General features: G+C 42.2%; 2 non-coding genes across 2 annotated transcripts; one reads left to right on the top strand and one right to left on the bottom strand.

Annotated features, from left to right (window-relative positions):
• Positions 1-28484: 28484 nt before the first annotated feature.
• trnas-cga lies at positions 28485-28566 on the bottom strand. The gene has a single exon. It is a non-coding gene; the product is annotated as a tRNA-Ser (tRNA).
• A 651-nt stretch (positions 28567-29217) lies between these two features.
• trnas-cga lies at positions 29218-29299 on the top strand. Its single transcript has one exon. It is a non-coding gene; the product is annotated as a tRNA-Ser (tRNA).
• The last annotated feature ends 42790 nt before the right edge of the window (positions 29300-72089 follow it).

The raw sequence follows: 72089 nt of genomic DNA, 5'->3' as shown, positions 1-72089 counted from the left end.
ACAGTCCAAAGAGCCATTTTTCCTCCAGGCCACTTGAATTAAACTCGTTCACAGCCGCAAATGTTGCCTGGCCTTTTAAAATAAGACAAGTTCTAATTTTTGATAAAGATCTACTGTAGGAAATATGTTGACATCGTTAAAGAAAGGCCCTTTTATGTCTATTTTGAGGTTTAAAAAAAGAGGATGGATGGGATGTTGATATTTGTGGATAGTAATGTAAAAATAAAAATCATAGTTTCCAGCATAATGAAAAAATATTGATTTGAAATTAAACATCACTGCCACTTTTAGCATCATTCTGTTGTGAAAACTAAAATCAATAACTCCAAGACAAATCTGCTAAAACCTACATTTATTATCATTATTCCATTTAAATACCATAATAGAAATATAATTTGTAGCCACAGTGGAAGGTCCACAGAGCCACAGGTTGCAGACCGCTGGTCTAACTGAACACAGAGCTGCAGCGATGAGGCGGATGAAGGAGTTTGACTCCCATCATTATTTTCTGCTATGATGGACTTTATTTATCCAGCTCAGGAACAACAAAAGCATTTTATCTTCTGCATGTAGCTGAGCTAACGGTGAGCATGCTGAATGCTGCAGAGCCGGCGGCCCGTTGTTGTTTGGTTCTGCTTAAATTCCTCTTATTACTCTGAGCAGGCCGCCAGCCTTGCAGGCCTGTTCTGTTTCTTTGCAGCACGCCTCTTGACTGATGGGTCCACCACACCCTTAATTGGCTGAGAGCTCCCCGGTGTCCAATTTGAGCCGATTGTGCTGTCGGTAGTGTCCGGCGTCAGCGGGAGTCCTGTCAGGAAGACCCTGATGCCTCTTCACAGCTCGGACCGCGGCACAGAGACAACCAGCTCTGAGCTTTCGCTGCTCTACGGTCGGAGCGTAAGCACAAAGCTCGGTGAGCTGTGCAGTCACAACACAGCGGTCCTGTACATGCAGGCCACTCTAACGAGATCACTGTGAGTAATGAGCGTTTTAATGATGCCGCGCCCCCAGGACCGGGACGCTGTAGGCCTAAACTGGCTGGGAGGCTGCTAACACGGCCGCTAAGCAGCCCCACAGCTGCAGCACGCTGGGATGTTGCAGGCAACAAGTAGACATCCCATATTAATGGCGTTGCTGGGAAGACGTGTTAGCTGAAACACTTGAAGCAGAATGAATGCGATCCGAAGCGGCAGGTCCTGCCCCGCTTTCCGTGCCTCTCAATCAGCCGAGCGACACTCTGCCCGTCCCGCGTCCGCTAATCCAATCAGCGGGGTGATTGCACTCTCCCCCGTTCTCCTCCACTGAGTGATGTTTAAAGGGAGAACGAGCTAACCCGGCGTGCTGAAAGAAGTCCAACTTTTGTCCTGAGATGACGGCATTAAACTCATCCACGCGTTTCAGGATGGAGTAGAAGGTTCTTAACGGCCCGAAAATCAACCTGTTTTCAACGCCTCATTAGCCTCGGCTCCTCTCAGTGAACTCAGCGCCCTGAAACCGCGTCTGATGAACAGGGAGAAATATCATTTAGCTGGAGAAAAAATGAAGGCATGCTGCATTTCAGGGACTATTAGCTGCGCAGCCACCAAGCTGGACTCTCCGCAGTCTCTCCCTGGGAGTCAGAGAGTCACACCGAGCATGTTTGGCCTGAGCAAATTAGATCCTCCCGCGGCTACGCAGCTGTGAAATGAACACTAAAAAGATGCTTTAGAAAAAGGCCTGTTAAAGTGTCCAGAGTGGTACTTCAGTGAGAGGAGAGCTTCACAGGTGGTTGGTGCGTGGATGGACCGGCTGTCGTTTACCCGCCTCACAAAAACGCCCGAGCACAGAAATAAAGTCCGACAGGCAAGAAATTAACATTCTGCACCGATTCTGTGGAGACTCTTTGATTCTGAAGTAAAACGGCGATTAGAACTTCATCAAATGCCCACAGAGGTGACAAAAAGAGAGTAGGTTCTGTGGGAGTTCTGGTCCTGTTGGCTGCATAGGTCAATCTAAAAAAAAAAAAATGAATATTTTAAAAAAGTTCATCACACAGAGAGAATATTTCTATTTGACTTTTCATTGTCTGTCAGCTATAACCATGAAAATTACAAGAAATAAAGGGTTGAAATATTTCACACTATGTGTTATGAATCTGTCTGAGTTTTACTTTCTGGAACCAGCAACAGAAATATAAGAATTTCCATCATATTTACATTTATGAGCTGCTCCTGTATTTATGTGCTTCACTACCTTTGATAGAAACGGATCTTTGAATCAGATGTTCTCAGACCCAGATCTGCATCCGGCCCTTTACATTTGTCTCATATTTTACTGTCTGCACATAGTGACAGATTTAACAAATATGTAACAAAAAAAATGCATTTATTCAAAAGTTATGTACTGCAGCTTTAAATCCCAGGTAATAAATAAATTAAATCAAACCACATTATCTGCAAATGCAAAGAGGAGACCCTGGCATTCCCGGAGCAGACGAGAAGATCCACCAGATGGTCCACATGGAGGCCCAGCAGAGACGGGACCTCCTGCAGCAGCTCAGGAAGTCCAGCCGTCATCTTCTCCGTCTGTCTGCAGAGCCCACACACCCTGGACACACACCCTGGACACACACCCTGGACACACACTGTTATACGTACAGGTGTGTTTTACCTTTTTAATCTAGCTTCCTTTGAAGACACCTGCGTGCCAAAGTGATGAATCCTTCCATCGGTGCAGCTTGCTCTGGGAAGCTTCTGCTCTCTTATTCATTTTGCTGAAGGAGGCAGGCAGGGCGTGGCTCTGAGGCTGTGTTTTGCATTCAGAGACAGCCGGGTGGATAAATGGCGGACTCGTTGGTTCTTCCCGTTTCTGGGGGTGAAACTCAGAGGGAAGACTCCAGCGTCGGAGGCGGAATGAGAAATGGGAGGAGAACAACGGGCCGCCTGGCTGATGGAGCCTGTTTAGCCAGGGGCCGACATTCTGCAGACAATTACCTGCTCCGCCTCTCGCTCGCTCGCTCTCACGGCGCTGCACAATGGTACAAAACATTCCCTCCCCGAGCTTTCCTGCCATTGTTATGCGAGCAGAAGGAGATTGAATCAGTCAAGATATCAAGTTGAAGCGCTGCCAAACCAATCGCTTTGCAATTTGCCTGAGCAGACCATGTGTGACTCCTGCAGGGGATTTCTTTGCTAATCTGATTTCACCAGAGGGAATACTGCGTCCTGCCAGCTAAGTAAGCGCAGTCACGGCCAAAAGTAAGCACACCCTCCATGTGAGCTGTTAGGGTGTGAAAACTAAAGAGGCGGCATTGGCTGTGTCTGAGGAGACAACATCACCCAGCAGCTTCTGAAGCTCTCCCTGGTCTCCCATCACTGAGCAGAACTTTTAGCCCAATCCTGTTTTCCCCACGTTGCTTCAGTTCATTAAGGTTTGCAGGTAGTGAAGTTCTGGACTTTGATTCTTATCCTTTTCAGCCATTCTGTCGTCTGTTTCTGGGATCTTTGTCCTGGCAGCGACCCAGTTTAGTCCATCTGTCAGACAGATGGTCACACGTTTGACTTTTGCTCCTTCATGCAAAGATTAGGAGAAACCTCACCTAATGTTTTCTCCTTAGAGGTTTCAGTGTTCAGGTGTGAGAACAAGTGGAATTCATTTGGACACATCTGCATTTTAAAGAGTTTTTGTTACATTTTGAAAGGAAAATATTACTGTTGATGCATGACGTCCACAGCAATGGACAAAAGATTAACTGTAATTTGCAATAAAACATATTTTACAGGATCACAGTCTTCAGGGGACACAGGTTGCTTTTTGGCTCTGTAGCTCACTTAATATATCAAATGATAAGTTTTGCCCAGTTTATCCTGGTTTAATTCTTTTTTTCATTGACCCTTATGGTAAATTTGGTCTAGAACAGGGGCCTGCAAACTTTACAGACTAAAGAGCCATTTTTCCTACAGTCCACTTGAATTAAACTCATTCAGAGCCACAAATGTTGCCTGGCTTTTAAAAAAAAGACAAGTTAAAATTTGTGATAAAGATCTACAGTAGGAAATATGTTGACATCATTAAAGATCGCCCTTTTATGTCTATTTTGAGGTTTAAAAAAAGAGAATGGATGGGATATTTTTGGATAATGATGTAAAAAAAAATCATAGTTTCCAACATAATAAAAAACTATTGATTTAAAATTAAATATTACTGGCACTTTCAGCATCATTCTGATGTGAAAATTAAAAGCAATTATTCCAAGAAAAAAACTGCTAAAACCTACATTTAATTCAATTCAATTTCAATTCAATTTTATTTATATAGCGCCAAATCATGAAACATGTCATCTCAAGGCACTTTACAAAGTCAAGTTCAATCATATTATACAGATTGGGTCAGATTATACAGATTGGTCAAAAATGTCCTATATAAGGAAACCAGTTGATTGCATCAAAGTCCCGACAAGCAGCAGTCACTCCTGGGGAACCGTAGAGCCACAGGAAGAGTCATCTGCATTGTACATGGCTTTGCTGCAATCCCTCATACTGAGCAAGCATGAAGCGACAGTGGGAAGAAAAACCACCCATTAACGGGAAAAAAAACCTCCGGCAGAACCGGGCTCAGTATGAACGGTCATCTGCCTCGACCGACTGGGGTTACAGAAGACAGAACAGAGACACAACAAGAGAAACAAAAAAGCACAGAAGCACACATTGATCTAGTAATCTGTTCTACATTAGATGGTAGTAGCGGGTGAGCCGTCTTCTCTGGATGATGTCACAGTTAACAGAACGCCAGACCAGGTGTACCTACTATGAAGAGAAAAGAGAGAGAACAGAAAGTTAAAGCAGAAATGACAACACATAATGCATAATTGAAGAACAGTAGAACTCAATAGAGTGAGAAAATTAGATCCTGATATACTCCAGTAACCTAAGCCTATAGCAGTAAAACTATAAAGGTAGCTGAGAGTAACATGAGTCACTAGTTATAATTTTTGTCAAAAAGAAAAGTTTTAAGCCTAGTCTTAAAAGTAGACAGGGTGTCTGCCTCACGGACCAAAACTGGGAGTTGGTTCCACAGGAGAGGAGCCTGATAGCTAAAGGATCTGCCTCCCATTCTACTTTTAGAGACTCTAGGAACCACCAGCAGACCTGCGGTCTGAGAGCGAAGTGCTCTGTTAGGAACATACGGGGTAATCAGAGCTCTGATATATGATGGAGTTTGATTATTAAGGGCTTTATACGTTAGAAGAAGAATTTTAAATTCTATTCTTGATTTAACAGGAAGCCAATGAAGGGAAGCTAAAATTGGAGAAATATGATCCCTCTTGTTGATTTTCATCAGAACTCTTGCTGCAGCATTTTGGATCAGCTGAAGGCTTTGAACTGCATTTTGTGGACTTCCTGATAGTAAAGAATTACAATAGTCCAGCCTTGAAGTAACAAATGCATGGACTAGTTTTTCAGCATCACTCCTGGACAGAATGTTTCTAATTTTGGCGATATTCCGGAGGTGAAAAAAGGAAACTCTGGAAACCTGTTTAATATGGGATTTAAATGACATGTCTTGGTCAAAAATAACACCAAGATTTTTTACTTTATTACCAGAGCCCAGATTAATGCCACCCAGATTAAGTGATTGGTTAAGAAGTTTATTTTTTGAGGACTCTGGCCCAAAGATTAAAACTTCGGTCTTGTCAGAATTTAGATGCAGGAAATTTAAAGTCATCCAGCTTTTGATGTCATCAAGACATGACTGCAGTTGAAGTAACTGATTGGATTCATCAGGATTTATGGATAAATATAGCTGAGTATCATCAGCATAACAGTGGAAATTAATCCCATGCTGTCTGATAATTTTGCCTATCGGAAGCATATATATAGTAAAGAGAATTGGTCCAAGGACTGAACCCTGTGGTACTCCACAGGTGACCCTAGAGTTTGAGGAAGATTTATTATTAACATGAACAAATTGGAATCTGTCTGACAGATAAGATTTAAACCAGCCTAATGCTTTCCCCTTAATCCCTACAGTATGTTCAAGTCTTTGTAGGAGAATATTGTGATCAACTGTATCAAACGCAGCACTGAGATCTAACAGGACAAGTATAGACACAAGTCCATTATCTGAGGCCATGAGAATATCATTAGTGACCTTCACCAGAGCTGTTTCAGTGCTATGATGAGCTCTGAAGCCTGACTGAAACTCCTCAAGTAGGTCATTACTTTGTAAATGACCTACATTTATTATCATTATTACATTTAAATACCATAATAAAAATATAATTTGTAGCCACTGTGGAAGTTCCACAGAGCCACAGGTTGCAGATCCCCTGGTCTAGAACCACCACTGCCTGCCAGCCACATGTTTACTGTCATAGTCTGATAAAACGAGGAGTTTGTGGTCCAAACGCTGTGGCTGCAAAAGAAGCCCAGATCATTAACCCTCTACTTCTGTGTTTGACAGCACAGATCTTTTAGTAAAAAATATCTGTGGATCTGGTTGTCCCAGTCCACCATGGCAGCTCCACAGCTAACCGTCTCCTGCTGCTCTGCTGGCAGCAGCAGATTCTGAGAAGTTCCCTGAACTCTTACAGTGGACAAAGGAACAAGGCGTCGCCTCTCTTTTTAAAGAGCAGGTGAAAACTCACCATCAGGCCACTTCACCAATCTGATCCACAGAAGTGTAAACGGCACCATGAGCCTCCGGTACAAGCGTTTCCTCATGGTGCAGCGTTGTTGTTCTGTCCAGGTGTGCTGGCAGGTGAGCGGGGAGGCAGGTGTGCAGCGCTGCCTCTTAAAAGGAAGCTGGAGGCGATCAGCGACTGATGCTGTGTCTTATCATGTTCCAGCGCTGAAGGCCACATCCAGCAGGAGCAAAGAGCCGAACTGCTGCATTGTTCTGCGTCCGGCGCCATCGCTGCGCTCCAATAGCTGCTTACAGTCAGCTGCTCGCTGTCACGTCTGTGGAGGATGAGAATCCACGGTATCTGTGTGGGAACAAATGCAGACATGGCTGTGAGGGTTTTCAGAAGGCCACCATGAAAAGCTAAGGAGCGAGGGACTTAAATGTCTGCGTCTTCCTCACAAAGAGCAGAATTCAGCGCTGCGTCACAAAAACAGCCCAGAGCAAACCTGGGCCGCCGCTTCTTTGTTTCCCCCAGCGAAACGAGCCCGATGAAATATGACAGCCCTGGATAACGTTGTCGTCTGCAGCTTCAGGAGACAGAGGGGGGGGGGGGGGGGGTTCTCTCCTCAATAACAAATCAATTCTCAATTCTCTGCCTCGTTTGAAGCTGCTGGCAAACTCCTGTAGAGCTTTGAAATCCTATTTAGTAATCAAGCATGAAAAGCCTGGGATAATAGGCCGTTATGAGATGCAGTCGCAGAAAGGAAAGATAAGCTTACGCTGTAATTGAAATCTCATTCCCATCACATGCACTTAAGGAGCGCCATGTTGGATCTGATCTTATCTGCTCGTTTTCACGGGCGGGCAGGTGTGAAATGATTCCACTTCTCACGCCGATGCTGGACTCTGGATAATTATTTAGTCCAGCTTTAAGGATGTTTAATGTACGTCCCCAAGCTAACGTTTAGCGTTACACGTCTGAGGTCTAGGTAAATAATTTATTTCCCTGTTTTTTCAAAATAAAAGACTGGAGACAGTGTTTTTGAACACCTGAGGGAATACAAAAAAAAAAAAAGATTTCTAAATTATGATTTTCTTTGAGGAAATGGGCTCACAAGTGGAACCAGATATTTACATACACTGAACCAGGACCCTTTATACTCACAGACACTAAACTTTTTCCTGCTTTAGGTCAGTCAAGATTGCCAACATTTTGTTAAAATGTCAAATTATGGTAAGAAAACATTATTTATGCTGCTATTTTATTAAAATTCTGATGTTTACAGGCATTAAAGTATAAGATCACTATGCCTTTAACCCATCTGGGAAAGCTCAGATACTGATTCTATAACTTTGAACACTTTGACTGGTTAGTTGAAAACATTTGAGCTAAATGGAGAAACACCTCTGGATGCACAATAAGGCAACGCCTCAAACAAACTGCGGCTGTTTTTGTAAAACCACGAGAAATCAGCCAAGCCTGGTTCATCCCTGGAGCCAACTTCCTGCTGCCTGAAGGTTCCTCATTCATCTCTACTATTAGTTAAAGGAGCTATCAGTAAGATATTTACTGTAAAATCAGCCTAAATTCTCATTTCTCCCTGTAAACAATTAGTCCTTTCCATCAACGATGTCTTAGTCACGTTTTTCTCCTTTCAAACCCAGAGGTACGGATCAGAACTACTTCGGTTCAGAGTGCAGCCCATGTTTACTTCCTGGTTCCTCAGCCAATCATGTGAGAGTTCCCAGAGTTCCCAACACAGACAAACAAGGAAGCCAGTAAGAGAAGCAGACCAGAACCAGAACAGAATACAACATCATAGACCCGTCCTGTGGAAGGAAAAATTCAGTGGAATGTCACAGCTGCAGGACCGCTGGGTAAAAATATCACACACGTGTTGTTCCAATCTTAACCACTAGGTGTCATTATTACTTATAGTTCCTTTAAATGATACCAAACAGCCTGGGTTCTGTGTCCCAGGGATGCTCAGGTCCAAATGTGTGAATGAACTGTAGAGACTTTGTGAGGATTCTGGATGACGCTGCAGGCAGAGAGTCCAGAAAAGTCCTGAGAGTCAGTGGCTGGACTATCTGACATGTAGGAGGAGGAATAATACGGGAACCGTCTGAGGACGCTGTGTAGATGACACAGTACCAAAGCCGGGTGACCTGAGGAGGTAAAGTCCAGCGATGAGTGAAAGATGGAGACCCAGTTATAACCGTAATGCTCCAGAGAGGCAGCAGCTGGATCTGTAGAAACAACGCAGTCCTCTGAGAGAGGCAGGAAGTTCATTAGGATCAGAGGAGGAAAGAACGTGATGCAGAAATCCTGAACAAACATCTCAGCACGTCTCAGCACAGAAAGTTTGTGGGAAGAGCTGAAATGGTGCGTGAGCGAGGTGGCTGGTGTGATTTTAGCTGTTTCTGTTTTGGTCGGCGGTGTTAAGGATTAAAGCTGCAGGAAGCAGTTAACAGGGAAACAGCAGAGAACTCTGGGAATTCCCAGATGTGGCATGAAGGACTGGACGTCTCTGGAGTCAGGCTCGCTGTGTGTTCTTCCTCTCAGGCCGTTCTCTCCGTGTCTCTTATCGAATCGTGAACTCTGGCTTTAACTGAAGCCCTCAGTGTTTTAGATGTTGTTCTGGGTTTTTTATGGTCTCTTCTTTGAGCTCTGGGAGTGATTGTGGGAGGCTGGCCTCTCCTGGGAAGCCTCACTACTGCTCCACGTGTTTGTGGGTAACGGTTCTAACCGCGGTTCTCTGGAGCCTCAAAGGCTTAAAAACGGACGGCTCAACCTTTGCTGATGGACAGACGTCAGTAAATAGTTTCCCATCTCTTCTATCCATTCTTTTGATTGGGGGACTTTTGGAGATCCTGCAGGGAACCACGGGATTGTTTATAGCATAAAGACGTAAAAAAAGGTTCAAAAATAGGCTGAAATTGATGAAACTGAGAAACCATGACTATAAAACTGGATGGTGGCGATTTATTTTGGATGATTTACTAGATTCTGCCTCCTGATCTGGGTCATCCCGTCTGTTCTTGTCATTTTGGGAAATGCCCAACTTCACATTTAGCATCTTATAAAAGCGCGTTTTCCTGTTTACTCGGTCGGATGTTCTGGTGTGTGTGACGTCTGGAGCCGGGATGTAAACGCTGCTGTTTGCCACAGAAAAACACGTAGAGTTTGTGTCCCTCTGAGTTCTGGGAATATTAACATTTCTGCCTTTCATTATTTCATAACGGCAGCGAGGCGGCGTCAGCAGGAGACGTAAAGCTGATCTCAATTACTGGCAGGTCTGATAAACAAACTTGTTTGCCTCGTTAGACGCTGGTTTGACTTTTTAAGCAGATTACCAGGAGTTTAAATTTGCCCCTTTTGATCTTAGCGAGCAGCGTTTGTCATTGAAGCTGCTCAGCATGGGCAGCGTGATGAGCAGCACACTTCACACATTCAGCGCCGTAAAAGACAGTCAGCCATAAAACAAAGAAAGCAAAGAGTGCAGGAAGAAAGCGCAGATCTGACTCAGGAGGAAGCTGTGATCGTTAAGTCAGAAGACGCTGAAGCCGGGCTGAGAAGTTTGTTTCAAGGTATTTTCACGAATCTTTGAAGCCTGACAGATTTATGTGTGCATTACGCTGTTTGTGACATGAGCGACTTTCTAATTTGGTAACTTTGCAGTAAAACAACAACGGTGACGTCACAGTCTGTGGTTTTCATTTGAACAGAGAGGTTCTGGGTTTCTGTTTGGCAAAAATAAGAACAGAGCAACTCAATGGTGTAAAAGCTGACGTTTACATGGTGACTGAGAAAAGTAAAATGTAAATATGTAACCTTGGAGGTGCTCTGAACTCTTTCTCACCCAGCGCTGCAGTAAAACGGCCTTTCAGACTCCGGTCCTTGGAGGCTAGTGTGCTGCAAGTTGAAGATGTGAAACACACATTAAATGGTTCAATTCCCTCCTCAGCATGCAGGCGTGCTTTAACGACCAAATGAAGCTGAGGCAGCAGAGACACGTCCTAAGGTTGCAGGACAGCGGCCCTGAGGGCTGTAGTTTGACACCCAGCAATAAAAGATCAGGCCCCAGTGATGATTTCACATCTACAGTAAAGAAACAGGCTAGAAATCTGTTGCTCATCACTGTAGTTCATGTTCTCAGGAGAACTGGCCATCATCTGGGGTAAAGCCGTCCTTGGACTGTTTCCTCCTTACCTATCCTCATATGTCACATGGGCGGTTCTAGACAGGGGCCAACGGGGGCCCCTGCCCCTGCAGAACTGCTCCGGGTCTCTGTTATGGCCGCTGCACTGAAGACATTAAAATAAATCCGTTTCTTTTGATGATATGTGCAGGAACAGAAATCGTAACTGGTTGGTCCCTTGCTCGCATTTCATTTTTTACCTTAACATTTTTGTTTTAATAATCATATTAAAATTAATTCAGTTCAATTCAATTTTATTTATATAGCACCAATTCATGAAACATATCATCTCAAGGTTCTTTCCAGAGTCAGACTCCATCAGATCCTCCAGGTTGGTGAGAAAGTTTCCTCTCTAAGGAAACCCAGCAGGTTGCATCAAGTCTCTCCAAGCAGCATTCACTCCTCCTGAAAGAGCGTAGAACCACAGTGGACAGTCGTCTGCATTGTTGATGGCTTTGCAGCAATCCCTCATACTGAGCATGCATGAAGCGACAGTGGAGAGGAAAACTCCCCTTTAACGGGAAGGAAATTAATTAATATATTTCACTTTTAGCTTCAGTCATATTGAGACAGGATCAGTCTTCAGGTCTGCAACCTGCAGTTCCAGAGACACATGTTGCTTTTGTTTCTGTAGCTCACTTAAAATATATAATAATAATAATAATAATAATAATATATAAAAAAGATTAATATATAATATATAAAACTTAATATATAAAAGATTAAGTTTTGCCCAGTGTATCCTGGTTTAATTATGTTGTTCATTGGCCCCCCTGGTAAATTTGGTCTAGAGCCACCACTGCCAGCCACTTAGACATTCCAGCAAAAAACGTTCTTCTCCTTCAGTGATCAGTTAGTACAACCAGAAAATGGAAGAAAATAACCTTTTTCTTGCTCTGCCCCGTCAACATGGACCTCTCTACAGCCGGAGCTGAAATGATCCACTTTGGTTCCTCTGGGATGATTTAAATCTAAGACAAAAAGAGAAATCTTCTTTTGCAGCTTAATCTTGTTTTAAACTCATGTCTTTAGCTTGTTTAATTGGGTCCAATGTTTTAACTACTTGTATTGTGACTGTGTGTGTAGAGTTGTGTGTTCTATGTAGTTTTGTTTTATCAAAGCGGTCTCTCTTAAAAGTCATGTGACCTAAAACAACTGGTATGGCGTCGTTAGCGACATATCTGGATCGTCCAGCACCGACCCAAACATGGAGCTGAGGGATGGTCACTGAATGGAGTATCTGCGCTGCTGGAGACCTTAACGGCCCTGATTGTTCTGACTACAACTAATAAGCTCGTTACTTCCAAACATGTTCGTTACAAAGAAGGCCTTTGGTTGAGAGGAGAAGCGTAAAGGTGTTGACTTGAATTAATAATTATCAAACATGTTTCTGACATCTATTTATGGAAAAAAAAACAACAACTTAAAATGCAAATTGATCTCACAAAATTCAGTTGTCACAAACAATTCTAATAGAACCCTCTGAGGATTATGGTGTAACATGAAGAAGTGCCAGGAACTGCATGTCTGGGAGGTTTCTGGGTCTTCACCATCAGTTTCTGCCTCGCCGTGGAGGAGGAGTCCTCATGAACGTCTTAATTAGTCCATCAGCAGCATGGCAGCTCAGACCTGAGGAGGTTTTCTGTTCAGGGTCAAATATGGCAGAACTTTGCACGCTCAAAGTTAAAATAATTGAGAATTGTTGCAGGAATAACAAACAGAAGCTGATCGTGTGTCTTTAACTTTATGGTTTCACCCTGCATTCAATCAGTTGTTGTTCAAGCGCATAATCTAAATTAAAAACCTGATGATGATAAAAAAAGCTTAATTATTAGATGCTTCAGTTATTGGCTGTAAAACAGAAAATAAAGAGTCGGCACAGGAGACTAGCACTCCATCTAAGAAGCTCGGCTGCTCTCAATACTTTTTTTTTTTTTCTGGAAACATGATTCATGAATATCTGGAGGGTTCTTTGAGCTTTTAATGACCATTCACTCCATAACAAAATGATTTCAGAGGCAGGAAACAGAACATTTTCCCTTTGAGATAAGGAATTAAAATGAGTGATAAAAGACTTCCTTTAGCAGTTAAGTTATACTCGCCCATGCAAGTTAATATGGGCAAACTTTCTATAGATTAAAATGTGTGACTCATTTTCATGCTTTTTTTTAATTCTACTGTTGATCTTCCATGGGAGTAAAATCTGTCTGTCCGTCCGTCAGAGCCCGACATCCTGAGAAATTTACATTTACAGAAAATTTAAAACTAAACTCAGCCCTTTTAGCCAAAGGATTTTGCAGAATTCATTGCAGAACGTCTTGCAGCCAGAATCCTGGTTGCGACCTGCAATACAAATTCAGCCAGAAAAGACAAGAGGATATGACACAGAAATGTATAAATAATGCTACAGAAGGTTGATCCCGAAGGATGAGCCGGGTCCTTTGGTGCCACAGGGTTAGATTAAACCTAAATTATACGCACACATGTGAATAAAGCTGCCATAAAGTGAACAAACGACCGCCGTGAGACGCTCTGCTCCATCCTGTGTTATTCTCTTCTTTAAGATGCTCACAGAACCTTGACACCTGATTCTCTGGTGAGTTCCTCCAATCTGAAATGAGAAATTTTACTGTCTTCTGTCTTTTTTTTCATCTCTTGACGTCACAACGTTTGTCTTCTGCAGCAGCTTCCTAATATAGATTGTTGGGAGGTAAAGCAGGAGAAAAGTCACTGAAAATAAACCCTTCTTGCTTCCTTTTTAATTACCGAAGCATAAACTCCACCCGTCACCGTCCCTCTGTTCAGACACACCTGTCTGCCGTGCAGAAGAGTTCACTGATCCACACCACCCAGCTGTGTCTCTGGCTGTTTAGGGCAGCTGTTCTAGGAGCTAAACATCCACCCCAGACTCGGGTCTTCTCCTGGTTCTAACAGGGTTTCATCCAGGATGGACCTGGATTTAGCTCCATCACGGAACCATGGAAGTTCTGGTCAGATGAGACTAAAACTGAACTCCTCTGCCACCAAAGAAAATGCTGCCTGGTCCAAACCCAGAACATCCCCCAGAACTCCATCCCCACAGTGAAGCATGGTGGTGGCAGCATCATGCTGGGGATGTTTTTCAGCAGCAGGGACTGAGAAACTGGTCCAGGTTGGGGTAAAGATGGACGGAGATGAATACAGGGATGTTTAACTCGTGATCTGAGACTGGGTCGGAGGTTCAACGACCCGAAACGTACTGCTGCAGCAACACTAGAGGAGTTTAAGGGGAAACATTTACATGTGTTGGAGTGGCCTAGTCAAAGTCCAGACCTGATCCCGATCGATAATCTGAGGTTAGACGAGAAGATCTCTGTTGAGCAGAGAAAACGGTCCAGCCTGGAGGAGCTGCAGCTGTTTAGCCTGGAAGAACGGGCAGAAAGCCCAGAGGCCAGAAGTGGAGAGTCAGAGAGACGCACCCAGAGACCCAAAGACCCAGAGACACAGAGACACAGAGGAACAGAGACCCAGAGGAACAGAGACCCAGAGACACAGAGACCCAGAGACCCAGAGACACAGAGACCCAGAGACACAGAGACACAGAGACCCAGAGACCCAGAGACACAGAGACCCAGAGAGCCAGAGAGCTAGAGACACAGAGACCCAGAGACCCAGAGACACAGAGACCCAGAGACACAGAGACCCAGAGACCCAGAGACACAGAGACCCAGAGACACAGAGACCCAGAGAGCTAGAGACCCAGAGAGCTAGAGACCCAGAGAGCCAGAGAGCTAGAGACACAGAGACACAGAGACACAGAGACCCAGAGACACAGAGACCCAGAGACCCAGAGACCCAGAAACCCAGAGACCCAGAAACTCAGAGACCCAGAGACCCAGAGACACAGAGACCCAGAGAGCCAGAGAGCTAGAGACACAGAGACCCAGAGACCCAGAGACACAGAGACCCAGAGACCCAGAGACACAGAGACCCAGAGACCTAGAGACCCAGAGACACAGAGACCCAGAGACCTAGAGACCCAGAGACCCAGAGAGCAAGAGACCCAGAAACCCAGAGACCCAGAGACCCAGAAACTCAGAGACCCAGAGACCCAGAGACCCAGAGACACAGAGACCCGGAGACCCGGAGACCCAGAGAACCAGAGACCCAGAGACACAGAGACACAGAGACCCAGAGACCCTGAGACACAGAGAGCCAGAGACCTAGAGACCCAGAGACCCAGAGAGCCAGAGACCCAGAGACCCAGAGACCCAGAGACACAGAGACCCGGAGACCCGGAGACCCAGAGAACCAGAGACCCAGAGACACAGAGACCCAGAGACCCTGAGACACAGAGAGCCAGAGACCTAGAGACCCAGAGACCCAGAGAGCCAGAGACCCAGAGACCTAGAGACCTAGAGAGCCAGAGACCCAGAGACCTAGAGACCTAGAGACCCGGAGACCCAGAGACACAGAGACCTAGAGACCTAGAGACCCAGAGACCCAGAGACACAGAGACCTAGAGACCTAGAGAGCCAGAGACCCAGAGACCTAGAGACCCAGAGACCCAGAGACCCAGAGACGCAGAGACACAGAGACACAGAGACACAGAGACCCAAAGACCCAGAGACCCAGAGAGCCAGAGACGCAGAGACCCAGAGAGCCAGAGACCTAGAGACCCAGAGACCCAGAGACCTAGAGACCCAGAGACCCAGAGACCTAGAGACACAGAGACCTAGAGACCCAGAGACCCAGGGACACAGAGACACAGAGACCCAGGCAGCTGGAGCTGCTGCTGAAGGCTCTAAAAGTCCTGACTTTAGGGGGGAACAGTTCTGCACGCTGATGTTTTCTGTCATTTTGTCCTATTTGTTGTTTGCTTCACAATAAATCAGAATTATCCATCCTCAAAGTTGTCAGATAAAATGTTGCAAACTCTCAAAAATCCATTTTAATTCCAGGTTTGGAGGCAAGAAAACCTGAAAAATGCCAAGGGGGGGGGGGTGAATACTTTCACAAGGAACTGTAAATGAAGAAGAGGTACCTCTCTGTTGGTGAGGTTTTACACATAAACCCGGAGCTTCCAACGTGAGACTTTCTCCTGCAGCTACATATTCGGAGCTATTTTCTCCTCCACGACTATAATTTGATTGATTTGAATCTGAAGTTAAACCAGCTTGAAAGTTTGAGCCCCGAAGCCTCCAGTGTTCTGAGAGCACTCGCCACAAAAACACAAGAAAAGGGGAAGGAAAGAAGTTCTGCTTTGAATTAGAGGTAAAGTTTTCGGATAGTCAGACTACGCTCGGCTCCTGCAGTGGATGGGCTATAAAAATCCGTCTAAAAATATTTGGTTTCATCATTAGCAGCATCTCTGTACACCTGGCAGTTTAATTCCCCGGACATTTTTCCACTTTGAAAACTGGAATCAAACCAAGCTTGCCTGCTCATCTTAGGGTCAGAGAGGCTAAAACAAGAGAACGTGCCAAAATAAGAACCTTCTCATCCAAATGAAAAATGTGTTTACGTTGTTGTTGGAACGGTTAATAGATGTCTGATTTAGTCAATTACAGCTTTGATGGTGAGGCACAAAGAAGTGTTTGTTTCTGTGTCTGCTCTGCTCCGAGAACGAGGAGACCGTGTTCAGGGACGGCTGCTGATGAGAGAGCGACAACATCTGCCTCGCTTTTCACAACGACACAAACGGCGAATCAAAGGCGGAGAACACGGAGGAGCTCAGGAGTCATTTCAGGCTGGAAGTGTTTTCATGTAACGTCACACGGCGTTAACTCCGCCGTGCTGAAAGCCTGCTGCTGAGAACCACGCCATGGTCTGAGGAAGCAGCTTCAGAACGCCTGGATTCAAAGGGTGGAACGGCACGCTCTGACATCTGGAGAGACTCGCTGGCCTTCACAACACAGCCTGCTGCACGCTGCCATGTCTGCAGAGCGACCAACTGCTTCCTCAATGTGACAAGCTGCTCTCTGCCTTACAGTTACCCAGGTGCTTACATAATCACAGCAATAAAGTGTGTCGTTCACAAGGGGCCAGAATACAGCTAAAACGTCTGCTTCAGATCTACGTTTGCTTTCTGGGAAGTTTCTTTTTTTCAAACAGGAGTGTTTCAGCTGGGAGGACTATTCACAAGGCTGAGCTGCTTTTTGCTGGCTTCATCAGGCAGGGTTTGCACGTTGGTATCATTTCAAGAATATATTTGGCCGCAAACAAACACGTACAATAAAGGATTGTTTGTCATTCACTGCTAAAAAATGTTTTTGCATATATTTGGTTATTTCAAATGACCAAGATCAGTAAATGTTTTAAATTCTTATAAAATGCTGTTAATTTAGCTGCAGCAGGAATTAGTAAAAGCAGGCGGATCATGAAATGTAATTTAGCCCACTGTCGCCACATGCATGCTGCGTATGAGGGATTGCTGCAAAGTCAAGGAAACCATGCCAGCAACTGCCTACTGGGGCTCCATGTTCATCCAGGAGGTCAATGACTGGATGCAGCCTGCTGGGTTTCCTTAAGGTGGCTTCACATTGAGAGCCAAATGTGGCAGGCTGAGCGTCAGATTTACATGATGTCCCTACGAACAGGTGCCACACGAGGCGACCTGTTGGAAAGCAACGCAAAGCGAGGCCACAGAGGCAATGCTAGCGATGCAAAATGCACATTTCTGGTGATTAAAGCAAAGTTAGAGTGACACGATTCCTGTGATGGATGTAAGTGACAGTTGGTGGAGTTGAAAGGACTGAACTTTTGAGTCTTGTCGCACCGCAACAACCAATCAGGAACTGGATGTGGGGTGAAGGACTGCGGCGGAGACGAAGCAGTTTTCATAAGACCTGGAAGAAAAGCTGATAATAGAGATCTGTGGTCAGCCTGAGTTGTATGACTCAATCAATTATTAAGTAGTGAGCCTAGAGAAGAGTGAGTGAGGAGACTGGAGTGGCAGGGAAGTGAAAGCGTCACTAGATGGCGCCATTGTACTGCTGTATTTCTGGCTTATCTCCTGCTGTGTGAACGGCAGAAAGCAAAAGTGTCGCGCCGATATGAACGCACCTTAAGTTAGAAGACTTTTGACCTGATGTGTGTTGTGAATTGGTGCTACATAAATAAACTGAATTGTTAATAAATAATTGTCTAAATATGCTGACATAGCGTTTCTGTTCTTCAGGTCATCATGAAAAACAATCCAGCGTTTAGAAGAACCTCAGTTTTCTGGATGTTGTTTCAGAATATGTTCAAAACATTCTAATTGGTTCTGTTAGCACATTAAAACAGTAACAGCTGCTATTTACACCTTTTCAGTGTTTGATACTAAACATCTTTTATACTACTTAATGTGCTCTAAACTGAGACAGATTAGGGAAATTCATTGTCAAGTAAAATTCTCCTTTAACATAAGTTATAAGTTAATATATACAATAATATCTGTTATGTTTAATGTCTTTCATCCCATCTGTTTAAAGAATTACATCCAATAATTAGCATTTCATTATTTTTAGGACTGACATGCCAGCAGCTCCCATTGTGCTGGAGAAGCAGAAACTCTGTGCCAGCTGCAGATCAGAAAAAAATAAATAAAATACAAATTCAATAAATTAGAATGTAAATAAAAAGTAACTCAACTCACTGAGTGAAACACATCATGCTGATTGATTGCACACAGTCTTTATTTCTGCTAATTTGGATGTATTTCTGCTTACAACTAATGAAAACAAAGCATTTACGTATATAATATTACATCAGACCACTGAAAACATTTTAATGCATAAATATGAGCTTATTTAAATGTCTATTATAACCTACTTAAATGTTATATTCAAGAGGTACTTTCAATCTGACTAAAGAGTCTCATTGAAGCACAGATTCTAATGCACTGAATGTGACTAACGCTTCTTTATAAGCAGGGATGCTAACACAAGGTTTATTTTAGCAGTATGGGTGTGTTAGACAACGACAGAAATAAAACTATTAAATCAATGTATCCTCACTTTTTGATGTATAATCTAGTATTAGCACAACTGGCTGCTATAAAAAACTGCAGAAATTGACATTTAAACCTCCTGTAAGCCACCAGTTAATCACAACACAACTGATCTTAAGTCATAATAGTATTATTTAATATAAAAAAATAAGTAATCTGAAATATACAGTATATTTACATACTTTATCTGTCATTCAGTCCGAAGAGCAGGGATTGGTCAAAGTTTTTGTCCCTCAGGTTACGGTGGAATCTCCTTATCTACTGGTTGTCCCACAACGCCAGTGTGCGTTCTCGTTCCTTGTTAGTTTCCCCTTGATGGCTGCACATGCGCACTTCTAGCTTAGCTTCTTCTAGCTTCTAGCTTCTACAGATCTACAGTGATTCTCTGTAAATGACTGTAGATCCAAAGCAAAAATAAGGGGTAGCACTTCATAATAACTAAAGCTTAGCATGAATAAATAATTAACTTGTAGTTAACCTGGAGAGGATCATTTATTAAAGATGAATCCTACTTAATAAGATAGAACTACATATCCATGAATGCTTTACTCCTTAAGACTAATTACATACAAAACCAAGATACTCATTGTTTATTCAAACTTAATAAATTATAGAAAAAAAACATGAACTGCCACAAGTTACTTTTCACCTGTGATGTCGGACCAAAGTCATTCCAAATCAAGCCAGGGGACATGAGATGGAAAGCATATTTTTATGTACTGAGTTAAAGCCTTGCAGGTATATATATGATTGAATAAAACATTATGCATTCCCGGTGCACAGTAGACAACACAATATGCTGAAATTCTGCATATAATGTAATGCAAACAGAAAACACAGAACATAAAGCAGGTTAGGTTGGTTCCTTTGTACAGCAAAAACATTTTTGGGAACAAAAATTGAGATCCTTCAAAGAATAAAACCAGACTGATTTTAGTCTGGTTATGTAATAAGTCTTTATGAAAAGGGAAAATAAGGAATGTGTTTATTTGTAGCTTATTAAGTAAGAGCCATCCTTTATTAAAGATGTTCTCCAGATTAGATAAATGTTTTTCACGATTAATTAATGCTAAATAAGGTGTAGTTATTATGGTGCAGCCAATGAAAGGAAATTAAGAATTGTTGAGGGAATCATATACAATTATTTCTTATTGTGCACCGATTAGTTATTTCTAGTTCATGGTTGAGTTGCCATTTCTTTAAGTGTTTATTAGATGACCTGAGAGTGGGCAGATCGTAGAACAGGAGGTAATCACTCCAGGTTTGGGAGGAACAATGAGAGAACACTGCCTGTCCAAAAGAAGACATGATTCTCTAAGTTGTGTCCTGCAAAGCCACTGAAATGAAATGCAGATATGCAATAATGTGATGCGGTATACAGTCCAGCAGAGGATGAGTCCAGTTTGGTGAAAACCAGGATCCATGATGGACTGGCAATTTACTTCTACCGTTGGCAAAGAGTAATGTAAAAAATGAAAACACGGGTAGGAGGGTTATTGCTTTTAGTCACAGCTGTTGACAGGCAGCTTCCCTCAAAAATGTAGCTGGAAGCAAAATATACTGTCTTCTCCTAATTAAACCTGGTTCTGTGAATAACGTCCCCAGAGGCTGACATGTTCTCTGCACAGCAGCTGCAGGTTGCTGTATAGAGCAAACTATCAAAAAGGTTACACTGCGACGGTAAAGCGACTTTTTTCAGTTAAAATGTGCTTACAGAGTTGTTTTTAGACCCTTTTTAATACACAGCAAGTTTCGGGCAAAAGTGTTAAGAATTAGTAAGGAAGCTAATTTTACACTTCATAACTAGTTTAATTGATTTTTTTGTGTGCAGAACCTTTGGGTGCAATGCAAAACAATGTGCACATTCTGAACTTTCAAAGGCAGTTTTTGTTGTAATTTATTTTATTTGTCTTCTAGATGGTGTAACAGTGGTTGATTTCATTGTTATAACAGTAATATAAAGGTCCGTGGTGTTCAAGCCAACAGAGAATGAGCTGTTGTCACACAGCTGCAGGTTCTGCAGGAGACCTGATATCTTAGCACAAGGTTAGCCTTTTCTAACCTGCTGAATTTTAATCCATTTTAGTGAATATCAGCAGAACTCTCTGATCTGATTGGGCGAAACAACACCTAGTGCCCGCCTACCAAAGGTTGGTATGAAATTAAAACGTAAGCAGCACACCTTATGAAAAACCACAAGAAGGTTAAGCTAGTAAAGGCACTTCTTGCTTTTCTACTGTTAAATAAGAAATTGTGGATTCTTGCAAAACAAATGTGATAGCAGCAGCTACGCGTGAGTCCTCCTGCGCTGCCGTGTCTATGTTGGCTCGCCTGTGGGCTTAACCGCTCTTGCTGTAATTGCACCGGTATTCCACTCCTTAAACTTCAACGCTGCAACATGATTGGCCCGAACTGCTTTTGGTTTGATACAAACGGTTGAAGCGGGCCAGAATGGATTCTCTTGTGTTTGTGAAGCCAAGGTTAGGCCTTTTCAGGACGCAGAAAAGCAACATTGGACCTTGTTGGACACTCAACAGGTACAGAAAGTATATGTCTGCTAATTGGACTCACTGACTTCAGTGAAAACCTGTCACACAGGTTTGCTGGTTGCTGCTGTCAGTTTCCATTGACTTTGTCTTGCAAACTCTTTAACTGCATTAAATTCTTATTATCACTGCTAATTCAATAATTTGCAGGACTCTCAACTCTCAGCAATGACCATGACACACAGGCATTTCCCTGTCCGCCCACGGCACACATGGCATTCCTCATGCAAATGATCCATCTACAGAACTAAGAACACAGAACTGAGCTCAGAACTGTCCGTCCAGAGCTCAGTTTAGACTCTTGTTTTGATTTTGAACACAGAAAAACATCTGTACTTCCACGTCTAGTTGGTCAAACATGAGACGGAGTGACTGGAATAGAATGTGAGAGCTCCGCTAATGTGTTTGGGTGTGTTTTAAGATTATGTCAAACTTTATTTCCCTAAGGGCTTTGTACACCGATGGGACATTAATGTTTGTGTTATCCGGTCTGCTCATTACAGCAAAATATAGCTTAAAAGTCTTTTAAGTGGTGTCCAAATGTCTGCTAGCATTAGCTGCTATTAGCTTCTCTAATAACTCGCTACAAGTAAACATAACTACGGTTTGTTTAAATATAAAGCTTGTTCTCGTTTCGCTCCGCCATCTTCCGGTAGTGCTATGAGCGTTAGTAAAACATTAATAGGAAACATTAATGTTAATTTAATTGTGTTTTGTCTAATTTAAGATTAACCCATCAAGCTAATGGCCATATGGCCCAGATGTGCCCATCACATTATTATTTCCAGTCGCTCGTCTGCTTGCAGCGCCCTCTAGCTTTTTAAGTCACCAGTTTGAGTTTTAAATAATTACATTAATAATAAAATCGAAGTGGATATTGATTTTTATGTAGCAAATCATTCTTTGAAATTTTATTTCCTGAAATAAAGTTTTATCTCACCTAAAGTTGCTTTGTGAATGTGTTGAACACAGACCAAATGTTGTTCTAAATAATTTAACCTCATTCCATATTTTAATTCATGGTGGTTTTCAACTATTTCTGTCAATGTTTTGTGTGTACATAGTTCCTTAGTTTCTTTTATCTTAATTTTAATTAGTAGTTTGGTTAAGTTTCTCTTGCCTAGTAGGATTTGTTTGCTGAACTATAGTATTAATATAGGTGAACAACATTGTATGATGGTGTTCTTGGTGTGGATTAATTTTTGTTAATACATTCTTATACTTGAAGAGAAGTTGTCAGTCATTTATTCCATTTGTGTGCAGAGTTTGCTGTTAAAAGAACTCCAGAGCTTGAATCATTCTTTAAACTATTGTCCTGATATCAAGGCCAATTAGCCTGATATTACTGGACAATACCTAACAGACTGAGAGTTATTTGATAAACATTTAAGACATTAAAAACGTGTATTTAAACTCTCAGTTTATTCTTGTGTTAATTTTTACTTGGTGTCTTTTATTCTGGTTAGATTTTATCAGTGCTTCTCTGCTTGATTCCAGTCACGGTACTCTCAACCCGCCACCCTAATCAGCGTCATTCTGTTCACCTGTTGATCTCAATTACTCTCCTTGTTTGCACCTGCACCAAGCCACATCTATACTGGTTTCCTTCACTCTACATGAGCGAATAGTCTTTTGTTCATGCCAAGCCATTTTCTGAAGCTGATGTCTGTATGTATAAGTTTTTCTTTTTTTTTTAATTACATTCTTCCATTCACTGTGCTGCTTCTGCCTTCCTGTCTGCTACTGGGTTCGCTCCAAGAAACACAGCCTTGACACAAACAAAGAACTTGACTTCAGCTTCACCCGCTCACAGCGTACAGACAATAACAACTTGCTAAATCTCAGGGGAAATAAAATAAAGGCACAAAAAATCTGCACATATATGTGCATATTCTGTATATCCATATGTACACAAATAATTCAAACATATAAAGGGTAAAAAATGGATGAAACACAAGGAACCCTCTTTTGAGGACCGAAATGTTCACATTTTGGACAGAGAAGACAGATGGTTTGAGAGAGAGGTGAAGGAAGCCATTTACTTAAAGTGAGAAAAAACAACTTTAAACAGAAGAGGAGGACTCAGGTTTCAACTTTCAGAAACATACAACATCTATAGGTTTGATTCCTGCCAAGTTTCCCCCCAGTTCACACCTCTATACATGTGACCATGACGTTCCTCCTGGGAGCCAGGCAGTGGTGGAGAAAGTACTCATACAATGTACTTAAGTAAAAGTACAAATACACAGATAAAAATTTACTCAAGTAAAAGTCAAAGTACCACATTATTATTTTACTTAAGTAAAAGTAAGAAAGTACAAGCTTTTAAAACTACTTAAGTATTAAAAGTAAAAGTACTTGCCAACCATAATACCTAACAGCTTATATAATGTCATTAAGTGTACCTATCGTATTTAGTTTTAATAAATCAGTAATGTACCATTTTAATGAGCAATGCTGCAGATAAAGCATTTTTTTATTGTGTTTACCCCCTGTGACAGTTTAGATTTAGATATTTTATTCTATGCATCAGAATTCCAGGGATGACCTGCAGGGTTACATGTAATTAGGCAAAATGAGAGAAATTATTTCTCTCATTTTTTTTTCTCTCATTTTCTGGTTTCTAACCAGAACGCGCGATGACGTAATTTTTTCAAAGAAATCTTTTAAATAAGGCCTTGGGTGGGGCAGGTCTTCTGGAGGATGACTATCCTTGGACTCCATTCTGGGAGTTAATGATTCTGCAGGTCCTGCGTACTGTGCTGCTCTTCTTGAGGGAGGGCCTAATGGTTATTTCCCGCTTTGGATTGGTTCAGCGGACTGATTCTGCTCTCGCCATTGGATACTTTCAAACTAACGAACAAATAAAAAAAACGAAATGCGTTTTGGATGTAACGAGTAACGAAACACTGTATAGAAATGTAGTGAAGTAGAAAGTACAGATACTTACTGTTAAATGTAGTGGAGTAAAAGTAGAAAGTATCCATTATTAAATCTACTTAAGTAAAGTACAGATACACGGAAATTGTACTTAAGTACAGTAACGAAGTACTTGTACTTCGTTACTTTCCACCACTGGAGCCAGGTTAACGAGGAGCCTAACGACTCGCCATTGTTGGGGGGGGGATCAGTTCCAGGTAAATCTACAGGTTAATCTAAGCTCTAATGAGGTCTGCAGGTCTATAAAGCTGGACAATCCACACTACTCCAGACATTTTGAATAGAGAAAGCTTCCTGGATGGGAAGTGAAAGTGGCTTATTGTTTTATTTATTAACTTTTTTTTTGATTGATCATAATCTCGATGACTGAGAGTCTTTACCAGTAAATATGTAAAGGAAAACAAAGAAAGACAAGTCATAGTGCAAATATGTTTATTTTGTCACAACATGGTGACTGCTGTTTTTATTCTAAGCTTTGTTAGCTGCCAAATGTCGGCATTACATTAGGAAAGGTGAGAAAATAATCCATGTAGAAGAAAATGGCAAGCTCTGTGAAACTAAAAAGATAACAGGCCAGATTTCTCCTCAGCCAATAAAAATGCCTCCTGTTGAAAGCATGGTGTATCCAAGATTAAACAATCAAAACCTGAGGAAAGGCCCAACAACCTGTTCATGGTACGACTAGAACGTATAGCTCAAGCAGGGAGTAAACAGGCAGACCACCTGTGGCTGTGATTATAAAGCTTATCAGATAAAAAATATTGCTCTTTTTTACATTTATGTGTGTCCTCTCTCAGCACCAAAGTCTACATTTGTCCACAGCTCAGGTTAAATCAGCAAACATTGACTCCAGCATGTTTAGTCATGTAAATTAGTTTAAAATTAAACTGATTTTTTCTTTGTGTCTGAGCAAAATGAAGAAGAGTGTTTCACTGTAGCAAAATTCAGATTATAGTTCAGTATTTAAACTTTCCTTCGATCCACCACATATGCAGCATTACTGACAGATATAATGAACAATCTTTTTCGCCTTCATGTTCCGTGGGGGGATCATTTTATATATTGGTTGTCCCACATGCCGCCATTTTGACGCCCTCACCTAACGCGTGCGTGCTCGTCCCTTGTTAGTTTCTGCTTGCTGGCAGCTTGAGTGCTGATTTGTTGGGTATCCAGGCATCAATTTTCCTGATTTCCTTTTCCTCATTGAACAAATCACCATCTAATTCTTCTCTGTATGAAAATAACTAAAGCTTTTAAAGGAAGTGGGTTCAATAAAAATGAGAGCAAAGTCACCTTTATATTTTATTAAAAGAGACTAAACTAAATTAAGTAGAGGTTGTAATACAAATAAGACAAAAACAAATAACATGGCAGCCATGAGAAAAGTTGGTTAAATATTATTATTTGAAGACAGCATTCATTCCTCAGGTGGTATTTCTGTTTGGGTTTTCAGCTGAAGACACATTTTGATCCGTTCAAAGATTATTGAAACTTGTAGAAGCAGATGTAAACTGATACTGTTTAATTAAATCAGCCAATAGCAAAGCTCCTTGTGTTTCAATTAGATTTTGCTTCCAAAGCACAAACTGTTGTTTATGCATGCAGCCCAGAATTCAATGCATATTTGGGGGATTTCTGACTGATGTGGCCTTTTGCCTCTAAACCTATTTGACTCAGACATTGTCAGCACTGCTAAGTCCTATGACTTAATTTCCATATTTATGCTTCCTGAATTCATAGTCTAACTGTGTTTGTGTACATAGCGTGCATCATGATCAGGGCTTTTTTTTTGTCTGTGTAGCAAACAGCAACCAAAACAAATTTCCTTGCATATATTTTATCTCCTCCTCCTTCCGCCGGGATATTAAGTCAGGGAAGGTCTATCTCCCTCCTCCTGCAGAACGACCGTGGTCACTTGTGCGATATCTCACATATCAAATCAGCTCGGTGCTGGGATGACATCTGCGGTTGGTGCATTATTTAATCACGGCTGAACAAGAGCGCAAAAATAATCCCATTATCATAGTAATCTGAGGGAGGAGCTGAATTACCAGCGAGCGGCGCAGCTTTGTCTCGTGTAGCCAGTATGTTGCAACAAATGTGCCGTCAAACGTTTACGAGCTGTGAAAGCGGTCACCATCAATTCATTAGTCAGCTCTCTGAGAGAAAATCTTTCTTGATCATCCGATGATGAAGGAATAATCAAATAAAAAGGGATAATATATAGAGCTCTGAATTGGGATTGCTGTGTTATGGTGAAACTCTGGAGGAGAGTTTGTCTGCACAGCGCTGTGACTGCTCTGTTTAATCTGAGCTTTATTAGATCCTCTGGTCAGTATGAAGTCAGGGAAGGTAACGAGTTGCTGTGCGTCTTCCTGGTGAAGCAGCCGACCCAGAGATGATAGGATCCCTGGTCGCCGTGCATCGTGAGAGCCCACTAGAGGGAGTAATTCCCCTTCAGGCCTGCAGCTATGCCCAGCTCAGGCCTCCCCAGCCTCTGCAGGTCAGACAGAAAAAAAAAAAGACTTACCCAGAATCTGCAGAGCAGAACCAAATGAACCCAGAAGCAATGCTGTCCTGGCTGTTGTCATACTTACATCACGTTTGTTCACAGCTCACAAACCCTCCAACTGCATTTCACATCCAGGGTTGTTACCAACCCCATCCACCCCCCCCATCCCTTCTCTAAGTAGATGTCCACAGAGTGAATCCTCCTGTTTTCCAGCTGTCACGGTTTGTCCTTCAACCATTAGGCAGAGACGCTCCCGGAAAGGTTTTCATTAAAGCGTCAGATTTGTTTCTGCTGCCTCAGAGTGTCTCTACCAGCGGTAACGAAGGAGAATGCCACCTCCTGAAAAGGCTCACATTCCCAGAACACACTGAGCCAGAGAGCATCCCGCTGAACAACCCCGAGCATTTCATTTATCTGAAAGTGGATCAGACTGCAGCACCAATTGGCTCACAGTGAAAAAGCTTGTTCTTCATATGTCGGCACAGCCCTGGCCCCTCGGGTGTATTTTCAGTTAGGGCCCCATTTCCAGTGAAGACCCCAGCACCACTGACCCCTTTTTCTTCTTCATGCTTGGTCTTGTTTTTTGTGCTTTTGTCTGTATTTATGAGCTTCAGTAGCATCAGGGAGGAGGTGCCAAGTTTAAAAACAATAAGAGGTTTTCTACCTTTATTATTATTATTATTATGCTCCTTACAAATGGAAATGATTGTCTTGCTCAGACACGAGCAGCAGAGATTATTTAATTAGTTTGACACAAACTGTTTAATCGCTACAGCTACAGTCAACATGGAAAAATATTACCAAAGATGCAAATGGTGCCCAAACCGCATCGTATATAGAGATTTGTTTTTATTTCACACTGCTAATAGTTTCATACGTTCTATGATTTAAGTTACTGTGTGACCTCCTGGTCTGGAGCAATATCAGCGACCATCAGGCCTTCCAGGACGATACTGGGCAATTCATATTTTGAGCAGCACGTACACAACAGTGATGGACACTGCTAACAACCAATCAGAGCATTCCTCCTAGCTGTGATTGGCTGTTTTGGACCAGGAGCGATGTATTTCTGCAAATGACAGTAGGACCACTGGGAGGAGCTAGATTGTTTTCACAGATTATCTGTCTCATATTTTACTGTCGGAGCAAAGTGACAGTTTTAACAAATGTATCAAAAATACATTTACACAAAATTAAGTTACTGCATCTTTAATATATGGAAATCTTTACCTGGCAGATTTCCAGAGTAAACTGAAGCAGTTTGTCAAAGAAGAGCTGTTTTGTGGACATGATTAACAGCCAATCCCTGATGGTTCTGCATCAATAATAATAATCATCATCTTTATTGTTATTACAACATACATTACAATGAAATTTGTTCTCTGCATTTAACCCATCCTCATGGGGAGCAGTGGGCGAACACTGTGTGGGGTCCAGGGAGCAATCTGGGGTTAAGGGTCTTGCTCAGGGACCCAGGGTGGAAGTTTGTGGGAGTTGAACCCAGAACCTCCGGGACAAAAACACAAAGCCCTTAGCGCCAGACTACCACTCGCCAAATCTTGAACATATAGTTGTTTGGTGTATTACAACTGGAGTAATGGGTATATAAGGTGAACGGACAGACCCCTGAGGAGCACCACTGGTGATGTTAAGATCAGAACAGGGAACAACTAAAACCATCTGACAACACATGGATTTAAATCAAACTACGTCACGAACAGGATTCGAACCTGTGCGGGGAAACCCCATTGGATTTCGAGTCCAACGCCTTAACCTCTCGGCCACCGTGACTTGTCTGAAACCCTTCCCCCGTACAAAGGTATCAGTCAGTGGCAGCCTCACATAAATACACCAGAACAAACTGATAGTCCAGAACAAACCGACCTCCAACATTAATGAAAAGACAAAACTGTAACTGGTCAGGGAGTTGGAGGAAACCATTGCTGTTTATGTTACTGTGTCCCTCATCCAACCCTGAGCCCCCCCCACCAAGCCAGGCCAAACAGACTCTCTCATGGGGCGTGAGTCAGTCTGGTAAGGCTCAGTACTCTCCGGGCTAGAACAGACCGAGTCAATCACAGCGCGGGAGGCCGGAAATTACGAGATGCGTCACTCTCAGCACCAGAATTACCCATAATGCAGCAGCACTTTTCTGTAACCATAACAGTCAAGATAGAAATGGAGATTTTCTTTGGTGCCTTGGAAAATTGAAAAAGTACATCATCTACTTCACATTTGTTTACACAAAAGCAGCAAAATTCGTTGCCTGGAGAGTTTGCTCGATGGCATGTCATCTTTCACGGACTATAAATTTAAAAAAAGAGAGTCACATCTGATTGGTTCTAACCTGCTGATGCTGACCCAGTTAGTCCTACTAACTCCTTAGAGGTCCCGAACACAAACGTTTGGCTTATCTTCTTTTTCAAGTTGATCACCAGGGCAGTCACGGTGGCCGAGAGGTTAAGGCGTTGGACTCGAAATCCAATGGGGTTTCCCCGCACAGGTTCGAATCCTGTTCGTGACGAGTTTTGATTTCAATCCATGTATTGTCAGGATCAGGTTTTACTCTTTCCTAATTAGTGGTTGCCAGCAAGTCAGGGTGAACAGGACCTTACCTGGTCTTCTTTACATCAACACAGCTTCTGAGGGGCGTGTCTGCTCACCTAACATACCAATTACTGCAGCTGTAATACACCAAACAACTAGATGTTCAACTTTTCAAATGACACATCTATGCTCTGCCTCATTTCAGGCACATCAGACTTCACTAGTTACAGAGAGCAGATTTAAACCTTTGTTCAGTTGTGCCAGGAACACTTTCTGACTCTTAGGCTACGTTCACACTGCAGCCTGAAGGGACCCAATTCCGATTTTCCTGCCCATATGCGACCTGGATCTGATCTTTTCATTAAAGTCTGAACAACACAGATCAGATCTTTTCAAATGCGACCTGTGTCTGTACGGCCGGGTCGCATTCATCCGACCTGTACGTCATTGATACTTGACAAACGTCACTAACGGTGGACCTGGCTATGCCAAAGTGGTTGGCTAAAAAAAAAAAAAGAGGTTGGCTATTGTGCGGTACCAAGCATCTGTTATAAGCTAATACAGTCCCACAGCAACGCGTTTACTCGCTGCTATGGTCGCCGAAGATGTGTGTTTTTACGTGAGAGCGCTAAAGAGAAAAACGTTCAGACGCACATAAAGGTTGCCTTTGTCATTAGAAAATTCTGAATGAAGTCCGTATCAGTAAAGCCGCTCACATCGCTAAAATTTGGCTCTCTTCCTTTTCGATCTTCTTAAAAAGATTGCGTTGGTAAAGTGCTGCTCTGGTTGGAGAATAACGTAAAGAACGCAAGATACGCTGCAGCATTACGATCCATGTTTAATTCTGCAAATATTGAGCACGCTTTGCTACGTATGACATCATCACGTCCTCTACTGTGAATGCGGGACACTTAGTTGTATGAATGCAGTTCACACAGGAGATCAGATATAAGTTGCATATATTTGGAAATGTGAACGGACACGCAAAAAAATCCGATTTCACTAAAAAATCGGAATTGAGCATTAAGGCCTGCAGTGTGAATGTTGCCTTAATGTCCAGAAAACCCCAGAACTGACCCGAAGGCGTTTGGAGACCACTCTCCAGTGGTCATCCATAATCAGTTAATTGCCCAGGTAGATTCCTACAAATATATTGGAATAAATCATAATGGATTAAATTCAATAAAATTTTATTTATATAGCTCCAATTCATGATACACGTCACCTTCAAGGCTCTCTCCAAAGTCAGACTCCATCAGATCCTCCAGGTTGGTGAGAAAGTTTCCTCTCTAAGGAAACCCAGCAGGTTGCATCAAGTCTCTCCAAGCAGCATTCACTCCTCCTGAAAGAGCGTAGAGCCACAGTGGACAGTCGTCTGCATTGTTGATGGCTTTGCAGCAATCCCTCATACTGAGCATGCATGAAGCCACAGGTTGACTATGTCTGCATCAGGGTCCAGCAGCGGCTACATTTTCTGCACAGGTTCAGGGCCTTTGGTGTCAGTCAGAAAGTCCTGCAGCTCTTTTACCATGTTGTAATAGAGAGCATCGTTAGGTACGGCGTTTCTGTCTGGTTCTGTCACCTGTCTGTCCAAATGAAGGCCAAACTTACTTGCCTTACTCAAAGAGATGTGGTGTTGATGGGAGTCAAGCAGCACGCATCACTTCAGACCATCTTCAATGAATCAATGAAACAATAACCAGACAGGCCCAGAAAATCATTTCAGCTCTTACTTATATTCTTTATTCAGAGTATCAGTCAACGTCTTAGACTCCTTCTGTACACTGAATTGTGGAAATTGTGGAAGTAGGCAATGTTACCCGAAATTCTAAACTAACTTTTATCTATTAATTTTTTATGATGGATTCTTTATAGAAGGGGTTTAAGCCTCTCTAAATTCTCCTTAGGAGTCTCTGTGTTGCCCTGCGATAGACTGGCGACCTGTCCAGGGTGAACCCCGCCTCTCGCCCATTGACAGCTGGAGATAGGCACCAGCATGCACAATTACAATGACAAATAAAAATTTCTCTTAGAACATCAGGAAAATCCAACTAGTAGCTGAACTTTGTTTTAGATTGATCAGACTTTGCATAACTGATGGTAGATGAACTGAATCCTAAGCCTGAATCAGATGGGTTCCTGTGTGTGCAGCTAAGGCATAGCTCAGTTTTTTTTTTTTTTTTTTTTTTTTTTTACAGTTTTTTTCTTATTAAATTGGGTCATATACCAGAGATTTCTATTCTACTCATGTATGCTAATTAAAAGAAGAAAAAGCTTTGAAATTATTTCGGATGGTCTCATTTTTCACACAATAACCTAAAATTTTAACAATTAGATTTTTTTTGCTTTGTGTGGAAGAAATGGGGACTTGCCATGTGCCAGCCTGCCTCAAAGCTTCCACCATCATCCCTGTTCCCAAAAAAACTAACAAGGACCAAAGGTGTAGATGACTGGATACCCGTTGCAGTGAGGTCATTTTAGCCGATGTAAAGATCTGCCATGTTGTTCTTTCTCTGCAAATTTTCTCTATTCTTTCATTATTCTCATACGACTAGCATTTGTTCATTACATATTATATATTTCTACATTTATTCACATCAACTGTATGTTTTTCTATGTGCAGCACCTTATCATCAAAGCAAATTCCTTGTAGTGTTAATATCACTTATGGCTTTTTCTGATTGTGACGCCAAAGAAGTTTCATCTCATAGAAACAATCCTAATTAAGTGACCCTGGAAAGGAAAGCCTGATTTAATAACCATAAATCAGAACCGTTATTATCTCTGAGAGGAGTTCAAACAGCTAACATAAAGGCCGTGCTGAACTTTTGTTGTGTAACCAACACTTATTCCTGGAACATCCCAACTGATCTTCAGCATATAAATAAACCTTATTCTATGTATCTTGGTCGGAGCCGAGCTTTTCTGAAATATTTTGGTGTTCTCAGAGCCCTTTCCCCTCCCACGATGCAACTTGACCTCATGCTTTTAGCAGCAGGTTTATGCAACACATTATGCAAGAAGTGACGTACGGCTGCTGCTTTCAGCTGGACATGATCAGTGGGTTACAGAGGTCTGACAGGCGCTCTTCTTTTACCTTCACTCACCCACGTTTTTATTTATTCTTTCATTTTCCAACCCCAAGTCATGAAATATCATTTCTCTGAGCAAACTTTAATCTGGATTTTCAGTCAGCGCTGACTGGCAGGATCAGAAGCGTTCACCTTTTACAGCTTTATTTAACCAACAAGCTCAAATATGTAACAGGCGTACATTCCTGCTTCTGACATTTGTCATCTGATACATAAATAGACTGAATAACAAATCTTTAAAAGTATTTCTCATGAGTTAACTTCCAAGAACATTGTGCTTGTAGAAGGATTTTCTTTGTGTACGGCAGATTTTTCAGTCGCGCCTTTGCACAGTAAACATCCTTAAATAAGTTTTTCTTTCTTCACACACGTGTTTGCAGCAGAAAAACACACCCTGGAGCTCGTAAGAAGAGAGTTTTTCAGAGCAGGCTGAGGCATTTAAACACCTGAGGAGGTCACCTATCACGAACTTTATCGATGCATCACTGTCAGCGAGCTGCAATGACTCGGCACAGTTTCTGTCTGAAAGAAGGAGGCGAGGGAAGTCTTCAGAGCAATTCACTTCACTCCATTCAGACCATTTTTAGGGACATTCTTGCTAAAAATATAAATGTGAAACAATATAGACGGTAAAGATTGATTGAGAGTTCTTTAAAGGTACAAGCAAGAGCAAAAAAGGTGATGATGTGAACCACAAAAGGTTGACAGCAGTTTTTTGAAAGAGAACTTGGATGTGACTCTGAAGTCAGCAGGTTTACTTTCTGCTGTCGTTATCATTTTGTTATGACGGCCTCAGCTTTCCACGAGTAAAAGCTTCTTGCTTATTCACTTGAGGGAAATGCTTCTCGTTCTGCAGATCAATCGTACGTAGAAGCTGGGAGTTAACCTGCAGTGGCCGTATTTTACAGCTATAAATAAAATGTAACTGCTTCCAATTCTCTAGAATTCAGCCATAATCTTAACCCAATATCCTCGGACGCTCTAGTTGATGGTTCAATTCCCTGACTTTGCTGCAATCACTCCTCACAAGCAAGCATGTGGTGACAGTGAGGAGAAACAACTCCTTTTTAAGGAGCCCCCGACAGAACCAGGCTCAGTAGGTACCATCTGTTGCGACCTGCTGGGGGTTGAGAGAAAATAGAGTAGAAACAAAATGCACAGAGGAACTGAGCCAGGTGTAATTGTAATTTGTAATTTTTATTAAGGATCCCCATTGGCTGTTGCCATGGTAAACATCTAGTCTTCCTGGGGTCCACATTAAAAACATACAGTAAAAAAACACAGTTACAAATATAAAAAATTCCAAGAATGTAGTTTCTTAAAAATTACTACAGGAAGTACAAAAGAACAAGTAAAATGTAACAGCCAATAAAAGAAGAACAATTATAGTAAAATTTGGTGTACTTTCTATGGGAAATAAAATCAAAAAGAGCTCACAGCTATTTGCAGCATACGCAACCAGTAAGTCCGGACTGGATCTAGTCTACTGAATATTCCACTAGAAATTCTCTTAAGCTGCTATAAGTTAATAATTGTTTATGCCATGCTCTGGGTGAATACTCGATTCTGATTGGCTGCAAGGTGTCCATTAAAAAGTGTTATAGGACACCTATAAAAAAGCCTGATTGTTCTAATTTATTGCGCTGTCTCAAACGTTAGCTGGTTACGGTAATACACTTAACGCTGGTTACCTTGGCAACAAGCCAGTTGCCAAGGTCTGAGGTCATGGCTGTTGATGGAAACATGTTTTTAAGATATTTTATATTTTGCAGTCATTAAAGCTATATTACTCTGTGTGTATTTGCCAAACTTGCTATAACTTTAAGATGTTTAAAACCCTGTGACATTCGAAACCAACGTGTCATGAGGTTACATGCTGGGAGCCAGATTTCCTCTGAGAAGCTGATTAACAAAGGATTGTTGATCTTTATGCATAACAAAGGGGGAGTGGTTGGTTTGAAACCTTAGTGTTGGCACAGACACCTGGGGGTGGAGAGCAGAGAAAGAAGAAAATCCAAGCAGTGAAACTGAGTTTCCTCCGTAGGAAGACGGGACTCAGGAAAGGCGTGTCTGATATTCCCTTCTCAACTTCAATTGATGGATGGATGAGCTCTCTTTGGCTCCAAATATGTAACTACAAGGTAAAAACTTACTTTCATTTTAGTATTCACAACTATCACTTGAACAGGCTGTGTTTTTTTTAATTGCATTTTAAACTAACATCCAGCTTGTTTCTCTAGATGCACATTTAAGTATTTGCCATTAAGCATCCTGCACTTTAGGCTGAATATTTCCAGTAATTCAATAGAATAAGATCCCATCAGTGGAGGTAGTATTGCTTATTTAATTTAGGAGCAGAAATTTCATGTGTAATGGAAGCAGTTGATATACACCCTCCTGAGGCTAACAGGTTACAAACATTTTGGTTGCTGTGGGAAATATTGGGATAGTGAGAGAATAAAACTGCCCGTAGAGAAGGAAAAAAAGCTGAAAATATGAGACACGGGGAGATTTGAGACCATCACCGATGACTGTTTTGCAGCCAAGAAAGGTTCCAAAAGATAGCAAGGCTCTCTGAAGGGCAAACAAGTCTCTAGCTATAAAAATAACACTTGCAACCTTTGACTTTTTAGTGGAGGACGGGACTCTGGGGTAGAGATTTGGAAAGGCCACATGATTAAACCGAAGGATAAAGCAGAAAAAATAGTATTGGTTCATCTGCACAGAGACAGCATATTTCTGCTCACTGTTTATTACTGTTTTTGTAGTAATGGTGTTAAAGGAGCAATAAGTTAGATATTCACTGTAAAATCAACCCAAATCATTCTCATATCTCACCCAGGATGGAAGTAACATTCCTTATAAACAACTGGTCTCCATCAATGATGTCTTTGTCACGATTTTCTTCTTTCAAACCAAGAGGTATGGTCCAGAACTACTTTGGTTCAGACTGTAGCCGTATATATATATATGTATATGTGTGTGTGTGTATGTATATATATATATATATGTATATATATATATATATATATATATATATATATATATATATATATATATATATATATATATATATATATATATATATGCATTTTTACAATGCATATTTTTTTACAACTTCACATATGGCCAGTACAGAACCCTGACTTAGACTTAGACTTAGACTTTCTTTATTGTCATTTTGTAGCACAGAGTGCATACAGAACGAAATTTCGTTTTTTCATACAGCTCAGAAAGATTGCATTAACTCTACAGGATACCTTGCAGTGAATTTACAGTACAGGATAAGAAAAATGCAGTGGTAAATCACAGTCAAATACAGGATAACTTTCAATTTAACTTTCGGATAAGGTGCAGCAGTGAGCAGTAGGCAGATTTAAATGTAAAGACAATGTAAGCAATGTAAACAAATATGCAGTAAGGTGCAGCAGTGATTTAACAATAGACAGTTGCATTGTAAACAGTTTTGCAGTACGTTTCCGGAAAAAGTGCAGCAGCGATATTGAAGGATACATACATATGTGCAAATTAGCGGGTCGAGTGTGGTACACAGTCCGTTTTTATACTTCAGCAGTTCAACAGTCTGATGGCAGCAGGGAAAAAGCTTTTGCAGAACCTGGTGGACCTGCAACGGATGCTGCGGAACCTCTTTCCAGAGGGCAGCAGGGAGAATAGTCTATGGTGGGGGTGTGAGGGGTCCCTGATGATGTTACGGGCTCGAGACACACAGCGCTGCGATGAAATGTCTTTAATGGAGGGAAGAGGAGCCCCGATGATCCCTTCTGCTGTCCTCACCACTCTCCTCACGTTCTTCCAGTCGGAGGCACTGCAGCCTCCACACCACACAGAGAGACAGCTGGTCAGAATACTCTCTATGGTGCTTCTGTAAAAGGTCGTGAGAATGGGCGGGGGCAGGCGGGCTCTCCTCATCCTCCGCAGAAAGTACAGTCGCTTCTGTGCCCTCTTCACCAGTGACATGGTGTTCATAGTCCAGCTGAGGTTGTCCGTGATGTGCACCCCCAGGAACTTGGTGCTGCTGACCACCTCCACAGCTGAGCTGTTGATGAGCAGTGGAGCATGGTGAGGCCGGTTCTTCCTGAAGTCGACGATGATCTCCTTCGTCTTCTCCACGTTCAGGATCAGGCTGTTGTCTCTGCACCAGCCCACCAGCTGCTCCACCTCCTCTCTGTAGTCCTGGTCGTTGTCGTCTCTGATCAGGCCCACCACCGTTGTGTCGTCCGCAAACTTCACGATGTGATTGGTGGTGAACCTGGGAATGCAGTCATGTGTCATCAGGGTGAACAGCGGGGGGCTCAGGACGCAGCCCTGAGGGGAGACCGTGCTGAGGGTGATGACATTAGAGGTGTTCTGACCGACCCGGACTGATTGAGGTCTGTTGGTTAGGAAGTCCAGCAGCCAGTTGCGAAGGGGTGTGCTGAAGCCCAGATGCTCCAGTTTTCCCACCAGATGCTGTGGGATGATGGTGTTGAACGCTGAACTGAAGTCCAGGAACAGCATCCGCACGTGCGTGTTCTTCTCCTCCAGGTGTGCCAGGCTCAGGTGAAGAGCAGAGGAGATGGCGTCCTCAGTGGAGCGGTTCCGTCGGTAGGCAAACTGGAACGGGTCGAGTGTTGGGGGGAGACTGGAGACGATGTGTTCCTTTACCAGCCTTTCAAAGCACTTCATCATGATGGGAGTCAGTGCAACAGGCCGGTAGTCGTTGAAACAGGTGACTTGAGGTTTCTTTGGCACCGGAATGATGGAGGCAGACTTGAAGCATGCTGGCACTGTGGCTTGGTCCAGCGAGGTGTTAAAAATGTCTGTGAGGACACCAGCCAGCTGACCTGCACACTCTTTGAGCACCCGCCCAGGTATGTTGTCGGGGCCTGGGGCCTTTCGCGGGTTGACTCTCCTCAGAGTCTTCAACACGTCGGCAGTGTCAAGGCAGAGGACCTCCTCTTCCTGATGGGGAACAGCTTTCACTGCTGGAGTGCTGTTTAGTGCCTCAAACCTCCCAAAGAAGTTATTTAGTCCATTGAGGAAGTCAGCATCAACTTCACCCACCGGGGGGGAGGGCGTGTTGTATTCAGTGATCGCCCGGATGCCTTTCCACATGCTCCTGGTGTTGCTGGCATCGTGGAAAAGCTCCTGGATTTTCTGGCTGTGGTTCCGCTTTGCAAGCCTGATGGCACGGTTCAGGTTGGCTCTCGCTGTCCTCAGAGCCTCCTTGTCACCAGACTTGAAGGCTGAGTTCCGTGCTTTTAGCGCTTGACGGACCTCCGCAGTAATCCAGGGTCGTTGGTTGGCTCGGGTGATGATGGTCTTGGTGGTGCTGACGTCCTCAATGCATTTGTTGACGTAGGCTGACACAGTCATGGTGTACTCATCAATGTTGATCTTGTCCTCATAAGTTGCTGCAGCTTTGAACATGTTCCAGTCAGAGCACTCAAAACAGTCCTGGAGCGCCTCTATTGCTCCCTCAGTCCACACCCTCACCTGCCTCGCTGTAGGTTTTGCTCTGATCAGCAGGGGCCTGTATGCAGGAATTAGCATCACAGAAAGGTGGTCTGAAGAGCCCAGGTGGGGGCGGGGGGCTGCTCTGAATGCTCCTTTTATGTTTGTGTAAACTAGGTCTAGAGTGTTCTCTCCCCGAGTTGCAAAATCCACGTGTTGGTAAAAATGAGGGAGAACAGTTTTCATATTTGCCTGGTTAAAATCCCCAGCAATGATGAAAACACCCTCTGTGTGTGCAGATTGCATCTCAGAGATAGTCCGATAGAGAACAGTCATAGCCTCTGTTGTGTTTGCGCTGGGAGGAACATAAACCGCTGCGATGATAACAACAGTGAACTCTCTAGGCAGATAAAAAGGTCTGCAGCTAATAATCATAAGCTCAATGTCCGGAGAGCAGAAACTTGTGACTAATCTAGCATTTTTACACCAGGTGTTATTGATGTAAACGCAGAGTCCGCCCCCTCGGGTCTTACCGCAGAGTTCTGTCTGTCTGTCGGCGCGGAAAGTAGCTAGCCCCTCCAGGCTAACGGCGTTGTCTGGGATTGATGATGAAAGCCATGTTTCGGTCAGAATGAGAGCGCAGCATTCCCTGAACTCTCTCTTTGTAGAGAGCTCGAGTTGTAAATGGTCCATTTTGTTGTCCAGTGAGCGAACGTTGGAAAGCCAGATGGATGGTAGCGGCGGTCTGAATGGGTTAGCCTTTAGCCTCGCTGCTAAACCTCCTCGGCACCCGCGCTTCTTCAGCCGGCTACACCGCTTTCGCGTCGCTCTCCTCCGGCGTGAGCTGCTCGTCGAGGCCGCCGCTTCACAGGCCTCAGGGGCTGGTTTCCGTAGGACGCCACAGTCACGTAAGCAGTCGAGCGTGGTATTTAAAAGTCCAAAAACACAACTTGATCGCAACTCCAACAGGCGCTCGCGGTCAAGTACTGATCGGCTGGGTAGATGAGTGGTTTCCAGCGAGTTTGGCGGCATTTTTATGCATTTTTATGCAAAAAGTCCGCGAGTTGGTACAGAGCTGTGTTCGGCTGCTGCCGCCAGGGGCGCCGCCGGAAGTCCGGCGGAGCTCTATATGTTATTTTAATTTAATAGAATTTACATTATTCATATGTACATACTGATATCTGTCACCAAGCTCACAATTAGATTATAATTATTATAATATTAAATGTGGAATGAAGGAAGGTGAATTTAAACCTCATCTCCAGGTCTTTAGTAACATCTAGCAGCTTTTCTATCAGGATTGTTCTCCATTTAGCTCCCTCTATCCCTCCATTAATATTGACCAACTCCACCGTTCCTGCTAAAGAAAGGATCTTCAGAAAAATATATGAATAGAACATTTCAGTGAGGCGTATTTATATGATTCTAAATATATGTGCCATATGTGAAACATCTTGACCAATCATAAACCAGTCTGTTGTAAAACATCAACCCTTGACTCGATCAGTATTTTTTTCTGGTACTATTCAGATGTTTCCTAGAAGCCATTAAACAGAGTTACTCCATCAGTGTGACACAAAGGCACAATGTTATCTATTAAACACAGAGTCAACACTGCAGAAACGGGGCAGATCATTCAGCATTTCCAAACTCCATTTCCGGAAAGGTCTTCATGCTGTTTTCACAGAAAATGAATTACTTATAAGCTTTAAGATAACAGTCCATTTTCCCGCTACATATGATGCTGCCACCACCATGTTTTTAGGTCATTTGGAAAATACAGTCTTGGTCCCGAGAGTGCAGTGTTGATGCCATTTGTCCAACAAATATCCTTGATCACCAGTTAATTCTGAATTGCTCATAAATATACAAGCTTGATATGATCGCAACATACCATAGCCAACAAATAAACAGTTTTCTTATTTTTCTTTGCAAATATCTAATTTAGAAAATGGGACAATGGTTCTGGGAAGCCAGGCCTCTGACTATCCATTGAAAGAATACAGCTGTCAGTGAAGCTCTGTGGTTTTACTTCAGTGCCTCTAGTGGCAAAATAAAGTATTGCAAGCACAGACACTGAAAACTAACCCCGGACTCACATTTAATACGGTGTTGATCTGATTGCAGCACTGCAAGGAACCCAAATCATTAAAAATCAATTCAAATCAATGCAAACTCAGTTGTATGTGGTTGTGGGTCTGGTTACCAAAGCCGTGCGGCGCTGCGAAAAAATTCTGCAATAATGAAGTTTGACCGGACGCTGCATTGGTCCCCCGGATCAAACTCCTGAATTTCACAAGCTAAACAGGAAAAGATGGGCGCTAGACAAGATAAAGTTCTGGTGAATTTCAGAATAAAATCACAGCACCAACTTAGCTAGCTTGACTGGTTTAAATAAAACAGCGACACAGAAACTCGAGGAAACATGAGGGTTTAAATAGAATATATAAGCACACGGCTATGAGTTTTGCCCTAAAAAAATTACAACCATGGCTGTTTTTTAATCAGTTATGAGGGATAGCAACAGAAAGGACGACATGAACTTCTGTTCTCGCCAGCGGCGTTTTCGCAACCAGATTCGCAGCCGGAGCCGAAGCCGGAGCCGAAGCCGGAGCCGCAGCCGGAGTCGCAGCTGGCCTAGAAGCAATGTGAGTCGGGTTATCGGAAAACCGGAACTGGATCAGAACCGCAACCTGCACCGCATTCAGTGTGAGCTCAGCATAAGCCTTTAAAAAAAAGTCTCTCCTGACTTTCCAGGGGTTCTGCATTTTTCACATTAGATACTTTTGAAATATATTTATGTTTATTGTTGTAATGTGACAAAATGTGGAAAAATTCAAGGGGTATGGATACTTTTGCAAACCATTTTGTAAGCGGAAGACAATGGATGGCTATAGATACTTCCCTTCCTTTCTATTAGGCCTGTCATTTCTGCATTGCCTTGGTGTGGACTTAGCTAATAATAACACATTCAACCTTTCAGAATGAAGGTGGAGATCAGATCAGACAAATATGTGCTTGATCTGACTGCATGTACTGACCTGGGACATTTATGCAGTGGCGGGTTGAGTCCAAATACATAAACTGTTCAATACAGCTAAAACAAAACAGAGCTAGGTTTGTTTTTGACAAATGTTCTGTTTTTATTGTCTGGCTGAAAACGAATTGGAAGAAACGTCTCTCAAGTGAGACACACACAGATAATTTTCCACCCTGAGGAACGTGGGTGACATCGTTTGTTGACTTCCTGATGAGGTGCTGTTATTAGCAGGATGAGCATCCTTCAATTCAAAGTTAGTAAAAAGGTGAAGACCGGTGCGCCTCACTGCCTAAGGACTTAAGATTACTTGAATTCCTCAGCTGCAAGAAAGGGGAAGAGGGAAAAATAGGTATTTTTGTCTGAAACTCAGAACCTTTGAATGTAGATAATGTATACACAAAGTAAAGATTCGTATCTCCTCAATTCGTAATTTTCTCTCATAATGTCATGTCATCCTGTCATTGAGGCAGTGCATAAATACCTTTTTAAATTGTTGAACTTATTCTTTGTGAAAATAATGTAATTATTTATTGTCACGTACAGGTTTGTAACAGAAATAGAATATTGAGAAAGTTAAGTAAAGATTTCCTCCTCATTTCAGCAGTGAAACTCATGTCAATATGCAGGGATCACATAGAGTTCAATATAAAGCCTTTGTTTTTTGTATTATTATGATTATTCTGGTTTGCAGATAATTAAAACCCTATATTCAGGTTCTCTAAAAGTCTAAAAGAATATTACATGATAAATAAAAAAGGATATTTGAAACAGAAATGTCTAAGTCCTGCAATAAATTAAATCAGCATCTTCATAAAGATGTTGGCAGAAGGAAGAATGAAGTGCTATAAAATGTTCTGGTAGACGGTTGCATAGACTGCAGCCTTCAGAAAACCCAGTGGACCAGAACCAGCAGAGTTTGGACCACTGAGCAACAGTCTGGTTCCTCTTCTCCTGAGCCCAGGTAAGATACTTGTGGCCCATGTGTCATATCAGTCTGTGCATAGCGGCTCTTGATGTGTCGGCTCCAGCCTCAGTCTACTCCTTGTGAAGCTCCCCCAAATTCTTGGATTTATTTTTCTTCACAATCTTCTCAAGGCTGCGGTTTTCTGACCTGACTCCCGCCAGATGGGTTTCATTCTGCAAAGCTCCACACATACATCTGTCCACTTGTTCGTCCTCTTTGCTGATTTGCTCCTTCAACCACTCATATCGAAACCAACATTAAAACCGAAACCATTGTTTCCACTGACAAAAGCCTTCAAAGCACTTTCCTGGTGTGTCCACTGCCAGTGCTGAATTAATATTCAGTATATTGGACAACACTGATAAAATAGCAGCAACAATGCCTGTGCAAATTCTCAGTTATCTGGGTCATTGCAACAGCAAACAGGCTTAAATTGAAAGACAACTGGACTTGTGTTCAGTTCTCTCTGAACTAAAGTCTGGTTGCCTATGATTCAAGCCTGTTTGCAGCAGCATCAATGTTACCAGGTGACCAGATTTCTCTAATGAAAACCAGGGACCTCCCTGATTTTGATAAGCGGGTGCAGAGTCCCTGTTGGGGGGTTGACTTGTTTTGGCCGATCTGCAACACCGACGGAGCGAGGAGGGTGCGTTTGGCCTTATCTCTTCTGCTACATCAGGACAGCGGCAGGACCATCATGAAACACTGAAATCAAGGACATTTCTGGAGACAGCTGTTGACGGGGACAGGTCATCCAAAACGGGGACATCTGGTCACCCTTGCTTCCTCTCTGTGAGCTGCCATTGTTGTCTGAATCCAAACAGTCGCTTGTCTGATACGTCACAGCTACGAAAACCCCGCCCAGCAATCTTGATTGGCTCGACCATTTTGGCATTGAAATCTCTGCTAATAGCAGCGATTTCAGATGGACGTGTGGAGCTCGGCAGAACTGCATCCATCTGGTGAGAGTCGTGTCAGCGGTTCTCCCTGTTGCTGATGTACCTTATGGGAGACTGGAATGTTCTAGAGTGTTCCACAGTAGGGATAACATGAGGAGAACTGGACTTTTGCTGAACTTGGTTGATGTAAACTTGACCCTGTATTTCATCAACACTGGAGACCCTCCTAATGATATCAAGGTTATCAAAAATATATGAGAGACTCAAATGTTCCAGACCGAGTGAGGGGAGGAAGAAGACAACAGGACAGCTATTTTCTGTTATACACAGTACATATTATTCTATAAGCATTTCATCTATGGAGAAAACATCTGATGGGGGTATGTGACTAGAACATCCCCAATATGTACCCATGTGAAAGAGAGACCTTTAAGAAGGAGTTGAGAGATTCAGGACCTTGTGGACTTTAACTGTGAACCGTGTATGAATTAAGAAGTCCCCACTGGCCACAAAAATAGATTCAGCTTTGTCTCCTCTCATCTTTTCTTGAGTCTTTTTTAGGCTTCAAACCTCTTTCAGAACTTTTTCCTGCCACTCAACTTTCTATGACCATGCATGGATAGACATAGAAACCCAGACTGAGAATGATAAAACGTTTTATCATTCTCTTCCTTTCACCTCTTCTTTCTCTTTTTTTCTCTTCTTGTTTTTCTTTTACTCTCCTACTTTCCCATTGTAGTGTCCATATAATGTGAAATTCTCCCTGCAGGAATCACAATAAAGCTATTTACACGCACAAATCAAGCGGAGCATTATGGCGAAAGCTGTTTGCTCCACTTGTGAAAGTAAAATCTGTCGAGCTCTATTTGGCATTAAGACATCAATTTTTATTGCCACATTGCTAGACAGGACACTGGGGAGAAAAAAAAGAAAAAAAAGAAAAAAAGAAACCCAGACTGAGACCATTTAGAGGCTCAGGAACCTTTGCAGGTGTTGGAACCATGGGACACCATGGGTTTCCAGTGTTTAATGCTTTTACAGTGTTTTAGACTTCTGAGACAGGATTTGCAGTTGGGATTTCATTATTTGTAAGCCGTAATGATCAAAATAAAAAGAAGAAATGCATGACTTATTTTCATTCTGCGTTCACTGTACGTTGAGTCTAGATAATATATGATTTTCACTTCCTGAAATGAGTTTGTATGAATGTAACTTGTTCAGTATATTGAGATGTGCTTGTGTTTGGAAATGCTTTAAAACTTCTAAGAAACTTGTTACATAATCACCCCCAAAGAGACAGACCAAGGACGGGGAAATACATCACTTGGTTTTCAATTCTGAACGAACTCCAACAGCCTAAAGTTACCATTAGTTTTCCAGGACGGCAGCAGATTTGCATTCTGTTTTGAGAGTTCAAGCTGGCGGTCATTAAGGCGAAGGGCGTCTGAAGGACACGGTGGCTCTTTGATCATTAGTATGCATTTACAGCTGAACCACAGGGAAGAAACATGGCGGCGGTACAGCAGAAATGTGAGCAGAAACTTTGAGTTCATCAAGCGTTTTCTCTAATCGTTGGTTTTTATTCATGAATTTATCATGAATCCTGCTGACCTGAATGCACAAGAGCTTTCCCAACTGCTTACAAAGAAAGTATCAGAGGATTCAGATTTTCCTTTGAGACTTTTTTTTTTAGCAAACATCGTTTTTTCTATTTCTCTTCGCCTTGCACTTTCCTTCTCTCTGATATAAGTGCTGAAATGTTTTGACTGGGAATCTGCTGAGACTTGCAGTCTAGTGAAAATGCTGTCATTAAATCCAAAACGCAGCACAGTTCCTGCTTCTTAAGGAATGTAGTCATTGGGAGATGTTGAAATGTGCTAAATGATTCAGTCAAACTGAATTCAGCTCATTTGGTGAAGACTTAGCCTCTAAAAGTGAATTGTAAAATATAACCCACTGTGCTGTCCTTTGAAGGCGAGGAGGGGCTAATGCTAACCTAGTTCCCTGTTTATCTCACAGGGTTGGGAAATATAGTTTCCATCTTCCATGTGAGAGGTTCAGATAAAAAGCCTCACATGAAATCTGAACCCCCTAAGAGCGGTAGACGAAGCTGGCTCCCTTTGATTCTGGTACGACTGCAGGATGTAAGTAAATAAGCTGAACAATGACCACCTGGCATGAAAATGTGACCTGGATGATCAGAACGTAGTTAGCTGCTTTACATGCAAATAAACCGCTGAGTAATAAGCCAAACATCTACAGGTCAGCTGATGTTTCAGTGCAACCAAACATGTTTTCCAACTCTTTACCTTTATTAGTTTTTAAACAACATAGTAAGTAAGGAGATCCACTTCAAGAACAAACTAATGGTGTCTTCAGTCCAAAAGCACCATCACAGACAGAATACAAGAAAAGGTCAGAGTCGGCGCACTGTCACTAAAGATTTAAATCCTTAAAACTGCTTTCTGGGACACATTAATCAGGCATAAAAGCAGCTGGATGTTCCACATGTTGGGATATTTCATGCACAGGTCATGTCATAACGAGCTTACTACAGTGGGTTCAAATGTCTCCAAAAACAATAAAATACACTGCAAAGTACAAAGTAAATACCCTCACCTCAACAGATATTTACTAATTGATAAAATCAACTCATGAAGGAAAGAAAGATTCCCAACAAATGAAATTTAAACTTGAAAGTAAGGTACATCACAGCTAACAGAAAACACCTGGAATGTTATGCAGCAACGAGAGAACCAGCCAGAACACAGGTGTTGCTCGTAAAAGGTTTATTGTTGAAGATGTGATAGCTACAGATAAAAACAGGCAGCTGATGATGAAAGCGACACGTGATGGCTGAACAGGTGATGGCTGAACAGGTAATGGCTGAACAGGTGATGGCTGAACAGGTGATGGCTGAACATGCTGAAACGGTCCAGCGGACAGTCCAAAGGGCTAGACCAAACTAAAAACAAAACGGAGGCAGTCCAGGTCTTGACCAGAGTCAGACTTTGATGAGAATCCAGTGAGGGTTTTGCTTTTCTATCCTCTAAAATCAATCAAATTTGTTCCTCCACATCACTGGATTTTTCTCTTCTGCAGACCATTCTCAGTAAAACTGAGAGATGGATGTGTGTGAAAATCACAGTAAATCAGCCGTTTCTAAAATCCTCAGCTCACTCAGTCTGTCTGACATTAATGGCCATATCACATTCAGTCACGTAAATCTCCTTTATTCAGTTGTCTTCTTCATGTTGCTGCCATGTGATTGGCTCATTTACTATTTATGTTAACAGCCGGTTGTATATAATGAAGTGTCCAGTGAGAGCACTTTATTAGGAATAAATTAAAATGCTGATATGCAGGAAACCCAGGTCTATATGAAACAAACTTTATCTTCTGCTGGTGATACACAGCGGCATGGACCACGGAACAAATTTGAAATTGGTTCGTCTCATCAATACCACCGTCAAACACACACACGTCACATGATATAAGCTAAACCATTTTTAGACGGCAGAATGTGCTGCTTTCTAATTGGCTGTGGTCCCTGAGCACGATGAATGTGGCTGCCAATAATTAGAATACTTAAAAGTTCTTTTTGTTTTGTTCTGACAGACATATCTTAGACATATCTTGACACGACGGAGGGGCAGAAACACCTCTCAGCTCACACAGCGGACACAGGGACAGTGTAGCATAACGTTAACAGCTTGTGCCATAGCAGAAGCATTCATTGCTGATGCTACTGAGGCTATTGTTGAGCCTCCCTTCATCCCAGAAGTCTGAATCATGTCTGCCAACATTTCCAGCTCTGAACGAAGAGTTTCAGTGCTATAACCAGTGCAATAATCCTGAAGAAGTGACTTCTATGCTATCAAAACCTGAATATATGTCAATACACATGTATGCCCATTCCTATTTCTTTTCGTATTTTTATTCTTTTTGTATCCTTTTTGATCCACTGTATAAGTGATGCATCTTCTCTTATGAGCCAATGTGACAAGTCAATTTCTCCAATGTGAGACCAATAAAGCTTATCTTATCTTATCTTATCAAGAAGAGAAGAAGAAGAGTTTCTGTTGCCTAGGCAACACTGGGGCGTCTGTCAGGTCTTGCGAGGTTTCCTCTACTTTTTTGTAAAACTCCTCAAAAATGCGACCTTTTTCTTTTAACTGAAGCTTTTTCTTGTCAAAGCCAGAGCCTTCTGTGCTTCCTGTAAGGACATGTTCACAGTGGGTAAGGACAGGACAGTTGTTCGGTCAGAGAAGAACGCCTCAGAGCAAGACGCAGGCCAAAGAATGCGCTAAATTTGTCCTTTCCTGCTGGCGTATGATTCTTCATTTATTTCTGTCATCAGAGAGGAAAGTACAGCGTAGTTGTCAAGGACAGAGGTCGCTGCACCGGTCCATCTTGTTGGACAAAGAGTGCGCAGGTTGATATCACCCGCAGCCATTTCCTTTTTTAAGGCCTGACACTTGTTGTTTTATTTGGGGGATTGTTTCACAACATGGGCAACTTCTTGAACTAAGTCCATTGGATCTCTGATGACTTTACGTTTCTTCCCAATATCTTGCAAACATAAATTAAGTCGATGCGCAAAGTAATGCACATACACTGCAGCGGGATTGTCTCGTTTAAGGCTTGCTGCAAGTCCATGTCGTCTGGTGCAGTGAGAATGGGGTACCGCGCACGTGACGTCACCGTCTCAAGAGCAACGCCCCTTTTGCCGCTTAGGTAGGGCATACAGGAGAGAAAGCACGGATAACCCAGCTATTACAAGCGCAACAGAACCAGCGATCTGACCGACTTTACAGCCGTTAAACTTTCCCAAGACGATGTCCCAGGCACACGGTTTACTGGTCGCACTGTCGAAGAACACACCAACCTTCAGCTCAAACGATGGCTTGAGGTTCGAGGGCTTAAAAAGACTGGAAAACTGGCCGAGTTGATGAACGGTAAGCTTTGGGTTTTTTTCCTGCGCGGCGTTCATGGCGTCGTCTGCCGTTTTTTTGTTTGCAATCACCGTCCAGGAATCGGTATATGTTTAATGTTTGTCTCATTTGAAATGTTTTTGAGTAAGCTATCCTAGTAACAGGGTATCATGTTAGCGCCTGCTACCATGATAGCCTATATGCTGTCATGGTAGCAGGCGCTACTTTATTAACATGTCGGCCACCAAAATACTCTTACCTTGACTTGATGTCGCTGGAATTGGGTCAGGATGTTCTTCGGTTGTGCCCTTTCCTCCGATAAAATGCTTGCTACATATGTAGGTGAATTTGGTAACTTTTTCCGGGTTGAACTGTTGTGTAGGCCGACCGCCCCGGTGTTCCAAGCGCACACATTTCTCCTTGGCAGTCTTGAAGAAAACATCCTTCATATGCGGCCGATCAGCGTAACTCGAGTCGCTGTTGCACGTTCCATAGCAACAATGTTTAAAAACCATGGTCTTAGATTTGGAAAAAGCAGTCGTTTACCGAGTAAAACCTAGGCTAACGCACGTCTCTTTTACAGCGACACAGCGGCGGGTTTCCGGAGTTTGCCCCACTGCGTACCACGTGATGTGACGTCATCGTGACGTTGTGTTTCTAAAAATAGCTCGCGCGCGGTACCCCATTATGGAGACAGTTCAATTAGGCTGATAAAGTCCTTGTGTGGATCATAACTGTCGTCAACCCAGTGGAACAAAACCACCAACTGCTCTGTGTTTGAAATGTCTCTAGTTTCATCTGCTAATATGGCATAAAACTAATAACAATCCCCACGAACAGGTGAACTAACCTGGGACAGCACTGAACATGAAACCGAGTTAATCACTTCACTGATTATGTTATGGCTCATATAGTTTCTGTCCGTTAACCACTGGTAAATTACAGGAAAATCCTGAGCTCGTAAATCCAACAACTTGTAAAAAATGTTGTTTTTTTGGCTCATTACCATCCAGTGCCATGCCCTGACCCATGAGATAAATTATAGAGGTTATCTCCTTCACTAGCATGTCCCGTCTGTGCTGCTGTTTCATTTTTAGCTGTGTGTCGCGCTGGGACACAGTAGACTGCTCTTGGGTCATAGTGAGCCATAGCCTCTCTATGATGTTTGCTGCTTTCATGTTTGCTAACAGAATACGCAGCATTTTTCCAGTTTTGGACACAAGCTGAGGTGGCTTTTAAATTTTATTTTACATGTTATTTTACATGTTTAATGATCAAACCAGGTCAGATCGTGGCCCAACCGGTTTTGCGGTCCTCGCACAGCGAAGCGGCAGCTAACATGCTAACGTCATTTTATTTTCTTTACCAGTAAACTGCAGTTGTTGCAAATGTGTGTTTTAAAAACAAAAGAAGAAGATGATGGGCACTATCATAAGCGTTGCATTCAAAAAGGAGAGCCTCAACAGAAACATCTACTGAGTTGATTTAAAACAACAATATAAACATAGATGTGATTCATATTCTTTGGCTGTGTCTCCAAACTGTGTGCAACCGACTTCACTTGAAGTGAGTTGGAATATTGTCTTACTGGTAGAAACTCATCCACAAACAGACTAATATTGGTATAAAATACTAATTTACCAGATGATGGACTCTCAGAGTAAAACATTTGAGTCTTTTTGGCAGGTTGTAATACCGTGTGCAGCTTTTTGTGAGCCTGAGAGCCGTTCTGTGATTCTGGTGGCCTCGGCTCGGCTGCTGAAGGAGGTCAGCAACAGTGACACCTCCACCAAAGATGGGAAAACATTCCTCGTCCCTCTGTCAGGATTTCTCTCTTTGCCGACAGCTCAGCGAGCTGCACAGCAGCAGAGGTCAGAAAGGGAGAGGTGCTCTGCTCCAGGTTTTCATCCCACATTCATGAGAGGACTGCAGGTTTTTTATCCTCTTCAGACTTTTCTGGCAGAAGAAATAACATTTGCATTTATTTTGTGTGTGTGGCTAAACTGAACAGCATTGGCCTGCTCTTCCCTCAGTGATGAAAACAAACTGATCAGTGAAACTCTATATCAGACGTCTAAATGCGTGTTTAATTGTGTCTGATTCTCTTCACAGAGAATCAGACACAATAAAGTGTTTCAAATAAATTGGTAAAAAGGAAGTTTGCGACTATACACGTGATAGAAATACCACGAGGGTATTGGTCATCCTTCTAAACCTGAACTAAGAGGCAAAGGCAGTGAAATTTAAATGACAGAAAGGACAAATAGTTCTCTTAAAGGTGCCATCATGGCATCACTGCATTAACTACTTGATGTAGATGATATTGCTGCATATGTAAATTCTCCAAAGCATTTTATAAATGTCAGCTTGTTGTTTTGTCAGGTCTGATGTCCCTCCTCAGTAAAAGGGTTGGTTATGTTAATGAGATGCAGCTCTACCAGGTTGACTTCACTCTGATTGGCTACAAACACGCTGTTATAAATCCATATTCTGGTTTTATGGCTGGTGGAGTGTTTGTGTTGCAGGATGTCAGAAAGGTGAGGCCAAGCTGACCAAAGGCTTTAACCTGGAGGTGAGATTCAAAGCAGTGGGACCAAAATAAAAGATTGTAAATTGTAGCAGCAGTTTGATTAATATTCATATTGTCTGAGAAAGTATTTTGGATTTTTTTTTTTAACCATCAGAATTAGCAGAAATAAACACTTGATTTACCCCGCTAATGAATTCATATAAGACTTTCCCTTAGGTAAGTATGGATAATTATTAAAATAAATCATCTTTTTTGCATATATTCTAATTTACTGAGATGCACCTTCAGTCTATAAACACTCCAGATCAGAAGAGAACAGGGAACGTCTCTCTGGCACTTTTTAAAAATAAATCTGTTACAATAAATCTTGTCTTCAGGATAACAGCTTGTTCAGCGGGGCACCAGGAAGACAAACTTTGATGGAGACCAGCGGTTCCATTACTTCATGAAACAGGACTACAGATGTTGTCTGATGTTGAGTTCTTTATTAGACCTTTTTTATTTGGTTATCTGAACATGATTATATGTCATGATTTGGGTTTTTGGTCTTTTCATTCACTCTCACTTCATGCTCCGCCCTTCCCAGTCTCCTTTCCTGCCATCACTCAGCATTTAATCAGCTCCACCTGCTGCTGCCACTAATGACCCAAAGTCATTCCTGCTTCTCTCCTTACATAAACCTGCTTCAGTCAGGCTCCCAGCGCCAGAACGTCTCGTCTTGTCTACCTGCATGTGTCAGCCACACCTTGCCTGCATCGTCTGATCATCTGCATGTCTCTGCCATGTTCACCTGGCCTAACCTGACTCTCAGGACTCCAGCCACTCCGACCTGCCTGTGTCATCTGTCACATTCATCTGTTTTAAAATAAACGTCTTAAAAGCTTCTCTGTTGGGCTGAATATCGGGTTCCCCACACATTACAGTTATAAGCTCTTTCAGGAGGAGTGAATGCTGCTTGGAGAGACTTGATGCAACCTGCTGGGTTTCCTTAGAGAGGAAACTTTCTCACCAACCTGGAGGATCTGATGGAGTCTGACTTTGGAAAGAGCCTTGAGATGATATGTTGTGAATTGATGCTATATAAATAAATGAAATTATTGTAGTTGTGTTCAGCTATCTGCATCAAAGCTTTTCTTATTGTCATGCCACTCCATGAAACATTGAGTCAAAACTACCAGTACTTAAAAAAAGCCCCCCCCAGCTTTTTCTGCACCCTCAGAATATGATTCCCACGGCCACACAGTGTGCTGACATCATCAGAAATGCGTATCATCCTGCATCGCACTGAACATCTCTTTCTTTTATAAAAAAAAAAAAAAACTGCTCTTGGATGTTCAGACGCTTTATTTGTGCAACAAGCAGTTTAGGCGGCCCAGCTGTAAAAGACGCTCGTTTGTCTTCAGTGGAAAGTCGCTGACGCAGCAGATGGAGCTCCAAAAGGGCACAGCTCCAGAGGTTGGCAGAAGGGGACGGCCTCTGGGCTGATCCCAGACCTGCGCTGTCTCCTGACGGAACGCCTCACTGTCCCACCGCTGAATGGCCCCCGACACATTTTCAATAAGTTCGTCCCCTTTTTCTGTTCTCCTGAATATAGATCAGAGCAGCCGGTGTCTCAGGAGAGGCGTCCATCACTCTTCTGCCTGCAGCTCTCTGGTTCTGCCTTTAAGCTGCAGGGTACCTGCTTTTTCTGTTCAGACGGAAGGAGAGCTGATCTATAAACCTTCTCTACACCTCACAGAAGATACAGTTAAAAAGCTGCAAGCCTCAAAGGGAACGGATGATCATGCTGCCTGGATTCTGTCAGTGGAGTTTTTTTTTTTTTTTTGTAATTTAAGTAAAATGTAAAAAAGGAAGAAAGAGATAAGGCAGCATTTTTCTCCTCTAATAAAGTGAAAAGTTTAATCTTTTCTCGCAGTTTATTTATTATTCAATATTTTATTCATGCCTGGCATCAGCACACCCTGCCCCCCCCCCCTCTCTCTTTTCCTGCACACGTTTGGCCACATAAAGGTGGCTTCCTGTTGCCTCGTGGACCACAGCCAGGCCAAAGATCAGGAGCCAAAGCCCTTCAAGCTTGGCTGATACTTCTCCTCCACAGAAAGGTGGACTGAGTCTCTGCGTCATGCGGAGGAGTTCAGGGTCCAGACAGCTGGTCATCAGTGAGCCGATGACCTTTGACCTGATGCTTTCAGGGACGGTAAGCGCTCTGTGAGGTTTCCATCATTAACAGTTCCTTTATCTGCCGCAGAAAGGTTGTGGAAAAGTGAAGATATCGCAGCACCGACAGGCTAACAGCCAATCAGATGGAACCGGCCTCGTTTCAGCTCATCTTCATTAAATATGCTCAAACCAATTAGAGCAGCTGAAAATGTTTGGACCAATTAGAGGCAGCCAGGAGCAGGCCGCTGTGAGAGTATCTGGACAATAAAGACCTAAATAACATGATATTACTGCATTAAGATAAAACATGTAATTAAGATGTATAACATGATCTGTTTACTTATTTAAAAGAAAAAGCAAACACTTCTGGCTAAACAGCACTTTGATCTTTACAGTTAAAACAGTTAATTAATAGAACCATAATTTACAGTTAAAATCAGATATTTATGCTTTTTTTATCCCTACATGAAATTATGTTTTAGCTCAGTTAAAATTCTCAAACTTATTTCTCTTTGCTAAATAACAGTGATATCTTCTATCACTTTCTTCACACACTATGGGTCTGTCTAAATTCAGGGGCTGCATCCTTTAAAGGAGCCGGTCTGTGTGGGCTGGGTCCTTCATGGGCCGCGAAAAAGAGAAGACCGGAAGAGATTGGGACAATCTTTCAGTGTTTCTCTCCTTTTTTCCTTGTCTACCTTCCTGTTTCTGTGTCCATTGAACATGAAATATTCCCAGCATAAATTATAATAAAGCTTCCTGCATATATAAATTAGGCGTAGCACTATAGAGACAGCAGGAAGTCTACACTTGTGGAAGTAAAATCTGTTGGACTTAATGCTCCACTGCCAGCCAGGACACGTTAAAAAAAAGAAAAACAAACTTTATAGAAAGTCACCTCAGCAAATCCAGAGTCCTTACAGCAGGTGAGATGATCTCTGTAATATCGCTGACTAAAGATAGAAAAGCTGTGAAGAAGTTTCTGAATATTGTTCAGTAATTCTAAAGCTCTGAAAAACAAACTTTCCCGCGTTTGAAACATCCGGTGAGAAGAAAAGAAGTTGAGGCGGGTCAGCGTTTCACAGAGTTTAACTTCTAAAACGACAGTTAAACTGTAAAAAGCCGTGATTTATGTTTTACAGCCACGGGGACTGCAGCTATCACAACGCAATACCTCCAGCAGCTGCAAGACGCCGCCTCGGCTAACAATGCGGTGCATCTTCTTCATCCAGCTGTCAAAACGCTGCTACTGCAAGCTGAAGGCATCTGCAGCACTCAGAGGGCAACATGAGGTTGACTCAAACATCATCGGCCCTGTGCTACCAGGGATCAGCGCAGCCAGCGCCGCTGCTGGGACCAAGTCATCCGGGGGGCGGGGGCTCCTGTCGGACCCCCTGCTGTGCGTAGGCAGCTTCATAACCTGTATTTATCCCGGAGTGGCCCCGGCAGCGGGGTTTGAAGTCTCAATTGAGCAGGGAGAAGAGGATTCCCCTGCTGACACGACACTTTGCCGGCGGTTCATTTAATAAGGTGTCGTCTGAGGAACACCAGGGGGCAGCCAGGCGTTCAGGTTCACAACCTGCCTGCTCCCTCTCTGGAAGATTTCTCTCTGTGTCAGCTGCTTCGCCCCAAAACTCCAGCAGTTTGTGTAAATTAAACACCCACATGTCTCCAGTCAGGTTTTATTAAACCCTGAAGGAGCAATAATTAATTTATGACCTTTACGGAACAAAAGTACCTCAGCACACGAGGGGCAAGGTCCTCCACCTGCATGCTGAAGGGGCCACCAGGGATCACAAAGAAGATTAAAGCTTATTTTTACATGCCAGATCTGTTTTTATTAAAAAAAGTTACAATGGTTCTAAATATACAGAAACATATTTATTTGTGCCAAGCTTCTTGAGTCGTTTCAAAGTTAAAGCTGGAAATGAAACCGTAGCAGCAGCTTTAAGCCGCTCCCATCCGACAGAGAAGACATTTTCACCCTAACTGCAGATGTGTTTCTGCCTTCTGTGGAGCATCTTTGGTGGCGATTATTATGAGCTTTGAGGTCAAGATTAATTCACCTTTCAGGGCCTCCAAAACAGGTTGTTTCAGAGTAAAGATTACAAGTAAAGCTGCTGCCAGAAGATTCTTTGGTGGCAATTTACAGCAGGTCTGTTTTCAAATACTTTTATTTATCCATCTCAACATTTTCGAATTGTATTTTCATTCTAAACAAACACACAAGAAAACCATACATAATTGTCTGTGAAAGGTTTAATCCCTCAGCAGCTGGTCAATAGGGGGCGCTGGTGTGCCAGACTCGTCAAAATTGCAGGAAAAAACCGTAGATAGGAATCCATTACGAAATAAAAAGTCACATCTGTTCCCTCTGAAAATGTGCCGGACTTTTGATTGTTCCCATTCCATTTTGGGTTTATCTGCGGTTATTTCTTTTTGTAACTCAAATTGTTTTAATAGTGAAGAGTGCCGTGCCAATGAGTGTCTGTAGCTGCATCATTCAAAAGACGCATTTGTTGGCCGATTACGTCATAGTACGGCGACGAGGCCTGTCTGAATTTGAGGACTCCTCCAGATGTGTCCTCCAGATGTGTCCTTCTTTTCCCCAGATCAGAAACACGGGGCCGGTGCATCCTTAGAGGCTAATCCTGTCCCATGATTCATTACGGGTAGAAGAGAATTGCTCAAACAGCAATGGCCTGTGACTAAAGTGGATATATAACGAGTTAATTATGTAAATGTGAAATATCTGCTCGGTGTGTTGACACATTGATTAATTTCAAAAATGTTTGAACGTGTTTGGACAGGAAAATTAGTAAATCTCTTTTTTTTATTAAGAAAAATCAAACAAGTTGAAGACATTTTGCATAAGGTTCCATTATTGAATGTAAAGGTTTCCCTTAAGCGAACAGCTTCATTCCTCAATCTGCATGAGGTTCTTACTCTAAGACAGGTAGGAAGGAGTCTTTTCAGCCAACACAGCCATTACCACCATTAACGGAGCCATGCTTCTTGTTTTATCTGCAGAAAATGAAGAAAGTGAGGCTAATGGGAATCTTCAAGATCCAAATATTGAAAACGGAGCAGCAGCCAGACAATAAAAGCTTTTAAAAACCCAGAAACGTCAGCTTTTGGAGAAGTAATCCCTTATTCACTGGTATTGATCTGAAATTCTGTCAAACCCCCGCGGAGATTTCTACCATCATTTCACAATGCTGGGTGGCACAAATCATCATAATTGGCCCTTTAACTGCTGAGGTTTCATTTTATCAAGGTGGAGAAAATCATAATAGGTTATTTGAAGACAATGAGTATATCCTACATCCCTTTTACTGACTTCTCCTTTTATGCCGGGGAGCAAAAATAACAGACAGCAAAGAGAAACCTTGACATTAGGAGTCCTGCTAATGATTCTTTCCCCTCTGCGGCTCTAATAAAGCCGACCAGAAAGAGCTTTGCAGCCACAGGGGGCAGCCGGCCTAATGGAAATTACACCTTGATCACATTCACCACAGGAAAACTGTGTGTCTTATTAAGATGATCAACAAATAGCAGCATTTTTCATCTGTAAACGAGGTCAGGCAATCAGCACTGATGTGGGTTCTCCATCTACTCACAACATGAAGCGACTGAGAATCAGGTGAGTTTTCATGACTTCACGTCTGGGTGGGAAATTGATGAAGGACAGACTTTGGATTATGGTGTAATATTTAAACAAAGTCATTCCAGAGGCGTAAACAGGGATGCTAACTGTTTGGGGAAATGGATGGAAATTAAATAATGCAGGTTGAGAAGAAGGTGATTGTTCCAGACCAGTAAGAGGAGATTTTCTACGGGAATCAATCCCAGCTGATCTAATGATGGAAAACAGGAGACAGAGCTGAAAAAAGAGAGTGATCATTAAAATGAAACAGGCAAACTCCACGAGGCCTTGCTGATCATTTGCTGTTCCTCTACCCGCCTCATTTGATGGCATCCCTGGAAAAGGTGTTTAAAGATCTTAAAATAAGTCCATGTTTTATTACAGCACAGTAATCTCACACTGAAAAGTTTAGAAAAATCACAACTTTTACTTTAAGCAAATGTATTCAGTCTATCCCACATTCAGAATAAATGTTTTCACCCTTGCTGTTCTTTACATTTCACCAACAGGACGGCACTGCTGGGTTCGGTCACAAGGTTGATTCATTCAGGGTGAACTTTGACGCTTCCTCCTCTACATCCTGCAGATGTAGAGGAGAAATGAAGATGTCGGTCCTCTCTGATGTTCTCTTTTCTTCTGCTCAGCCCTCAGTTTTTCTGCAGGGTTTAGGTCCATGGACTGAGTCGGCAAGGAAAGGATGTTGAAGCGTTTCTCTGCTGATCTGGCCGCATGTTTTGGCTCATTATTTGACTTTTCTGGAATTTCAGACGTCCTTGTTGGAGATCCACCCCAGCCAGACAGGCGAAGAACTCTGAATCCCAGAAGGCATTGCATTAAACCATTTTAACAGCTGGAATCCCCGTGATGTCATAGGGTGTGTCCAAATTCAGGGGACTGGGTCCTTCAGAGCGGAAGAGTTTGGCTGTGAATTTGGACGTCTAGCCTTCACTGGCTCTTACCTCAGCGTAACGTCTGTTGCCTAGCTGTACAGTCACAGCTAGGCATATCTGGGGAAAAAGGCTGCATTTGAATGACCCGTCAAATTTCGACATCCTGAGATCGCCATGAAGTAAACGGCCTTCAAATTTGGCCTTCAAAGGACGCCGCCCATGAATCTGGACCCACCTTAGAGCTGCTAAACTCGGCTCTCCACGGCTGCATTGGAGGGATTTACACATGTAAACCTTTTGATTTCACTGGCCGATTAAAAGATCGCATCTTTGAAGAAAACCTTGGAACCAAAGTAAATACGGTCTGCTGTCCATCTGGTGACCGTAATAATGAAAATAACACTAGTAGCCACCTAAACCTGACTTCCTGAGCTCCTGCAGAAAGAACCTATTTATAGATTCCTACATAGTACAGTAGTATAGCAGAGACGCTGCCTTTAATTATGGTGATGAAATGGTTTCCCCTCCACTGTCCTGAGAGAGGACATTATTGAAAATGCTTCTCCATGCTACCAGTAAGAGAAACTGCTCACTGTAGTCACAACGTAGCCCAATGGCAAACACGAGAATCCATCTTGTCTCGCTCCCGCCTCAACTGGTTAAGAAGCAACCCAGCACGAGTCGGCCAATCACATTGCAGTATCATGGTTTAAGGCGGGACTTACAGCTGTGGCTGAATAAAAACCAACATGGCAGCGCAGGAGGACACACACATAGCTGCTGCTATCACATCTGTTTGGTAAAAATCCAGAATTTCTTCTTTGATAGAAGAACAGCAAGAAGCTCATTGTGTTTTTTTATATGGCAAAAATTTGCTAAAAACAACCTTTGGTAGGCGGGCGCTAGATGTCGCTTCGCCCAATCAGCTCAGAGAGTTCTGCTGAACGTCGCTCCTTTCCCCAGACGGATTGGAAGCAGACCCAGATTGATAATGTGCAGAACGGAGAGTGCAGCACATCATCAGATTATTGTATTATGCCGGGTTAATCCCAACGCAGCGCACTGGCCAATCAGACATTACTGTTCATCTGAACTGTTTAAGGTACGAGGTTGCAAAAACACATTGAAACTTAATTTAGAATAAATGTTTCCATATTGCTTCATTGTGGGTTTGGGTTAGTTTGTTTTGATGCTTAAACTTTGTCGGGCCGGAGAAAGCCATGCACCAGCAAGTTGAAGCTGAGGCTATTGGTGATTCTAAGCTTATCTGAGTGGTTTAAACATTGATGGTCAGGTAGAGCGAGCTTTTCCTGCTTTATCTGGGCTTTCCCCTCATCTCATCTCACTAATCATCCAGTTATTTGTATAGCCTCTCCACATCCACAGTAATGGTGACCAAAGTGATAAGCAAAATCAATAGGTAGCAACAAAACCACACAGGGAGATGAAAGAAAACATAAAAACAGTTTGAAAACGAGCTAGAAGAGCTGCTTATAGATAAAATAAGGTCGATAAAACCAGAAGTGCCACCACAGGTCCTGTCTGAATAAAACAGTCCTGAACTTTGATTTAAAAAGGCCAAGTTCAGCGTAGATAAAAGACCTGGTGGAGGAATTTGTGTTAAAAGGTGAGCAGCTGAATAAGTTGGACACTAAACTGTGACACTCCTGCATTGTTTTTAATGTTTCAGCTGAATTCTCTTGGTTCCTATCATCACTATTACACTTTGGTTTCTTATTTTTTTATTGTTATTTTCCTTTTTATCCTGCAGTTCAGTTTAATGTTTTCTTAGCCTAGTTAAAGAGTTTGTTGACAGAAGTGCTTGAACTCAAAGTATTTTGTTAATTTTGTTAATTGTCTGCAGAGATAAGCTGTTTGTGTTTATTCTGTAAGCGTCTGCAGGGCTCGCTGCTTGACAACGCCAGAGCATGAATCCACTCCATCTATTGTTGCGTAACGCCACACCTGTCATGGTTTACACACTTCTTAGTTTGATTCCTGGTATCTTGTTTTCCTCAGTTCCATTCAGACTGGCTCTCTCTCCTCAGTTTTGTTTCCAGCTCCTTCTCCACACCTGCGATCAATTAGCCAATCTACGCCTTTGTATTTAAGCTCCTCTCATTTTTCCACTCGCCGCTGGTTTCTACTCTTGTTTTCTGTCACCTTACCTGATCGTTTCTTCGTAAATATCCCAGGTCTACGTTCTTGTTTCGCTCTGGCTCCTGTATTTTCTCCAGTGTTTGTACGTTTTTGGATTTTTCATTAAACTCACCCATAATGGCTCCCTGCCTTGGTCTCTCTGCGTTTGGGTCCTACGACAACGTCTACCAAAACCTGACAACACCTCAGCAGGCAGGTAATCATGCAGCATCACCTGACAGAGACTGAGGAGCTGGCTGGGTGCTGCTGCGACTTGGTGATTTTATTTAAAAATGCTAACTTTGCTAATAATTGCCGTTGGCAGTTATTAAAAATTGCTCATAGCCAAACCAAACTCTTGTTGCACAACATGCTGGTGTTTGTTGATGAGCGTTAACGATCCGCTGAACTCTAACGATCCTCCACCGTACTGAACCGTTCCTGTTGTAATGGCAGACCGATCTGAAGCGTTTGCTGCATTAAAGCTCCACATCTGATCTGATCGATGAACACAGTCACAGTAAAAGTCCCAGAAGACTTTAGTTTCACCACCAAACTGCAAGTAGCATGGAGAAAATAACGTCTAACGGTTGCGATGAAGACTTGGTGACCCAAAGACGGCGGCCATTGCTTCAGTTCTACGGTAAAAAAAACACTGATGGAAAAATGTGAAAAGTTCTAGTTTTAGACATCGCTAGCACAAATTCTGATCGTCCTCCTATCAGAACTTTTTGTTGAGGTTTTTAATGCCTCTTTTAAACTTTAGAGTTAGGAGCTAAAAGGGGAACAGGAGCATCCAACTTTGCTCTGTGATGAATGAAATCATTGTTCTGTGTAATGCTTCATTTTAGGAGTTTAGTGTCCTTGGTCTAAAGTATCATTTATATATATACTAACAAAGAAAGCAGTCAGAGGCAGTAAAGGTCAGCTGTTACACTCTGGGAAACAGAGAGTGTTAATGTGCTAATTTGTCTCCCAAATTACCGACTTTCACATTGAGGCTCTCTCTCTGTCAGCCATGCATCAGGCTACAAATGTTAGCCTTAACAAGCTGTCCTCATGCAGTCGGGACGCTTGTTGGAGTCTCAGAACGCAGACGGAGAGGAAAACATCCGAGCACAAACTTCCCTGATTGCAGCCCCCCCGCCTCCCCCCCGCTCCGCTCCCCATCCACAGATCATCTCCTGCCCTTTTATCCCCGCGGCCCTCAGCAGGGCTCATTTATGAAGTCTGGAAATATCTGCTAACTCGGCTTTTCCACCAAACTCCTCCTAAAATAGCCGGGAAGGTGAGCGCACGGGGCCCTCGGTTCGCCGTGCAGCAACATAACCAGGTCAGCCGTGTCCTCTTTCTGGGGAAGTTTAAAAGCTGCGGGACGGCTCAAGGAAAGCAGCGTTTCAGGGACAATGTGGCCTGATACAGCTTAAAAAAAAATCTCTCTTAGCTGTAGATGAATAAAATGGGTTGAATGTAGATCAGACAGGGAGACTTTCTAAACTACTATGAGGAGAAGAGGGACCCCAGAAGGAAAAGTGGTTTTATGCAGCAAAGCAGAACAAAGCGAAGTAAAATGTTCCACTTTGCTTCCGGCTGACGATGCGGCGAACGCAGCGATAAAGCCGACTCCACAGGACTTCTTCTTCTTCCTCTTCTTCTTCTTCATGATTAATGGTGGAACATTATCAGTGAAGTCGTGTGGACTTTGCATCCATCCTTCCTTTAACGGTCGCGGTAACCTCCCTGCACTCCAGGCTCCTCCGCTGAACTCAAACCTCCAATATCACGGCACGATTCAGACGTCATGGTTCAGCTTTGCTGCATAGTAATCTGCCTTCAGAGGAAGATAAATCCCACCGGGCCTCTGAGCAGCAATTCTCCTACTGGCATGGGCGCATTATCCATGTCAGGCTGTCACTAATGATTGCCACAAAAGTGGAGGTCTGGGTAAAGTGTTGCTGATTCATTCGAGTGGGAGTCGGTTCTGTTTTTAGTGTTTCTGACTTATCAGTGAAATGAAGCTTTAAGCTCTCTTTATGTTCTGGTAAATCTGGGAGTGAAACAGAGAGCTGTGATATTTTTTAGAATGCTGTAGATGCCGGTGGACCGGCGGAGCGGCGGGCTGTCCAGGGCGGACCCCACCGCTCGCTCCATGGCTGCTGGGAACAGCATCAGGATGGATGGGTCGTAGTGATTCACACCCAGGAGGCTCAGTGGTAGAGCAGGCGCACCAAATGGTGAGGCTGAAGAGTTTCAGCGCAGCTGTCATCGGTTCAATTCCCAACTCTGTGCCGTTCAAACATGTCTGCCCCTTCTAGAGTTATGTAACTCATTCCCTGTCCAGCTGCTAATCAATAAAGGCCACTAGTGCAACAAACCTTTTTAAATTTTAAAGGCACTTGCATCCTGGAGATGGCTCTGAGTACGAAACCCACAGACTGCCACGCCTGGTCCCTGAGCAAGACCTTTAGCCTCAGACTGCTCCCCAGGTGCTGCACAGTGGTGGCCGGCTGCTCCCTGAGGGTTAGATGCATGTTCCAGTGATGAGATAATTATTATTATTATTATTATTATTATTATTAAAGTCAAGACACATTTTCTCCACTTTCATAAAGTTCTTCTCTGACTAAACAGGCAGAAAGTGTCGTTCCAAACGTTTAACATTTTTAAATTCTCAGACACTGAATCTTTTTATATGATTTTTACTTCTGCCACCTAATGAAATGTGTCCAGACATATAAAACCAAGCAGAGTCTGTAAGAAAGATAAAACACAGTTTGTTTCACACCTACAGACATGTTTAGTTAGCACTGTAAAACTATTGCTATTTTATTAAGATTTTTACGAATAAGGAGACAATTTATTTTTATCCACATCCTTAAGAAAACTAATTTTGTGATAAATGATGTAGATTAGAGAGTGCTCTAAAAGGCACAAACCTTTTCTGTTCCCTCCAAAAACTGAAAGCTGTAATTATTTGTCCTTTTGGTGACTCTGTGACATTTTTCTTTTGAAAAATTACACCAAAAAAAAAATAAAATCTGCTGCAGTCACACCAGACGTCGTTGTGCCATCTTCCTGCAGAGTCCTGCTGAGGTGTCGGTTCTACCAGAACTTTAAATAGTTGCAGCTTCTACGTTTGTGGGAAATTAAAGGTTTATCTCTTTTGAACGGTTCGGTGCTAAAAGTGCCTTTAGGGTTTATGCTTAACAAACTAAACCAGAGCCAAAATATCAATTAAAAATACCTTATTTTAAAACGTTTTGATCTTTTTATGCTTAATAATAAACCGACTGTCCAACCAGATCATAGGGATGATAAACCCTTTTTAATTTCACAGATAATCTTGGCATCGTTTACTGCTCCTGATTATTGGGGCTCATTATGCATGCATGTGATTTGAAAGCAGCTCACTGCAGTGATTAGATTAACAAACGTTGCTCCTAATCCAGGAAGTAAATCAAGCAGCAGCTCAGCAGGTGAAGCTGCTCTCAGCGGAGCGTTGCTACGTCAATAACGATAAGGAGAAATTAGAAACATTTATTCAACACAATGTTGACACGAGCACTTAATCAACAACTCTGCTCGCAACAAAAGCTGCCGGTGAAGAGTCTCCGCACGCAGCGGCCATGCTGTCCAGATTAAAGTGGATTATACTGTAGGACAGAAAATACACCTTCAAGTCATTTATCTGCTTTCCTTCTGCTAGTTTAAGCTAACGAGTCGACAACCAGTTACATTGTAGATATGATACAAAGCTTTTAAATAATCACATTTTTTTCAGTAATTCATTATTTATTCTTATTCGTTTGCAAATCATAATTTTCGTTTATCTTCCTAATGATCTCAATTGCATCTAATCAGATTATTGCTTTTGCTAAAATAAAACATAATAAATCAAAATGTTTCCAATCAGTCTTTGCTGCTCATGTATCTTTATTTCATCGAGTCTTGTCTCCATCGTTATATTGATTAAGTGATTAATGAACAAATTACAGCAATACAAAGAGAAAATTTCCATCCTTATCATCATTGTTATGACACGCCTTTATTTTGAAATTCAGGCATGAGACTATAGTGCACAGGTGATCTATTATTATTGTCATTATTATTTTAAAATGAGAAGAATGCTGTTTTTGATTTAAATGCCTGATACATACATGAAATGGTCAAATCATAATTTGTGTTTATTTTTTTTGTGAGTTGATGTAAATAATAGTCGATGGGCAGATGATGTCACATGATATCGACCGTATAAATCAATTAATTGTAACAGTTGCAAATATCGTACGGCCATTTAAACAGATTGATATAACATTGTGATGATGGTAATTTAAACCTGTAATCGAATAATTTCTGGATCAGTTACAAAGCCTGTACACCTAACTTAATGTATTTATGTGAGTAACCTGTGGATGATGGTTATTATTGTTATAAATCTACATAATTAGCTGGTTTCCATGGAGGTTAACTTTATATTCTGGTCTGGGCTAATTGACATACATAGACATTTTATTTATGGTTAATTTTTTGTTGTATTTTGTATAGTTTACGTTTTTACAGCAGATGGCAAGGAGGCACAGCGTGACACAGATTCATCAGTAACTTCAAAATACATCTTGAATTCACTTCACAGGACTGAGCTGGTGAGGTTTGTGGAGAGAGGAGGTTCAGACACAAGAAAGGAAAAAGGAAAGAACATAATGAAATAAAGAAGTTTTATGAATCCCAAAGGTGGACTTTTAACAGAAGCAACCTCTATCAGCTTCACTGCAGCTTTTAATGCTGAAGAAAACTTTGCTGTAGAGATGAGGTGAAGGTCAGAGGTCAGTCCAAGTTCTTCAGAACCCCAGGACAGAGACAGAAGTCCAGGGACCCGAGGACCCATCCAGAGGAAGTCATGGCTCAGTCACGGCTACACGAGCTTTCTGCAACCTGGGTACAAGAACAAGGTGGAAGTGAGACGGGGCAGAAGAGAGTGGGAAGGAAGTCCATATATGGATAGCTGCGTAAAGAGACACCAGACACTTCCTCCTCCCCTTTTGCCACTTTTCCGCTGACAATTTCAGGCTTGCTCTGCTCTGCTCTGCTTTAGTTTGCTCTGCTCCGCTCGATGCCTTTTGCTTTTCCACAGACCCTCTGATGGCTGCAGTTGTGGCTTTAAGCCCCGCCTCCAGCGGTTAATGCTGAAGCACTGATGTGTGTGACATCAACACTTTAAATAAAACTGTGGGAAGACTTAGACTTAATACAATATAAAGTGCAGCAGTGATCAGAATGTAACAATGCAGGAGAAAAACGGTGTGCAAAACAGTGTACAGAATAATGTTCAGCCATTGTTTATGTGCAAAAATAATGGTGCAAAAAGGTATTTGTGTGGAAAAGTACGGTCCAGTGCAGGATAATATGTGCAAAAATGCAAAAATGCAGTATCGTGGAGTTATGTGCTATTCAAATGGGTAATAAAAGTTCAGCAACGTTGGTAGTGCCAAAATAATGATGCAGATGTGGTGCAGAGCCCAGTATAGAGAAACTTTAGAGAATAAAAAAGTAAACCATTATGAATAAAAACATAAACGTAATCAAATAGAACACGATAAGGACATTAAAAAGTGCCAAACTGCAGTGACATCATTTTTAAATGTTGTGTGATGTGGTGGATTTTTCTTTGGGTCAGGTCCACTCCAGGCAGCTCCTCTCTGCCTTCCCCTCTCACCCCCCCCCCCCCCCCATCCAGAAAATGGTGGTTTGACCAAGAAGCCATGAACACATTTTTTAACCAAACACCCTTTAGATACAAATCTTTACAGCTTTCAGTGCAAAAGGAGCGAAAGCCTCGCTAAATCTGCTTGACTTAGGTTACTAAATACAGCGCACCTTTCTGCGTATACAAAGCTGAAGTGTCCTTTTTCCTTTCCTTTGTTTCCTTCAGGTGTGTGTCATGGTTTATAATTAGTAAAATTATATTTGGGTTTGACCCGCTCTATTCATTGTGGACCTTAGCATTAATATTCTCACTCTTCAGTTTAACTTTCCCCTGCGGTCCCACGGGGAAAAGCTTCCCCTTTCTCCTCATCCCTCGGCCAATCAGTGAACAGCAGTCTGCTTACGTCACGTTTCAGCTCCGCTCCGCTCCAGCTGCTATACCTCATGATGGGGGACGAAAAAATGTTACCGAAATGCTCGCAAAGCGGTTGGAGCTGAGTAGAGCCAGGCCAAGCAGAGCCAGTGGAAAAGGGGCTTTAGAGACGATATTCTCCTTTTCAACACAGCAAGGGCTGGTGTCCTGCGACTTACCTGCATCCAATAATTAGGTCGTTAGCAGGACGGTGAACTGACTGATGCTACATTAGGTTTTTAGGGGTTTTCACGAAAGAAAAAAGTTGAGAGAAGAAAGTTTATTTTATTAAAATAATAACTTATCGTACCTTGTTTTTTAAAATCAATCGGAATGTACGGACTCATAATTCGAACCAGACAAGAAGATACTTTTAAGAAGGTTTATTTACGGACAGGTTGTGAAAGGCACCGGAATGACAGAACTGGTAGTAATAATAAACAGGGCCAGACAATAACAGCCCTATGTCAAAAAACCGGGTAATCAGAAGTAGGGGATAGTCCAGATGCAGAACGGGTCGGGTAACAGGCTAACAGTCAGAATCAGGCAGGCTCAGAAAACGGGGGACAGAACAGGTCAGGTATCACAGGCAGACAATCCGATCAGGCAGGAAAACAGGTAAAACAGGCGTCAGGCTGGCTCACATCTCCAGGGGGCAAAATCCAGTCAGAATCAACAGGTCAATTGAAAACAATAACGCTGGATAAGACTCACCGAATGGCTCGTAATAATCTGGCATCAAACAGAGGAGTGAGGCAGGTATAAATAGTGAAGTGAACAGACTAGTTACAGGTGACAGGTGAGACTGATCAGAGGAAGGGTGGTGGCTGGAGGAGGAACGAACTGATTGGTTGGTGACTGGTGACAGACAAACTGATTGGATATTGACTGAGAAGTGGACTGAACTGATTGAGTAGTTACTAGTGACTGAGGGATGAACTGAACTGACTGAACCGGTTAAATAAAGAGATATACAAAACTAAACCAAAACAAAACCCAAATCCTAACATTTTTAAAATTCTAATCTTTGATTTTTGTATTTTCATCACTGATCTTATTCCGGTTTGCTTGGTTTTAAAATAAATTTTCCCTTTTTACCAAATGTGTTATACAGGGACACGTTTGACTATTGTGTAAAAGTACAATATATTCTTTTGCCAGTCATCTCATTTATTATATAAAATCATTACAAGTAGAGTGATGTAATATTGCACGTTTTTGTTTCTAGTAATTTTGATGATTATGGCTTACAGATAATGAAACCCGAAATTCAGTTTCTTAGAAAATTAGAATCCTTCTGGATAATTTTCACCTAAACTAGTGCACTCTCACAATCTCCCACAGGTGCTGGGTCCCAGGTATTAAATGTTCACTTATATACAGAAAGGCTATAATTTATTTATTTACTTTCCTTTACTTTCTTTTTTAGGTATCACATTACACATGTCAGCTTAAATAATAATACATATGATTTAGCAATGGTATCAAGGTGTTACACAATTGTATCTGTTGCTTTATGTCTGTTGGTTGTGCTGTTCTTTTTGTGTCTCTTTCCAGGTGATGGAGCAGACAGAGGAAGTTTTATCATTCTCTCCCTTTTATCTCTTCTTTCTTTCACCTCTTCTTTCTCTTTTTTTTCTCGTCTTGTTTTTCTTTTACTCTCCTACTTTCCCATTGTAGTGTCCATATAATTTGAAATTCTCCCTGCAGGAATCACAATAAAGCTATTTACACGCACAAATCAAGCGGAGCATTATGGCGAAAGCTGTTTGCTCCACTTGTGAAAGTAAAATCTGTCGAGCTCTATTTGGCATTAAGATATCAATTTTTATTGCCACATTGCTAGACAGGACACTGGGAAAAAAAAATAAAAAATAAAAAAATTTGAATCCTGTGAGAAAGTGGAAACTCATGGTGTCGCACCCTAACCTGCTATGATGGGAAAATGTCTCCATTACCAGTTTTGTGTCAAATTTAGCTGAAAAGTGAGGCTCTCAGTGAAGATGAGCATTTAATAAATCATATTCCCTCTGCAGGCCAACATGATGCAACAGACACGTGTTCCCAGAGACATGCAGCACATGCTAACAGGGGTTGTTTCGGGTTGAACAGATGGAAATGTTCTGCACAACGTGAAGTTTCTAAACTCCCACTCTGCTTTCACCGGTAATATGACATATTTCAAAGAAGCTCACACAGGTTTCATGCAAAGCTGACAAATACTGGTTTATTTAGTCAAAGTGTCACAGAACCAGCTGATGCATTTGTCAGGCAAAGTCTAAAAAAATGTTTGGAAAGGCTCACTCTTTCAGAACCTGCAACACTTCATGTCAGGCAGATGAAATAAGGTTATTTTTGATGTGTGCCGCTCAGGTTGTTCCCTGTTACACACAGTGGCGTACTCGAGGTTTAATAATAGATGCTACACGTACATATGAGAGGTTTTGATCCCTCCTTCTTCTCATTCTGTGGGTTTGTATATGAACCTGCATCTGAAATGACTCATATATTCTTTCACTTTTATTGGACAAAACCAACATGTAGACAGGTTGTTTTAGTCGACTTAGAAGGGCAAAACAAAGCATGTTACTGTGCTTTATGTCTTCTAATGAACCAATAAAGAAGACAAACTCATGTTTTATTTGAAGATAAAATAAGGAATGAAAGTTTCTCCTGTTTAGCTCATGATTTAACGAAGTAAAGAACTCCCTGCAGACTATTTCTTTAGTTTTCTCCGGTTGATTATGATTCTAATTTCTTTACTTTTATCATGTTAAATCCCTTGGGCTTCTACTTTCTGTGTTCTGAACATATGGTATGAAACTGCAGGTAGATAAAAACCGCTTTCAGAAGACTTTCCACGTTAAATAAAACAAATCGCTGAGGCCAATTTTCCATTTGAAGCAACTTTTCTGAGATATAAAGCCATCAAAGCTGGCAGATTCCTCTCGGCGTACAAATGAATCTGATTATTTACCACAGCTGTCGGCTTCGGTGAAAAGCATGTCTGGTTTAAATGTCAGGCTCATCTACAGAATGTGTGCATGGGTGATATCAGGCCTACCAGCAGCTATAACCTCAGTCTTCCCTAAATTACACGTTCAAATGACAGCCGAGTAGCTGGAGGTTCATAGCTGCGTAAGAGCCGTGTCTTCGTGTCCATCGACAAATCGTGGATCTGGAGGTCTCTGCATGAACTTCCAGCCTGTTGACAAAGAATTTGGCAGAAATATTGACACCTTACATGTCTGAGTTAGAGCAATAAATAATCTGGAGCTGGTTCATTTCTGATTCTTCCCGCCTTATTTCCTCGGTGTTGGGGAGCTCATTTCCGTGACCCAGAGACGGGGACTTATGTCTGTAACTTAACCTCCATTCGCACATATATTAGAAAAAAAAATATTTGAATCTTGGCCTCGATTTGAGATCTGGGACTCCATTGTCTCATGCAATCTTTATTTTGTGTTATCACAACTGAAAGTAATTGTATTGTTTGAATAATTAACTAACGTTTCCCCTCTGAGTTACCATTTTTGCACGTAAACAACTGGCTGACTATGGTTCTGTGATGTTTCTTGACCAAAACGTCCACGTCTTTTTTTAAAAAGTCATCCATTAATCAGTAAATGCGCCACAGACTGCAGCTCTGACAGAGATGGACATCCTCTCCCATTAAAGGTGTGTTTCATTTATTAATCAGTGATGTTCATGGACTGTGGGCTTTCATCGTCTCATGATAACCTGCTTATGGTTCAACTTCATGGTGACCACAGATGTCTCTCATACCTAACGGTGTAGTAAAGAAGTTTGAGCTGTTACAGAACAAAATAAACTCACATCTAAAACCATAAATTATTTACTATTAGGTTGCAAACACTTGCTTATACATAAAGGTGTACTATTTTTACGTTTTAATGCTTATTTAGTTTGTGGTTCTATAATAATTGTGCAAATTCCTTGTTTAACCCAAAATAAAGAGAAGAAACCCTCCGAATGCATTATCAATATGCAGAGAATGTATGTTTTACATTTAATATTGTGTCTAACAACCCTTCGCAATTGCGATATCGCAGTGAAATATGTAGTGCAACTTAAGCAGGCTGATGACCGGAGGAAAGATATCCAGTAAACAACTAAAATAAGCTTCCTCTGTGGGGAGGCTGGGTTCTACCGCAGAGACAAAGTGAGGATTCAGGAACCTATTAGAGAAACTCTGCTTTCCTCAGGAGTCCCTCAGGTGGAGCTGAAGTGTCACAAGGCCAAACCATATCTATGTGTCTCTTCTGGAGCCTTTAGCTCTGCAACCTGATCTCAGAGAAGTGGATGGATGTCAGTAGATGAATGAATGGATCCATCCATCCATCAATCCATCAATCCATCCATCCATCCATCCATCCATCCATCCATCCATCCATCCATCCATCCATCCATCCATCCATCCATCCATCCATCCATCCATCCATCCATCCATCCATCCATCCATCCATCCATCCATCCATCCAGTGATAAAGGTTTTCAGCTCTTTCTGTCGGATCTCAGGTCAGGACAGAAATACAGATTGTTTTTTGTCTGCTTGTATCTGGGAGGATGAATACTTGAAAATTGAGTGAAGCCACATAATTAGTCCAAACTATAAAAGCTATGCTAGTATGGGTAGATGTGATTTAATCAGTTTTTACTGTGTATGTGAAAAGGTGTTACTGTGTGTGGAGTTGGCTGTTTGTTGCTGTTTTTAGTGAGATGTCAAGTGTTTGGATCTGCTCCTGCTGGCATTAGTGCTCCACATCTTTGGATCCCCCCCCCCAGTAAATTAAAACATGTTCTCATTACCAACGTTAGTTCATTCTGCACAGCAGATTTATGCAACTAAATCATTTTACCCATGTATGTATTGTATTTTCATCTGTTGCAACGACGTAACGGTTGGAAATTTTGCTGTCTTGCCAACTCCTGCATATTATTATGCATATTTACATCTGTACTAATTGACACGTCCTTCAAAGAATAAAAATCTGATTTTTGTTACAGCCCCAATCTGTTTTTTATATCATATGTTTAATCATTATTACTTTTAGTTTAGTTTTAGGCTATACAGTAACATAGTTGGTTTCACTGTTGCCTTGCAGCGAGAAGGTTCTGGTTTAAATCCCTCGGGTCTTTCTTTGTGGAGTTTGCATGTTCTCCCTGAGAAAACACGGTTCTCTCTGGGTTCTCTGACTTCCTCCTGCAGTCTAAAAACATGATTGTTAGGTTAATTGTTTTCTATAAATTGCCCTTAGGTGCATGTGGTTGTTTTCCTGTGTGTGTCTATGTTGTCCTGTGTTGGTCTGTGGTCCTGACCAGGGACCCTGCCTCTCTGCATGGATAGACGAGTAGAGAAGATGTTTTTTTTTTTTAAGGGCTGTTCTGTTTTTGTGAGTTTAAACACATTTCTGTTCCAATCATTCCTAATGGTTAGTGCACATCTGTGGCAAGAGGGATTTGTCCCCCTCCCTCAATGTTTCTTTACAGTCTCAGTATGGAAAGCTGTGATGTTTTACTAAATTATGATGGAGCTACTTTGGCTTGGAATAACTGTTTGGTGAAATGAAATGTTGGTGGATGTAAAGAATCAAGAATCTTTATTGTCATTAAGTGACCATGATGACATTCTGAATCCACGATTCAATCCTTGTGGGTTGGATAGCACCCCACAAACATGGCTGCTTTAAATGTAACTTATTATTATATTTCTTCTTACTTTTGTTTGTAGCACTTTGAGATAGCAAAAATGCACTATCAATTACATTAATCACTATTATCAATGTTATTTTTTAAATAATTATTATCATTACCTTCAACTCCATTGATTAGAACTTTATCTTTCTTTTATTGCCACTTTCAAACTGCCAGTACTAGACACAATTTAATAATTTAAATGGGCCAAACCAAATTGGTTTTGCACAGCCTATCAATTGCAGACACAATCTTTGCAGATCGCCCGCAGAACTCTGTCTTATGCTCCGTCGCATGCTCAATTCTATTTTATTTCATGCTCCTTATTTGAAATATTTGGAGATGAAGTTCATAAACTTTATTTACAACATGGCAGAAAAGCAGAAGTAGGTCATACAAAACCCCAGACTCACTTGGATGTAATATCTCTATAACTGAGACTTAAAGCAACAATGTGTTGGTCTAGACCCAAGTATTAGCTTAATTTGAGATATATTAAATTATTTTTCAGGTGAATATACAGCACATAGCATGTATTGATGCTCCAAGCGGCGCGCCTTATCAAAAACTCACCTATGTAACGTGAGAGGTGCAGATCCATCTCTGAATGTTACGGCAGTCCCTTAAACATGAGAGCTAAACTTGTGTGCTTCTACTTTTCTCATCCTGGAGTCAAAGGACCACAAACCTGGATGTCAGCTCTTCTCCTCTGTTGAAGTTCCTGCCCTTCATAATCAGATGATAGCTCCCCCTCCCTCTCCCTCTCCCCCTGGCTCTGCCTTGTTCTTTCCTTCTCCCTGTTTTAACGGCAGACTCTGAGGATAATCTAAAGAGGTGAAATAGAAGCAACTCCATTACTTCTCCACCTGCTGGTCCAACCTGGTCTGCTATCAGATTCCAAAGCCCAGAGGGGGACTGTTTCATGTCGCGACACTGCGGTAATGCCAGTGGCCTTCAGTGGAAGTTACAGGTCTAGCGCCCCTAGTGGCTAAAAGTTACACAGTGCTGCATCAATGGAACATTTAAACCAACGGTACTGATCATGTGGTTTTAAAGTTCACCAAGATGTTCTATGTTTCACCAGCAGCCTCTGGATGCGGTTTGAGGATGCTCTGGTAAAGTCCTTTCATCTGAGGGAGCCCAGGCTGAACTAAGTTAAATACATTTACTTGTCAACAGTCTCAGCAGC

Source organism: Fundulus heteroclitus, chromosome 5 (genome assembly GCF_011125445.2).
Source record: "Fundulus heteroclitus isolate FHET01 chromosome 5, MU-UCD_Fhet_4.1, whole genome shotgun sequence".
In the NCBI taxonomy this organism is placed as follows: domain Eukaryota; kingdom Metazoa; phylum Chordata; class Actinopteri; order Cyprinodontiformes; family Fundulidae; genus Fundulus; species Fundulus heteroclitus.
Note: the sequence above shows the minus strand (reverse complement) of the source record. Positions and strands in the feature narration are given on the sequence as shown.